We start from the raw sequence: 72,089 nt of genomic DNA on the forward strand, positions 1-72,089 counted from the left end.
CAGCAGAGGGGCATGTACCACTCACCACCTGATTGGCTCCTTGGAAGCTGCGGCCTCCTGACATGCGCTGCTCACCGCCCCGGACTGCAGAGCATGCTCGGGGTGCCAGATTGACTTGAGGGCCTGCACCTACTGATGACATCATACTCCAGCAAAGCAACTTGGACGAAACACATTACAATTGTTTTTCGTTGCTGATCTGCCACCAGTGATGCCAGTAATGCGTTGCTTAGCGCGTTCCTCTAAAATGACCACATCTTCCAGTAACAACTAATCTAATGCTTTACTATTATCAGTGATCACTGTCCAAGACACGATGCATTACTGTTTGCTGTTTTTAGGTAACCCTTTTAGTGATTTGCACAGATGGCAAAACCAGCTACAGGAATAGCCAGACATGTGCGTAACCAACAACAACAGCAGGTATGCCATATTCAGAACAAGGTGCATATTAAGCTACTAAATGAGCAAATGGCACCACGGTCCCATTCCTTGGAATGGAACCGCTACTCGTGGTGCAAAATGAACACTAACCAAAAATGGCACCATCAGAACTCTGACTAACAACATCCAACACAACACTGCCATCAAGTCAACATCAGACTGTGCCAATAAAAGCTCTCACAACAGTTCCTATATGGAATGTTTTAATGTCTTTACATAGTCAGCTGTTTGTATAAATGTAGAATATTTCTGTATATTTTGTTAGTTCCTGTGTTTCATACTTGCTATTTGTGTAATAAAGTTCCTTACTAAGTACATTTAATGGAAATTATTTAGCCAGAACTTTGTAAGTGACTAAAAGTCTCTCTTCCTTTGTTCTAGGAGCTAAATGAGATAGAACTGTAGCTATTGAGCATTTTAATGTATTACCACATAAAGGTTCAGCCATTTGTCTGTCAGTTGTGCTTCACTAGACACTGGAGGCAGTGTACCAGAGTGGTCCTGTGCATGATCCAACAGCTGCTCTGCATACCTTCCAGTGCTGTCATCCTTTACGTTCATATCCTCGGCAACCACAGGCTCACTTTCAAAAAGGCAGAAAAACTCCAGTAACTTCCAGTTGGCCGAAGACAACACTCATCACTTAAAGGGTAATTCATTGTCTACCATCCATGAGAGGAAATTACATCTTTACCACAAGGCATGAAATCTCTGTCAGCCGTGGGATGACAGGTTGTTACTAGACAGATTAGAGGGAACATGGTTCAAACATTTATTATTTTTTTGCATTAATGAATTTTTAGTTTCACTAACTGCTAGCATAACACAGCCAAACAAGCACAAGCAACATCCCCTACCCCCCACAACCCAGCAGTTTTAATATTTCAGCCCAGGAGAAGGACGGAGAGATAGGTGTGTACAGAACCACAGAGTGAGGTAAGGTTTTCCATTTTTTACTTTGGTGATGAAATACGAGGCTTGCCTCATGAAGGTGGAAAAAAATCTTACTCCAACGTTTTCCTTCCCATGCTAAATTCCTGTGTGATCATCAATGCTGACGGTGCTGTGGGTGCTACTTGGCTGTTGTTCATTCACAGCTCCACACCAGGGGCGGCGTTAGGCCCGGCTACTTGGGCTGAAGCCCCGGATGTTTTATGAAAACCCCGGTTCTAAATCGTGGAAATAACATGCAGTACCAAAGTCCAACAGAGAGGGAGCAGCTGGCAGTAGTTTGTATACAGCCTGCCTGAGCCTTCACCACTGAAGATGAAGCCCTTCAGCAGCCAGCTTCTTCTAACCTCTCTGCCTGAAACGCATGTGTGAAGATGGACATAAGGACGTATTTTAGACAGAACCCCAGCTTTGATGAGACTGGTGCTGACTCAGGTTTGTGAGTCTTATTTGAAAATATTTGTTGTGCTGCTGGTTTGCCTAAAGTTAGCTTATCAGGTAAAGTTGATGGAGAAAGAAAGGGAATATTTACAATCATCTCACACTAAACACTAACAGGAACAATACTCTGCCCTGAATATGCTTAATATGTAGCTTCAGATTAAAAATTATGTGGTACAAGACAAATAAATATGATGTTGACTAGTGCGTGTCACGTGAGTGTGTGCGCGTGCGCATGTGTGTGTTAAGCCCCAGATCTTCTTCAGTCCTAAATCCGCCCCTGCTCCACACCGTTCCCAGTATGTCAGAATGCAGAAGTCAACATGTAATCTAAGACCCTGTACACCCGGGGTATTCAATTCTAGTCCTGGGGGGCCTGTGTCCAGCACATTTTAGTTGTTTCTCTGCTCCATCACCTGTGCAGCAGCTCATCAGGTTCTGTAGAAACCTGTTAACTATCTGCTGATTGAAATCAGGTGTGCTGAAGCAGGGTTAAATTACAACGTGCTGGCCCTCCAGGCCCGGAAGTGAATTTCCCTACTGCACACCCACCTGAGTAGCCCACAAAATGGAGATTTTTTTCTACACTTTGGCCTATCATCCACAAAACAAGTGAAGATTAATGGCACCAAAAACGATTTGCAAATACTCCATTGTCAGCATTTGATTGTGCACGTGAATAACCAGGGTTTTGGGTTTTGCAATGTCACTGTCCACAACAAAAATTATCTGATGTCACATGAGGGGTTGGGCTCTGTTGGCCAGTGCGTGACGTGGTGTTTTCAAACCAGGATAAGTTATCGGAGATGTATGTCCCCAAGAACGTGGTGCTTCTGTCTCTCTCTACTGCTGCACCCTCAATAGGGGGGGGGTGTAAATGACCTTTTCTGAAGGCAGTCAAAATATCCTTGATGTTGTCCATGTTCAGTAAAAGATTGTTGTTTTTACACCGCTGGACAAGTTGACTCATCTCATTCATGTAGTTAGTTTCATCTCTGATGGAGATGAGACAAACAACAGTTGTATCACCCACAAACTTGACACTGTGGTTGGCGCAGTGGGCTGGAACACAGTCATGGGTTAGCATGGTGAAGAGCAACGGGCTGAGCATACACCCCTTTGTGGCCCCTGTGCACAGTGGGATGGTTTTAGAGGTGTTATTGCTGACCTGTGACAAAGGTGTGAGACCCATGGTTAGAGTTAGGGTTAAGGTTCCTGAACTAAAATCTAAGAACAGCATTCACACGTGAGAGCCCTTTGAGTCCAGGTGGGAGAGGGCTAAAAAGGCGATGGCTAACAAGACAGCGCCTGTGCTTGGCTTAGCCGCGGTCACCGGCCACTTTTTCAAACTTTTCTCCACTAACCTCCTCTTTTCCACCTTGTTCCTGTCTGCAATCCTCTTCAGTAGTGTCCCTGCTACCATCTCCTATGATTGCCAGACTCTTTTGTCCTTCCGTTCGCTCACGATCGCCCAAGATGCACCGAGGACATACCATCCTGTTTGTTTACCTGAGTGGCGCACCGGCCCGGAACCAAACGACGGTCCCAAGATGCGCACCTCTAGCGATGTTTGTCCGGTCCCGGGAAAACGTCAGAGGAAAAGAGTTAAACGAGCTGGAATCCAGGTGAGAATAAGACTTCTCTTAAAGTGTGGTTCATATCGGCGTGATCTTCTAGCTTCTTGTCCTTTCTTTGGTGACCTGAGCGTCACTTCCGCATTCCCGCCAGGCCGCGTTGCGACGTGGTTCATCCGTCCAAGTGTTTTAAGGTCGGTTTATCCTCATTCCTCAGTGGTTTCTCCTCCTGTTCCCTCCATAAGTGTTTTTATAAACACCGTGGATCTAACCCTGCTAGTTTACGTCCACTAACTCCAGCTGTTTCTGTAGTTTCTGATTCCTCCATCTCACTCAGTATGGCTCCATTAAATACCCGCTCTGTTAACAATAAGTTATTTTCTGCTGAGCTGTGGTGGCCTCATGGAGGGGGCCATCATCTAGCACACTGCTGCTAACAACTTAAACATTCTCCCTCTCCTGATAATAACGTTTTGCTTTCCTTGACGTTGGACGTGTTACTGCTAGTTTACCCGTTTAATTAGAGATCCACTAGGATAAATACAATAAAGTTTATCTCTCACCAAATAGAATATTTACTAAGACATCACAATATAACTATAGACACATTATTGTGTGTGTGTGTGTGTGTGTGTGTGTGTGTGTGTGTGTGCGCGCGAGCGCGTGTGTGTGTGTGTGTGTGTGTGTGTGTGTGTCTTCTCGATCCCCAGTGAGTCGTGGAAGATGGCTGCTTATACTGAGCCAGGATCCTCTGGAGGTTTCTTCCTGTTAAAAGGGAATTTTCCTCTCGACTGTCGCTGCATGCTTGCTTAGTATGAGGATTGCTGTAAAGTCACTTGACACTTGTCAGTGACTTGATGCAACCTGCTGGGTTCCTTATATAGGAAACTTTTTTCTGATTGGCTTAATGAACTGTGAATTGGAATGTTTATTATGTGAAGTGCCTTGAGACGACTCTTGTCGTGATTTGGCGCTATATAAATAAACTTGAATTGAATTGAATTGAATTGAATAAGTCCTTCCTGCTCAATGATCTAATTCTCTCTAAAAACCTGGATTTTCTGTTTCTGACTGAAGTTTGGCAGCAAACATCTGATTATTCTGCTCTGATTGAACTTTGCCCGAGTGGTTATTCTTTTCTTAGCCAGCCCCGGGGTTCTGGTCATGGTGGAGGCCTAGCTGTTGTTTTCAGAGACCATCTTCCATGTAGCTCTACAACCTCTGGTCACTTTGCTTCCTTTGAACTGCAGCTGATTAAAGTCGGGCGTAAGGACCGTTCTACTGTGCTGTGGTCTATCGTCCACCTGGTCCAAACAGTTCTTTCCTTCAGGAGTTTAGTGACTTTCTATCCTCCACTGTGAAGCTGTCCAGACTGGTGATTATTGGTGACTTTAACATCCACGTTGATGATCTCTCTGATCACTTAGCCATGAATTTCTCCAGCCTTATGGACTCCTTCAGCTTTACCCAGCATGTTTCTGGCCCCACACACACCAGGGGGCACACTCTAGACCTTGTTTTTACCCTGAGTCTAAATGCTGACAGTGTTTGTCCTGAGGATGTTTATATTTCAGATCACCATTGCATTTTCTTTAACTTGTCAGTTTCTGCGTCCCCACCTCCTGCTCGCCGTATGGTTAGTTCTCGTTTTCTTAATGAGAGCACAGCTAGCAATTTTTCTGCTGCTTTTGATCCACCCTGTTCTTCTGATAACGACCCAGATTCCTTAACTTCTCAATTTAACGAGCACTGCCTCTCCATTCTGGACAACATCTGTCCTGCCAGAACCAGATCAGTTCCTGCAGTGAACCCTACTCCCTGGTTTAATGACAGCCTTCACAGTCTGAAGCGCCAATGCAGAAAAATTGAGCATTTGTGGAAGAAAACCCATATCCACGTCCATCTACTGCACCTAAAGGATCTTCTGTCATCCTTTAACTCTGCAGTCAGAGACGCTAGGGTTTCCTATTTCTCCAACCTGGTGTCCCAGAGCAAAGGGAACCCCAAGGTGCTGTTTAACACCATCAGCAGCATCGTCTCTCCTGCCTCTCCTACAGCCTCCATCCACTCTGTTACAGACTGTAAGAACTTTCTGTCTTTCTTTGTGGACAAAGTCAATAAGGTTAGATCTAGCATCTCTCCTTCAGCCTTATCACCGCCTCTCCCAACTCCAACCAGACCCATCATCCTAGATAGCTTTGCTCCTGTTTCTTTGCCTGAGTTAACCAAACTAGTTAACTCTATGAAGACCTCTGCATGCCCCCTCCACATCTTACCCTCATCTTTGTTTAAAAGTGCTTTTCAGTCCATCGGTCCCAGCATGCTCTATAATTAATGCTTCTCTGGTTTCTGGTCAGGTCCCTGCTTACTTTAAGAACGCTGTAATCCACCCACTTCTTAAAAAACCGAGTCTCGACCTCTCTCTCCATAGCAGCTTCAGACCCATCTCTAAACTTCCGTTCATCTCCAAGATCTTGGAAAAGGTTGTGGCTAAACAACTCACAGCTGCTCTTGAGGAACATAACATCTATGATAGCTTCCAGTCAGGTTTTCGTAGAGCTCATTCTACTGAAACAGCTCTTAATGGCCTTCTGACTCACAGTGATGCAGGGGACTGTTCTGTTCTGGTCCTGCTGGACCTGACTGCAGACTTTGACACTGTTGACCATCACCTGCTACTGGAGAGGCTGTGAGACTGGGTAGGCCTATCAGGAACTGCTCTGGAGTGGTTCTCCTTATCTTTCTGAGCAACACATTCTCACTCCCAGCGCGTCAAAAACAAACGCTTGGTCAGCCACCCTCCGTCTCAGACCCCTGACGCCAAAAGTGCCCTTTTTCGTTACTTATGTGCGAAAAGGGGGTTTTCCCTTATTTGACTGCAGATCCCAATGCTGCGTTACACTGACGCGATGGGATGTCCGCAGCCAGGGCACCAAACAAGCTCATTGTACCTCACCTTAACCTTATCCTCTTATTTAACCTTCCCCTCACCCCTAACCTAACCTTAACCATCTTGCTAGTGAACACATTAGTGATGTGTCGGTGGCTCTAAAAGCCGGTTCTATGAAGTGAACGGCGGGAGCCGCCTCGTCATTGGTCGCGTTTGGACTGAGGCAATGCGAGGGGGAGGTTTCAACTACCACGGTGGAGGTTAAAAGTAGAGGGTATTTGTAACCTCCCCCTCGCCAGATGGTATGTTCTAACGTTCCCCTTGGGCGGCAAACACAAAAATTCACAGTCAGAATGCACGGAAAACAAACGCTTGATCACAGTGAGAGTAACGTTTTAGGTAGTAAGAGGGTTAAGGTTAGGATGAGGGAGAGGGGAAGGTTATAAATAGTGAAACGTTAAGGTTTAGGTACGGTTAAATGAGCTGGTTCGGTGCCGCATCAGTGGATATCTAATCACGTCAGTTTTATGCTGCATTGGGATCTGCAGTTACAAAAGGGAAAAACCCCTTTTCGCACATAAGTAACGAAAAAGGGCACTTTTGGCGTCAGGGGTCTGACGTGGAGGGTGGCTGACCAAGCGTTTGTTTTTGACGTGCTGGGAGTGAGAATGTGTTGTTCTGAGCGTTCCTTTTCTGTGGCCGTCTCAAAGTTTAGGTCCTCCACCACCTCCGTTACCCATGGTGTCCCACAAGGTTCTGTGCTGGGGCCTCTGCTCTTCCTCCTCTATCTGCTTCCTCTTCAGCACATCCTGAGCTCCTTCAAAGGAATCTCTTACCATCTTTATGCAGATGACATCCAACTGTACATCTGCTTTAAGCCCCATGAGATGTCTAAGCTGCAGCTGTTACACACCTGCTTAGACTCTATCAAAACCTGGATGGCTGGGAGCTTTCTTCAGCTGAATGAAGATAAGACTGAGATCCTCATCTGTGCTCCAGACAAGCTGGTTCCCAAAGTCAGAAACTCTCTTGGTCAGCTTGCTTCTCACACCAAACCTTCTGTCAGGAATCTTGGCATGACCTTTGACCCAGCTCTCACCCTGGATTCTCATGTCTGTTCTCTTGTTCCCTCTTCCTTCTTCCATCTCAAGAACATTGCTAAGCTGAGTCCCATTCTGTCTCGCTCTGAACTTGAGACAGTTGTCCACACCTTCATCTCCTCACGCTTAGACTACTGTAACTCTCTTTTCACGTGTCTGAGCAGAACCTCCCTGAACCATCTACAGGTGGTTCAGAATGCCTGTGCTCGGCTTCTGACCAAGTCCTCCAAACACACCCACATCACCCCGCTTCTCCTCCAGCTTCACTGGCTGCCAGTCACCTTCAGGGTTCATTTCAAGATCCTGGTTCTGGTCTATAGGGCCTTACATGGACAAGCACCATCTTACATTGGTGATCTTCTTAGTCCCTACACCCCCAGCAGGTCCCTGAGGTCCAGTGATCAAAGCCTACTGGTTGTGCAGCACCAGGCTAAAGACCAAAGGTGACAGATCATCTGCTGCTGTGGCCCCCAGACTCTGGAACTCTCTCCCCCTGAGCCTGAGATCAGTGGACTCAGTGGTCTCCTTTAAAAAGCAGCTGAAGACTCACTTGTTCAAGCTGGCTTTTGTATGACCTTCTTCACCACTCTCTCTTTATTCTGCTCTCCCCACCTATAGAGCTCCGGGAGTTGACGTCACTTCTCCCGGCATGCAACAGTTCAAATCGAAACGGTGCCATATTGGCATGCAGAAGCCGGCAGCTGGACTATTTGTTATTGTCAGAAAACTCAATCAAACGGGAAATATGGTAGATTCCTGTTGTGCCCCAGGATGCAGAACAGACGCGGACGACATAAGGAATGAGCCATCTACAGGATTCCCCAAGATCCGGAGCGCCGCAAACGTTGGATCATTGTAATAAAACGCGCTAGTGACCGGGCTAAAATGAAGCTGTGGGACCCCGAGAGTAAAGGATTTCGCTTATGCAGCGACCACTTCATATCAGGTACTTAAACCAAAGTTTCCTCAACTGTGTATGGTGTTTATTTTAAATGCTTTTATTATGATTCTTAGTGGGCTTCCTAAACTTATTTTGGCGTGGCTTTTTCTGTCTTATTACTCATAGCAGCAAGTAAACATCACGTAAAACGTTGCCTTGTGAGTTCTGCATGCTGCCGTTTCCGTGTTTTATGATCACAGCAATTAACCGGCTAAGCTGTATTTCATTTTTAAGCAATGGTTGATCAATTGTCAGATCACACATAAAAAGCACTTTGGATTGCTATTATCTGTGTCACAGTGACTACTTACGTGTAAATCTGTTATTTGTCCGTCCATCCATCCATTTTCATCTGCGTATCCGGAGTCGGGTTGCGGGGGCAGTAGCGTGACTTCCCTCTCCCCAGCCGCCTGAGCCAGCTCCTCCGGGTAAATCCCAAGGGGTTCCCCGGTCAGATCCGGTGTTGTGCCGGTAAGAAGTCTGCTCCGACAGCTTCTGGCGTTTTTAAAAAGTATCTCAGGGGCACGGTAAGGGTCGGAGATGTTTAGTCTATTTAATTTCTGACTATATAAAATGATTTCTTCTGTTTTAAAGTGTGAAGTAAACTCAGACGAAGTAAAATCCAAGCGGATCCCGTTCATGTTCATGGTTACATCCGTGTTTGTTTACCTTTTTTTGCATGCCAAAATGGCGTCCACTAACTGAGAGTCACGTGGGGTCCGGAGCTCTATTCCACCTTCCTCAGGATCCACTGATTTCCCTCTTTCCTGTTCACTCTCTCTCTTTCTTTACTTTTTTAATCACATTTGGGTTTTTTTGTTCATTTTGAATATATTTTTAACCATTTTCTAAATTTGTTTTTATATTTTTACATTTTTTGTTTTTGTGAAGCGCCTCGTGATTTTTATCTTGAGAGGCGCTATAGAAATGATTCCTTCTTCTTCTTCTTCTTCTTCTTCTTCTTCTTCTTAGATGGAGTGCATCAAAAATGGTATCATCATCCATGGACCTCCGTGACCTGTATGCAAACTGCAACATGTCATGGGAAGAGTGTTCTGAATAACTAGTCGCTCAAATCATTTCTGATGGTGATGGAGGTGCTGTGTGCCGATACATGGAGGTAAGGGTTTAGAAAGCACAGCAGTCAAATGACCTAAATGTACTTTTGGGGATAAAATACCCACTTCTGTTAATCAAATGAGTGAATGTTGTTTTAACCTTTGAGGAACTGGTAACTGGGTCGTATTTTACAATTACTATTCCAAATATTTGAGAAAAAATTGGGGTTATTTTGGAAAATGGTTCGAGGGGTTTGTGAAAAATTCCACGATGAATGTGCCTCAGTGTGCCGGGGCCTGTCAGGACATTCCTCCTTCTCTCCCTCTCGGTTCTCCATCCATCACTTTACAGCATGGAGAGGTGGAAAAAGCACATTAACTTCTGCTGCAAAATCTGAGTATTTTTACTAACTTGTTACAGTTGGAATTAGCTGAAAATCACTGAAAATCTATCCTGCCCACAGCCGAAACTATCCACAGCATCCCTACAAAGAAATTTAAACAAAGAGATTCAAAAGGCTAACACATTTACAGTAGGCTACTTTTCAGGGTTAAGAAGATTTTCAGTAAACCAATGTTTCTGAATGTTGCATGTTTTTTTCCCACTTGCTTCACTATAGAAAATGTTCATCATCTGGCTTCTGTCAGGCCTCGTATTAACATTTCAACATGCACACAGCAGAGCTGCAATGCATCTTATGAAATATGATGATTTGATTTACTGTTACCCAATTTAGTAAACACAAATTTGACAACCCAATGTGCCTTCTATTACTGATTTAAGCTAGAGCTAGGTTTTCTGACTATCTGTTAAGACAGTTTGGAGCTTTTTCCATTTATAAAATCAGACAAACACTTGGCGTGATTCTTCACTAGAAGTCTAACTCACAATAAATTGTCCAAAAACTGAATTAAATGTCCTGACTGAATGTGTGTCTTCCTTCTAATGTTTCTTGTAAAAGCATTTTGTGCAGATATTCATGTTCTTCTGCTTGTCCAAGGTCAGGTCATGGAAGTTGGTTTGGTTTTATTGTAGGACAGCACAATGTCACATGTAATGCACACCAGAGGCTAATGTGCAAACATGGTCCTTGGTTGGATTTTTAGAGACAACCAAATAACCGCATTTATAACTTTCATCACCACACACACACACACACACACACACACACACACACACACACACACACACACACACACACATACGCACGCACACACACACACACACACGCGCATGCACACACACATGCATGCTTGCACACACACATGCATGCACAGCCATGCACACACACATGCATGCACAGCCATGCACACACACATGCATGCACAGCCATGCACACACGCATGCATGCACACACAGGCATACACACACACACACATGCATGCACACACACACACACACACACACACACACACACATGCATGCACGCATACGCACGCACAAACCCAATGAATGTATAATTGGTTAAGCTGATAACAAATATCAGTGTTCACAAGTTTGTTATTGTTTCAGCCTTTTTTTTTCATCAGGTAGTTAAAAGATGTAAAATGTGTGAACAGCTGTCTTGCTGATGGTAGATCGTTCCAAATCTGAGGTCCTCTGAGAACGAGATTGACCAAATGATGTTTTGTATTTTGTGGTTTGCGGTCTCCATTGGCTATTCCTCTGGTTGTAGCTCCTGTGCTGCTGGCTTTTATGATGTGTCTGCTCACCAGCTCTGGGACAAGGCCATTTAGACATCTGAATGTCAGTTTTATAACTTTATAACATCATCGTAGGTAACATGTCCAGGAGGACTGTGCAGATATCTTTGACACTCTCCAGTTCCCTCCAGGGATCTCAAGCTAGAGAGGACTCACATAATCACTCCAGTGAGTTCTGGGTCTTCCCAGACATCCCCCACCACCCAGATGACCACGAGACATCCTAATCAGATGTGTCAACTTCCTCAATTGACTCCTTTCGACAAGAAGCAGCAACACTACTCCAAAGTCCCTCTTACTGAGCTTAGAAGCAGCTGCTTGTATCCAAGATCTTATTCTTTCTGCTAGAAGAAGACAGAATGTTCCCTCTGAGTTTATGCAGGTACTGTGAGGAATAGCTTTTAGAACCCCCTGTGATTTTGCAAGTTCTCCCGCTTGGAAATCACAGAGAGGTCTGAAATTCCCATTGTAGGTGCATTCCCACTCTGAGGCAACATTTTAAAAAATCAGGAAGACGCATCGTAGGATTTTTAAAGAATGTATTTCTTTTGCACTGTTGTACATAAGTATTTGAACACCTGAGAAAATCACCAAAATCCTTTGTAATTACAGAGATCAAAGGTTACCTGTAGTTATTGAACAGGTTTGCACATACTGCAGCTGGGATTTTGACCCACTCGTCCCCCACTGTGCAAAGACCTAGCTGGGGTGTCCTACAGACGTGGTCTAAACCAACCGACTCAATATAGACACGATCTGCACGTCCATGCAACGTTGATTGTTTGCAGGGACAGATCTTCACTAGATCGGTCAGGTTTTCGGTCTGTCGATGAGCAACACAGAGTTTCGGCTTCCCCCAAAGATTTTCTATTGGATTTAGGTCTAGAGACTGGCTGGTACACTCTAGAACCTTGATATGCTCTTATGGCATCAGTCCTTGCCCACTGTGCAAAGTTATGCCACACTGACGTCTTTTCCAGGTAATTTCTGCACATCCAGATTAGGTCCACCGAAGACGCAGACAGTCACGCCATATGATGTTTTTTCACAACATCTTCTGGACGTCCTGTGTTGACGTCCTCAGGACATCCAGATATGGGCTAATTCTGGTCCAAATTAGTCATCGTTGTGGACGTTCTTCGTACGTCACCCACACACGTTGCAGTGATGTCCTTTCCAGGGGTCTCATTTAAAAAGCTTGCTCACGCACGAAGCAGGGTTGGAAAACTGCGTAAGCAACTTTCCACGCAAACGTTGGGAATTATAAAGGAAAACTTAACGGAAAAATGTGCGCAACTTTAAGTTGTCTAAGGACCTGGCTTATGCTCATGTTGGACATGGAGAGCACCCGCAGTGGTGCTGCTGAGAAGATACAATGTTGAGTTCCAGCATCATCATCACTTGTACTGCTTCGTTTTTACACAGAACAAGACCCCCACGTGCGCGCACACACACACACACACACACACACACACACACACACACACACACACACACACACACACATAGCCTGAAGCACAGAATACGGAATGCTGAATATCAGCGGGGGGCAGAATGACAGAATGTTATGCGTCTGTGACAGTGTGAGCGTCATTTCACCATGACTCGATTGATCATGCGCCCTGGCTTCTTGGTCAAGGGATATGTCTCTTTGGCTGACTGGTTAGCGTGTGTGACTTTCACCTGGGAGTCTGGGGATGGAATCCTGATCAGACTATTATTTTTCGATCTGAAGGTGGAGGCCATTAAAAAATGGCTTGCCACCGCCAGAGTGTGTCTGCCACTGGCGGAGGCCCTGGCACCTCTGATCCCCTACCGCTCGCCGTTAGGATCTCAGCAGTACTCGGACCGGCAAGCGTGCGTGGCATCGTGCCGGAGAAGGAGGAAGACACTGACCATGCAGGGGAGACTGGTAACGTTTAATCCTTTTATTAATACAGATCAAATGCGTCCGTCACTAAAATATTAAACAAAACCAAATCTCGTTGTTTCCCCCCAGTGACTCTGGACGAAGTGTCCAATGAGGCATCCAGGGTGGCAAACGAAGATGTGGCTGCAGGGTGGGCCTGTCCCAAGAGTGCGCCTCGGGCGCATGGCACACATGGAAGTGGCCAGGTGCTAACTGACTCTGTCCTCCCCTGCCCTCAGGTTTTCCTGTTAACCATGATCATTAGATGTGTAGCGTGATGAATTGTCCATCTTTGACCTAAAGGCCCTGCTCTATTTGCTCTGCCCAAGCAAAACCATAAGTTTCTGACACAAGCCTAATCTACAGGATACGGGCCAAGGCCACTCGTGCTCTGTGCTCTTGTCTAAACTGTTGCTTCCCCGGACAGCACAGGAAAGACGAAAGAAGACCAAGAACTATTTTTCTTAAAATAATAATCAAATAACTTTGTTAGTCCAAATAATCATGTGAAGCTAATGTTCAATCAGTCTGTGAAATAAGAAAATGAATTACTTGATATTATAATCCTATGATAGTGTTATAATAAGTAATATAACTTTAAACTAGACACTAGACTGATCACACGTAATGCTAAAGTCACATGACACATTTCCTTTTTCTGATCCAATCAGAACCTTCCAGATCTGACGCGAGGCGTGGTTTTGTTGGTGTTTGTTAAATCCCCTTTTGTTGTCAAATTCTGATTCGACATTAAATCAAAACATCCAAATTATAAAACTGTGCCCACATCATCTTAACTTGAGTTCAAAGCGTTCTAGACAAGTTATTGTAACGTGAGGAAATATGGGTTTTCTGTCACAAAGGTGGTGTTGGACTCAGCTGGGTCAAAGCTGGGTCGCTGAGAACTTTCACCCACAGATTAAGACCTGAACGCCAGCGAGTCTGGGAGGAAACCATAACATCTGCCACCTGCAGCTTCGTGCCAGAAGATGTTGTTCCCACAGAAGATGTTGTTCCCATAAAAGTAGTCATAACATAACAAGTCTTTGTTTCTTGATTTTAATGTTAAAGTAACCATTATCATTTTGCTCATTATAAATGTGTTTAATCAAATGAATGACTATTAGGCTTTGGGTAATTATAATGGCTTAATGAATCCATACTTAAATAATGTTTGTTATCGACCTTCACACACTCGAGCACACAAACATTCACACACACCCACACACAGATTCTCACAGTGAACTCCAAAACACATTTGATGACGCACACGTTTGCTTTGAGAAGAGAAAGGCTTTTGGTAAGTTTCAGTCTTATGATTTCAGTTCGTGCTTGACAACGAAAGAGAGAGGACCTGAAGGGGGGGCAGAGCCGGTTGGCTCGTTTCTTCCCCCCCCCCCCCCCCTCTTTCACGCTGTTCCTGTCAGCCAGACAGAATAGCTGAATCGCAACTTCTAACGCAGACTCATTACCGAGTCTTTTGATTTCTGAGTGAACTTAGCTTAATAAAGCGCATTGACAAAACGCTTTGCCATCAACGTGTACCGAGGGGCAACTCTGGACCGGTTCGCGGCGCATCTTTGACTTCTTTGCCAGCCAAGGTGCCCTGGATGAAACATCATCCTAAGGTGACGTCCCGGGTCCAACAGGGGGTCCGATTTTCGGTGAGGCAAAACACGACAGATAGCGTTTTGATGCATCTTTTCCAATTAAACCTAAGTTTATTCAAACCATCACTTTTCACTCAGGCACCTGTTTCTTCCTGAAGCAAAATCAGATGCACACACGCATTCATCTCACCTCATGTTCAATTCTCACGACACTTTGCACACACACGCATCCATAACCACATCCTATTACTCTCAATCTTCATTCACCAACAGAAGGTCTATTTGAGCAAGAACAGCATATCAACTGTTAAAGATTGTCCCACAAAGTTGCCGATGTTGATTGTTATTTCCTGTTTGTCAATTTCAAAATCATTAGTTTAATTTGAAGAATAAAAACTTTTAATTGTCAAACTGGTTTCCTCATTGAACTGAAACACAGACACACAGATATTATCGTCAGTTTATCGATGAAAACAACCTTTGAGTCTTCTTAACAATATAACTGAGTAAAGACAGTTTCTCCTTACAATATAACTGAGCCAGTCAATATTTTCTTTACAAATATGGCTGAGCCAGCCAAATTTTTCTTTACATTATCGTAGTGGCCAATCCGTAACTTCCCTCTTAAAGATGAAAGAACCCAACGACAAGCTGGATCAAATCTGTTGCATGTTCCACCTGCTGCAACGGTTCCTTCAGAATAAAAGCTGAATCATTGACCCCTTCAGGGTCCCGCTAGATGCCAATAAAACTGTTGTGACCTGGAAGTATCTCAAGACTGGTCTGGTTGGCATCCGCTGCTTTTCTACCGGCTTCGGTGACAGAGGAGGTCAAGCTGGACCTCGACATTCCTGACCTAACGGGAACTTCCGCCAAGGGTACGTAGACCGACAGAATGGCGTCTCAATGTGTTTGTGTGTCTGTGCATGCATGTGTGTGTGTGTGTGTGTGTGTGTGTGTGTGCATTCGCATGTGCGCGTGTGTGTCTGTGCGCACAGATACATGTGTTTGTGTGTGGGTGCATGCATATGTGTGTGCACATGTGTCTGTGCATGCATGTGTGTGTGTGCGCGCGCCTCTGTGCATCCGTGTGTGTGTGTGTGCCTGCTCATGCATGTGTGTGTGCACGTGTGTCTGTGCATGCATGTGTGTGTGTGTGAGCGCGCGCCTCTGTGCATCCGTGTGTGTGTGTGGGGGGGGGCATGCATGTGTGCGTGCATCTGTGCATGTGTATGTGCGTGTGCTCATGTGTGTGTGTGTGTGTGTGTGTGTGTGTGTGTGTGTGTGTGTGTGTGTGTGTGTGTGTGTGTGTGTGTGTGTGTGTGTGTGTGTGAGCGCGCGCCTCTGTGCATCCGTGTGTGTGTGTGTGTGTGGGGGGGGGGCATGCATGTGTGTGTGCATCTGTGCATGTGTATGTGCGTGTGCTCATGTGTGTGTGTGTGTGTGTGTGTGTGTGTGCATTCGCATGTGCGCGTGTGTGTCTGTGCGCACAGATACACATGTGTTTGTGTGTGGGTGCATGCATATGTGTGTGCACATGTGTCTGTGCATGCATGTGTGTGTGTGCGTGCACCTCTGTGCATCCGTGTGTGTGCCTGTGCATGCATGTGTGTGTGCACGTGTGTCTGTGCATGCATCCGTGTGTGTGGGGGGGGCATGCATGTGTGCGTGCATCTGTGCATGTGTATGTGCGTGTGCTCATGTGTGTGTGTGTGTGTGTGTGTGTGTGTGTGTGTGTGTGTGTGTGTGTGTGTGTGTGTGTGTGTGTGTGTGTGTCCTCTCATTCAGATCTAGTACATCTGTTTTTACAACCTTTGCTACTCCAGACAGCCCAGCTCAGTCAAATAAATTCCTCCTAAATAAATGTGACCTGACTTGGATTCATTTTGCTAGACATGTGTTGCAAATGTTGCCTTTATGTGTACAACAAAGTTGAGCTCATTTATAAAATATTTTCCCACAGAGAGCTCAAATAGGAGCCGAATCTATGGCTTCCTGTCAGCATAAATTTACGAGTCAATTATTTTTCTGTTCTGTTGTGAATAAACTTAGAAAAACAAACTCCATAGTACTGATTTCAGAAATAATTCATGTTGTGAAAGGTTTTAAAACCTGACCTGTTGTTCTCAGGTTCCTGAAGTTCTGCTTCGTTCCTCTCACAGTTGATGTTCCTGCTCTTTGAAACTATTGTGGGATGGAATCTGAGATAAGAACAGAACACTTCTACTAAATCGAAGAAGGGGAATGCAGAAATACGCCTCAAGACAGTTTGGGTGTTTCCATGAGCTCACGCCTGCCTCCAGTCACACGGTGGAGAATGAGCACGAAAACCTGTGAGCACAAACCTAGAAGGTGTTCTCGTAAATAAACGTGCACATCTTCCAGGTGATGTGTGTTTCAGAGCACTGATGAGTGTCCTTTGGGTGGAACAGGAAGTCCCTGTGTTCTGTGGGTGCGCTGATATCATTGTTCCCTCTGGAAACTCCTGGACAAATAAGCATTTGTTCCTTATGAAGTCAGAGGAAGCTCTCCTTGCTGCTCTGCTTCAGGATGCTGATGTTGGCCTGCATGCTCAATGGCTGCTGGGTGTTTTTACAAAATTAACCTTCCAGGATGGAGTGATTTGTGGGTCACTAGAAGGTCAAGTATAAGTTCAAGTCAGCCACTTTAAACCTGCTTGTTTTAATAATTTAGCTTATAAATGTAATTCTGCATCATGAAGTCTAATAAAGGTTTCCCTACTCAAGCCGTACACTCTTGTCCGTACACATGTTTGTTGTATTTGTTGTTATTTAGGCTGGTCTCTAACAGATGTCCATCCAAACAAAAACAGAGCAGCCTGTGTGGAGTAGGCATGTTGTCACTTTGTGGACGAAAAATGAAAATGAAAAACATAAGGTTTGTTAAAATGTTTGATTAGGTATAAACTAAAAAAAAAAATCTTAGACAAAATTGTAGCCCAGTGTTTCTGCTGGATGGGTAAGCTGGGCGTAACGTAATTACTTTCAAAATAAAACTCACGTGCAGATTTCCAGTTTGTGAAACCTCTGAAGCCAAGGTAAGCGGAACAGAAAGTAAACCCCAGACCAACACATGAACTGCTGAAGTCACGGGTGGTCTTGCAGTTCTCCAGCGATTTCTGGACCTCACAGAACCCGCTACATGAAATGCTTTTGATGCCAATCACATCTGAAACTCTTCCAGTGAGAATGCTGATCTACTGGGGAAAGCACATCTATTACGTCACACACTGCTTACGCGTCTGGTGGAAGGCCCATGTTGACTTTATGTGTGTAATTCACTGAGTCGCCTCAAGTTCAGATGGGTGACACAGATCACCAACTAAAGAAAGCTGATTAACTTCATGTCTGTGAAGCTCCTCTACTCGTGTTCATCATGAAGGGGTTCTTCACAGGAATGAGCATGACTGGAGCTTTATGGTCCAAGCCCTTTACAGATCACTAAAGTCGTGTCACTTTGCATCTCTTTGTTCCAGAAGCTAGTCATCGGTGGGCTATTTGCATGCTGACTGTGTTTCTGGTCCCAGCACAGCAGTAGAAATTAGAACCAAGTCATTGAGCTCTAACAGAAGGACTGGTCCAAACTGGTAAAAGTCATGGAAACAGTTGTTACTGGGAGCCATGCTCACACTCAGGCATGTTTCCACCATCAGAACTTCAGGTCATTTTACTGGAATCTTCCAGCTTCCATGTCCCTTCTTCACTGGGCCGGCCGAGCGGGCCATTTCCCGGCTGTGTTCAGGAACCAACAGAGTAAAGGCCCGGTTGGGTTGCTCAGTGGAACTGTTGGTAACTCATGCTGGTTGGTTGTAACTCAGTAGGAAATGACATCAATAAATGTTGAACCAGCATTTGTAAAATTAGAAGAGCTGCTTTTGAAGCAGAATGGAAGCACAAGCCAATAAGCGCCGTTTGTGCTGCTTTAAAATCACCGTTATTTCATTCCCAACACTGACAAACGTAACAGAAATCCCCCACAGCGTGTCACTCACGGGGCTGTGTTGTCTCGCAGAGTGCCATAAAAACAGAGCTTCTGCTGGTCATTAAATGTCACATTTTACATCACACAGCTGTTCTCCCGGCCCTCCAAATGAATTCATACTTTTAACAGAATAAAACTTTTAATGTTACTGTGGAGTTGTGGCGCTGATCAGTGACATCACTCACTGCTGAAGCAGTCGTGATATGCTGACGTCTGTGCAAAGTCCTGAAAGGGCTGAATCTGTGTGGCCTAAAGCTGAATCCTACGTGTTGGAAATGAACAGGTAAAACAGGTAAACAGGTAAAAGTTAACCGACACCAATGCAGTTGCTGTAACTTATCATTTCTGTTCACCTAATATTGAAATTTTGTCATAATTTCCGTTAAAATGTTTTTTTTTATCTCCCTAAGTCTTTTCCTGTTGAAAACAGAGAAGAAACTAAAACTTGAACTCTCATTGCATTTTCGGGTGGTAGAAGTATCAGTAATCAGTATTGGCAAGTACTCAGATCTAAGTATCGTATCACAACGGTTTGGAAAAAAGTGGTATCCCTGCATCCCAATTTGCAGCCAATGACCTTCTCAGCAGAGTGCCGACCACGCTGCAGCCTCTTCTTGTCCCTCCAGCTCACCACACTGTGATTGAAGAGGTGAGGGGGACTGCGATGTAGAACTGCCTCATCAACTGTACTGATAGGTAGGTTCATCCTCTGCTGGGCCTTTTTATGACAGAGGTGAGGGTGGTGCCCAGGACATGACGTGAGTCCACCATCGAGATGAAGGTGACAGACAGGGTTATGGGGGATTGGGAGGGGTGTAAATTGGGTATTTAGCAACATTATTAACCCTTTCACGTTCTGGTGAATGATTTGGCGGGACCCATGACCCCAGTGTGTTGGTATATCATGCACTGAACTGGAAAAGAAAATCCTACAAACTAAGAGGATGTTTGATAACACTGCTCTAAATGAATAAAATATAAAACCACCTTCTGGGATTCTGACGCAGCTCCACTGGGAGCGTCATTCATGTCGGTTTAAAACACTGAGCAGTAAGGCCAGTGGCCTCCAGACTCTAACACAAACTAGAAGCAACAACCTTTCCCTGCCTCACCCACAGACTGACCATTTCCTCCCGTTGCCGTGTGTGTTAATCCATCAGGATTGTTGTTGTATTGTTGCCATGCATGGGAACGTTTCTGCTTTGCTGCCTCTCACTGTCACAGCCTGATTTTTTGTCTCTCTGTGTGATTTCTAGACGCTGACTGAGGAACAAAGAGAGGTGTTGTTTACATTCAGCCCATCGAAGGGCCGGATGCTGAGCCTACGGTGTCAACAAATCACATGCAAAGTGCAGGGCGGCTGGGAGAGTGGCTTTTTGTTTAGACCAGCAATGTACCAAATCTGACCAAACCTAAAGGTAAAAGATGTAAACTAAAGACTCCGGGTTGCCTCTTATCATAATTTAAAACCACAGATCTGAGGTATTGTCTTCTGTTGCCTGAACATCACAAATCATTAGCTGAATATTGAGTGGAGGACTGAAGGAACATCCGAGATGCTAAGGTGGAAAACCCTCTGCCGGGCTTGTTACACTGGAAAACTGCTATTGTAGCTACTGTAGTTTGACTCTGGCTTCACTTCCTGTTCAGCTGCTCCAAGACAAGAGCGCCCGATTTGTGCACACAGGTGGGTGTGTGCTGAGGGAGGAGGGAGGATCTAATCATTAAGAACGGGACATTCATGATGATTGGATGGGGGTTTTCTAGGACTGGTTATGTCAGAGGGGATTGCAATGATTGATTTTATTGTTGTTGTTTTTTTTTTTTTTTGGGGGGGGGGGGGGGGGGGTACGTGAAAAGGATTTCATGAAATGCAGCAGAAAGGCTCCGGAAAAACATCTCTTGCCCAACCTTTAAAGCTTAGATGAATACATCAAAGAGGTCCAGCTGAGGTGGGTGGGGCTTCCTGGTCTCCTTCTTCTGGAGGTTTAACAGACATGTCCCACCAGAAGACAGGGATCATACATCCTCCTTACTGGTCTGGCAACACATAAGTTGGGAAGAGAGTTGTCTCAGCATCCCTCCTGGATCTGTTGTCTCTAGAGCAGGGATTCTCAATCCCGGCCCTGCAGGCTGGTATCCAGCATGTTCCAGTTGATCTCCTGCTTCAGCATGCTCGATTTCAATCAGCAGCTCATTATCAGGCTTCTGCAGACCTTGCTAAGCTGCTGAACAGGTGATTCAGCCACTGGGTCACGTGTGTTTGAGCAGAGGAACAACAAAAACGTGCTGGATACCGGCCTTCCTCTAGAACCTGTTTTATCCGTCCCACTACTTTCACCCTCCCTGTAGTAACACTCCCCAGTTTCTCCTGTTGGTTTGCTTCTTGTGAGCCCCTTTTGTTATTTAGTGTTATTTTCCATGGTCACATGATCAGCTGTCTGCTTTTTCCACATTATTTTCATTTGTTTTCCACATCTGCTGCTCACGCGTTTTAGCCCTGTTCTGTAACTTTGTCAAAATGGTTTCCTTTTCTTGTGAATTCACACTTTATTTACATGTCTAAGTCTGTATCTTCATCTTAGAGTTTCAAAAATCGTCCAATGTTTTTGTTTGTATCTAACTGAGTTTAGGTCAAACTGCATGGGACACACACAGCATGCTCATCAAAAAGTAAGAAAACATCTCATTTATCTATTCAATTCAAGTTTATTTATAAAGCGCCAAATGGCACTTCACATAGTAAACACTCCAGTCTAGGTCAGTACATTAAGCCAATCAGAAAAAGTTTCCTACACAAGGAAGCCAGCAGTGACTTTACAGGAGGTATCTCGTAGCTATACCGTATATTCTGGTTAATTATATATTTTTTTAACTTTGAAAACATATTTCCCATCTGTTTTTCCAACAGCCCGTTCACCTCAGAGAAAACATTAGCTAGAAGAATGCCTTCCTGTTATTTTTTCCTCCCTGACCTCATTCTAACAATGCTGTTTGGTGACATCAAAGCATGAAGCAGCCAGAGAGCAATAAATCCATAAGGACCAGGAATGTGCCATAAATCACACCAGCAGGTGAAGTGGTGTGTTGCTCTAAATTGCCAGGATACTGATTGTTGTGTTAAAGAAGCAAATAAAGATGTGATTGTTCATGTTGTGTTTGTGCAGGAAAATATTCTGTAATGGCTTTGCTGGTGATTATTCTGTCTTGGTGCGCGGCAGCCCCAGAGAGCTGTAAACCTGCGTGTTTGATGACCTCGGGTCAGAACTCTGCACAGTAGCGTGTCTCATCTTTTCTCTTTGCGCCTGTTGTGTCTCCTCTGCTGCGTTGCGCGCTACGGGGCGGGGGTGGCGCTCAGTCCGGACGCACCAAAACCAGCTGCTCTCTGCCGCTCCAGCTGCCCGTGTGGGACTCGGAAATATGGGCGTAGAGAAGGAAAAATCAGACACAAGCATTATTATGGACGAGGATGAGTTCAACAGATCCATAGAGCCCATCCTGTCGAAGGAGAAGGTTTACGCAGCTGCGCAGGACCGCGATCCACACGACATCAACACGCATTTGAAGGTAAACTGAAAGTTCCGATGAACCTGGCTGTAAATGAGTTATTTACTCGCTCTGGGGACTCGCTGTGAGCCAATAGGGTTGGTGGAGATCTGAAATAATACCCGGAAGTCTCAGGGGAAGCGTTAATTCATCACCTCTGTTGCATCGCTCCCCGCTGACGGTCACTGTGCTTAATCTGACAGGTGGGCTTTGAGGACGTGATCGCGGAGCCGGGTTCCACTCACAGCTTTGACAAGGTGTGGGTCGGGAGCCACGCTGCCTTCGAGCTGGTCAAGTTCTTCTGTTACCGCCTGATGAGCACGCTGCTGGCCGTGCCACTGGCGTTCATCCTGGGACTGGTGTTTGGAGTGCTCAGCTGCGTCCATGTCTGGTAGGAGAGACACCACCAGCCTGCAGCAGGGATGCTCAGGCTGAGTCACAATCACACAAACAAAAAATAAACTGTCTTGTGCGCACAAAACAAGCAGTGAAAGATGTGTTAAAGTGTGAATAGCATCTGGACTTTCTCTGTTGGCAAACACACAAAGGAAGAGCCCTTCTAAAGATTCTGTCAGAATCTATTCCTGTTTCCACGTCCGACTGCTTTAGTTAAAGGGGAAACAGGCTTTACATCCAAGTGTGAGCTTCCATCTAAAAAATTCAGTCAATAAATCCATGCATCTCATCGTTTTTCTGGAGTTGGTTCGTGGGGGCAGTAGCCTGAGCAGAGAGGCCCAGACTTCCCTCTCGGGCCAGCTCCTCCAGGAGAATCCCAAGGCATTCCCTGGCCAGCTGGGAGACTCTCCAGCGTGTCCTGGGTCTTCCTTTAGGTCTCCTTCTGGTTGGACGTGCCCAGAAAACCTCACCAGGGAGGCGTCCAGGAAGCATTATGACTAGATGCCTGAGCCACCTCAACTGAACCAATACATCTAGCATAGTTGTTTTACAGTAGGAAACAAAAGGATGATGAGAAACAAAGCTCCGCCCACTTTTGGCTTCACAAAAACTATGTTTTTGATGGTCATTGTAAATGAAAATAACTTCCCAATGACTTGTCTGGTTAAATAACTAAAACACTCGAGTTTAAGCAGGGTCACAGGAAGTTGGACCTTACATGGCTGAAGTGACATTTTCATATGTTTTATATTTTTTACACATTTGTGTAACATTTAAAGATTTTTTCCACATCGTGTTCAGCCAAGTGTTGATGGTCACACGGTCAGACTTTTAAATCGTCTTTAATATTTCCCCAAAATAATCTTTTCTTTCCACCAAACTTTTCAATCATTACACAAATACATCCAAACCGACGTTTTTGTCTTCTTTCACTCACTGTTTGCACAAGCTCCCAATTCTCCTCAGAGAGCAGGTCCTACACCCCCGAGCTCCCATGGACTTCAGTTGTGTTTCAAACATTCAGTCAGGATCTTCCACAACCTCTAGGTTTACCTTTTGTTCTGTGTTCATGCTTTCCTCTCATTCAGTTTGCTCTCAGTGACTGAGACAGACATCTGTGGTTACCATGGTGAACTAATGAGACACTGGCTGCAGCTTTAACTTTGCTTTTAATCCCTTTGTTCACAGTTTAAACATCAGCACACAGGTATTTCTACCCAGTGTTGCTTATTCCTGACTTGGTGTAGGAAACTTGGAGCCATTTGGTATCCTTCCAAATGCATTCTAACACGTTTTCATACTTAACATCATGAAACCACTTTTCCCATGTTTTCATTAGCACAATGACATCAGGCCCACATGGGTTGGACCAGGTGCATTTATGTTATCATGCCAGCCACAGCCTAAAGAGGCCATTTAAAATCACTTGAAACATCATTTTGAGGCTGTATTTAAACACTTTGTGGAAATGTGGGCGGGATGTGGAGCTCTAGTGAAAGTGGGAGGGAAACACCTTCCATTTGCTTTGCTGTTCCGACGGTGTTAGCAGCAATTAACGTGTATTTTCAGACCAGAGTGGGACGTTCTTCATTGCAGCCCTGCAAGGAAACTCTTTCATGACCTTTTAGCTTCTGGAGACTGCAAGATCAGGAAGAAGTCAAGTCACGACTATTTATCAGTAGAGACCTGAGCTGTGACACGATGCCGGTCAGTTCACCTGGAATGTCAGAGTGGAAAATCACACTCTAATCACACGAGTCTTCTGCTTTTAAAACCCTGAGTGACGGTGCAGGAATCTGTCGAGCACACAGCATCTATTCACGGGGAACTCTCTTAGACATGAGGGATAACAGGAGCAGACTGATGTGAGGTGGAAGGTAAAATAACACCAACTTCTTCACTTCCTTTATTATTCCTTGTATCACAGGACACACTTCACCGTTCCCTGTGGAATCACAGAAGATTAATCTCTCCCAGCCACAAAATTCCAAACAATCCATTATTTCCATTCACTTGTATGTCCTTCAGCCCAGTTATTACACATTTGAAGCGGATTTCCTTTCAGACGGCTGCTGTTCCGTCACATAGCTGGATTCTTGTTCTGTTACACTCTCCTCTTCTGTCAGCCTAATGATATTTCCACTCAGGGCCAGTGAAGGTGCTTGGGTGTTTAGTATCTGAAGGCTCGGTGTTTTGACCACATGGATTTAAATAGAAACCAAACCCAACCCAAAAAATGTTTAATACTTTACAAAACTACACAAAAACAGAAAATAGAAAGCTCAGGACTGCACTGCTGATTTCTTCTTTGACACACTGTTATAATTTTTCTATAAGATTGCAAACTTGAGGACTACAGGCCGTTAGCCCATTAAAGTTATAGAAAATTGTTGTTTGTCAGTTTTTGTAGATGATCACAGTGCAGGGAGACAGTTTATCTACACAGATCACAGAGTTTCAGACATCTTACTATCGCCAGCATATTTTATAAACCCTGTTCTAAACAACAGGCATTGCTCATGAAGGATATAAACTCTGGTTGTTAAACAGCAGTGTGAACAGGAGGCACACAGCCAGGATCCATAAACACCAGCTGGTCATACTAAACGAGCTGCGTGCGTGTTCCAGCCCTCGCTAACTGTGTGAGCGGTGATCAGGAAGGCTGCGGCTGGGACTGAACCTGCAACCTTCTTACTGCAGAGCAGCAGTTCTCCCAGCTGCTCCAGCATGCAGACAGAGCTGAACCATACCTTTAATTTTGCTTTATTAAATTTAACTTGTGTTCCTCTCGTGGAAGCACTAATGCACACCCTGCAGCCCCAATAGATGTTCTGTTACCTGCACCAGATTCACCATGATCACACATAGCGTTAACATTCCAACCCCAGAACCCCTCATCCATGATTCTGGATAAACCTTCAATTAAGGCAAAGCACCCCTGATAATAGAGAACACCTATAGAGCATCATCCAGCCAATACAAAGGCTGCAGATCTATTCCATGTGGGATGAATAGAGTCGTCTACCATTTGGCTCCAAGTCCTGTTTCAGCGAAGATTCTGCCTAATGTGTTTTAATGTGCTGTCAGGTAAATATTTACACAATGAAAATACAAAATGCTGGAAGAATACATGCATCCACCTTTTGGTGGAAACATCAGCGTTTAGGTTCACAACCCTGAACATTCCTGTGTTGGCTTTGTCTCCAGGCTGGTGATGCCGCTGGTCCAGAGTTTCATGGTGCTGCTGCCATCATTACAGGTCGTCTGGAGGAGCCTGACAGACATGTTCGTAACACCGCTCTCCCACAGCATGGGAAGACTCTTGTCCTCTATTCAAGTGAAAATGATGGAAAACTGATGTGGGCGTGTCTCTGTCCCTCAGCAGAAGGGGAGTAATGAAGGAAAGCTTTGGCGTCAAAGCGAACTGTTGGAATGTTTCCAGTATAACACATGAACCTTTGGGAAATACTGAAAAAGTTATGACGATTGTAAATTAGAAAATGTTCAGTTATGGCCACAATGTCACTGACTTGGTTTTATTGGTGTGTTTTATTGGTTTGAGGCGTGTGTGAACTACCTATGAGTGGTTGGTTTTGTATGAGGGTTTCACTGGTCAACCCAACTTACTGGTCTTACATCCCATCAAGACTCACATATGTGATGGTATGGCATCACTCTTGAGTTGTTTTACAAAATGAATGAAGCTGGAAAACTGGAAAACAAGCACAAGTCTGATAGCCTAGCAAGCCATTCTGTATAAGTAGACAACTATAGTCTGGCCATGTCCCATAGAGAGAGCCAGGGGTGGACTGGCAATCTGGCATACCAGGCATCGTCCCAGTTGGCCGTTTACCCAGTGAGGTCCCATCCAGTTCGTTATTCCTGACTTGGACTGACCTAAAATCATTTGGGCCAATGGTAGACCTGCTAAGGATACAATGGATTGTGGCTGGACCGACCTGCAGAGCTAAATCATTTGCTACTGCTAGCAAGGCGCTAGAACACATTGTTAAAAGACATATAGTCATAAAATTGTCTAGATCTCTGGTCTACCAGTCTGATGCATCTTGGAGTGAAAGCTGATATTATGTATTAGCTATATTTACACATGTAAGCAGCTTTTTCAACCTATTATTTTGATTTTGAGTGGTTGGTTTTGTATGAGGGTTTTACTGGTCAACCCAACTTACTGGTCTTACATCCCATCAAGACTCACATATCTGATGGTATGGCATCACTCTTGGGTTGTTTTACAAAATGAATGAAGGTCAAAACATGAAGAAACGTGTCCCTTTGGTGTAGGCCAGGGGTTCCTACGCTGAGTGCATCATGACTGATTACTAACCACTCATAAATATTCCACACTTCACAAAGGCCTTACAAGCTAGATCAGACAGACAATAACTACTAATTAACAAAGCGGGTCTTGTCAGTAAGTTCCCTTTTTGCAGTTTTGTGACCAAATTCCTTTTCTGAGAGAACTTACTGAGAACAGAAAAGTGAAATGCTGACACGCAGTCCTTCTGCTTTATAATGTATATTTTGCAAGTTGTTGAAGAAGAAGTTGGACATAAAAAGCTGAATAAGAAATGACATGATAATTATCTGAATGCTAAATGCTAAGCTGCTGCTAGCTGCACATGTGCAGGTGTGTATTTCTGTATCTGCTGTGTTGATCTCACAGCACAATGACAATAATGTTAGATATCTACCTTTATCTGCATTGAACTCATATTTAAGCACGTGTGAAGGAGCAGGATTACAGATCTATGACTGTGATCCTCGTAACTGATCCGTTGACACAAGGGAATCTCACTGAGTGTGATGAGGGGCATTAAATGAGTCGGATGTTGCTTCAGCTGAGCAGAGACTCTGGCACATTGGTTATAAATATTAGCAACCCTTTAACATGTTCCCCAACCAGAAGGAGCTAAGGAGAGGCATAAATGCTCTGTTGTTCTTTTTTGGGTGGGGGATGTCTTGATTTGAAATCATATAAATTTAACAAATATAACAGCTGACTTAGTGATGCCAAACTCTTCCCCACAAAGGAGTTGGCGCGCCTTCACTCAGGTTGTTTGAACTGCTTTAAAGGGCAAGTTCAATGAGAAACTGTAAACTTTTTATTTATTTCATTTCCATGCAGGCTGAATGTCTCTTACACCGATCTTCTGCGTGAGCTTCTGATGGAAATAGGGTGGTGCAACACTCGGGTTAGAAAAGCCTGACAGATCTATGTCACACTGTCACTCAGCATTCATGGACTGACTCATCGTGACTCGCGACGGGGCGAGCTGTTGTTGGTTTAGCGAACATGAAACAACAAAGGATGTCTTGGCTAGTAGAAGCTAACCGATTTAGCAACTCCACCACACAGCAGAACTCCTCTAGGCTTGTTTTATTTGTGGAGATAAAACATCAACATTGCAGAGCAAACAGTGTCAATGGAAGAGTTGTGTTGCTGTTAGCCAATCAGAGGAGAGATGTCCAAATAACAGGACAAACAAGTTAAGTGGGTCTTTATCATTACTATCTCATCTAAACAGGTGTTTGTGCTTACCTCTGCCTTCAGTTTCATTGTTTTCTTTACAACTTCATCTGGGTTTTATGAATATTAGGGAGTGGTTTTTCTTTTCGAAATAACGTAACTTCTGGTCCTTAGCTGTGAGAAACGTTTGTTTCTACATGATGAAAATAAAGACGTTTTCCGCTCCAGCTGATTCTTCTGTGTGTGTGTTTCTGTCACCAGAGATTAGTGCAGCTGACATGCAGCTTAGAGTCAGAGAGGTCTCATAAATCCTGTTTCTGAGGCTGCATAACAGACTCACTATACAGCGATGAGCTGTGGGCTGACGGACGTCACCTGAGGCTCCACTTTTAGACCTGCAGGTCTGCACAGAGTTTGAGCTGCAGAGACTCTTTCCTCGTGGCCTGAATACTTCACTTGCCACTCCACCTTTCGGAAGAACACAGACCCCAACAAAGTTCTCGCCTCACCAAGGCGAGACAGGTGTGTGTTGAAGTCCACAAGCTGAAGGAAACATTCTCAATCAGCCTAGTCAGAAACTGCATACGACGTCACCATCTCTAGTTAGACAGTCTGACTGAACTTCTGCGCTGAATCAGTTCACTCTGAAGCTTTCAGATGATCTGGTTTGAAGAGCTTGATGCCTCTGGAAAACTCAGCCCGGAGGAAGCTTGTAGAGGTTTGAACATCAGCCAACACCCACCTGGGGTGAGACCTGGAGATAGATCATGAGAATGGTGTGGGACCAGCTGGAGAGAGGATCCCAGGACAGAGATGCCTGGAGATCCTTTGTTGGCAGCCCATACCCCAGGAGGGATAGCAGGTTGTAGGTAAGTAAGTGACCTTTGACCTTCACCTGAATACTGGTGTGAAGCGATGATGTGAGAAGAAAATCTCACTCATGTTTTAAGGCTTGCTCCCTGTGGTCATAAACCCTGAGATGCTGCATCAGTGATTTATGACTGAAGGTAACGTTGGATCATCTGCTGAGGTCAGGGTGTCCCAAAGCAGATCCTAAAATCAGAAAGAAACATTTAAAACATTTCACTTAAAACATTTTATTTATTTTTAAATCTAACTAGTTTTCTAAGGGGCGGAGCCTCTGATCACCCAGGAATGTTTATAGCTCAGGTCTCAGTTTCAACCTCACCCATCCATCATCCTCAACCATTCACCACATCATCCCTTCATCTTCACCCCTCTCATTCATTCATTCATTCATCCCTGTCAGCTTTCAACTGTTTCCATCTTCTACCATGTCTCAGGAATAATCTAGCACCCGAGTCAGAATTCCCACACAGAGTGCCTCCTCCCTGGCCTCCAGCAGCAAGTGTCCTCACCCCTCGCTTATCCTGAACCATAAACCTGTTCAAGTCACATTTCTGTCGCGCGGTTCAGCTACAGAACCTCTCTGGCTGCTGCCTTCAGTGCTCGTCTCTCCTGATGACTGCGTTGGAACCTGTAGAGAGCAGGATTCTGACCAGACGTCTGTCCCTGGACAACGACAGCAGCAGAGATCGTCATGGTTGTGCTAAAGTGAGCTACTGACTGCGATCACATGACTACCTCAGCTGTGTGCATACCGGTTAGAGTCACAGGCAATTTAGCACAAATGACCTTCAGCAAAGAGCTATTCCTCACAATCACAGAGGTTTACCTTTACAACCTGAGCAGAATCAGCTGAATCAGAACCGGTTCTGTCAGTGTTCTGAGTGACACCAGCGTGCCTTGTCATTACGGTAACTGGTTTCCCACAGATGATGCCTCGGGAGGATTCACATGCAAACACTTTGCTGCTTGTCTTCAGCTCTTGGTGTTGTTGTCTCAGTGTGAAACTGTTCCAGGCTGCAGCAGGATAACATCTTTATGTGAAACAGGTGCACATCTGCTCTGTTTTGATCTGCGCTCAAGGCCGCACCTTTGGAAGTAGGTGGGGGTTATTTATTTATGCAACTGTCCAGAGGAGACATCACAGAGGGGTTCTTCACAATAAAAGAGAAAAGGATCCTGGTGGAAATGAAGAACTTGAGCTTTCTGCAGAAGATTTCCAACAACAAAACAATCCATCCTCAACGGCCAAGCGGTGGTACTGTAACGTTCTAGATCAGCTGGGCTGCGTGGACAGGCTGCACCTGGGAAGGTGTGGATTTAAAGCACACCTAAATCAGATCTATAACTGTAGCTACTTTGTTTGTTCTGGTTTGTTTAGGTGTTGTAACATAACTTTGTTGTTAAATACAACTAGATCTGCATTCATCTGGGGCCTAAAGAGGAAAGTCAAAACATAAAACGGGGGCTTCTCCGGGATATTTCTGACCAACAGTGAATACTAAACTTGATTGGTTTTGTGGGAAAATCTGGTTAGTTTTAGGTTTACAACATGCAGGGAGAACCCCAACATCAACAACCTCAGATCATTATACCAACAAAGATGTTAGGTAGGGATTCTCCTCGGCGTGCTTTTATCATGAAAGGCTACAATTACATGTAACTCTACGAATAAAAATGTGATTATTATAAAGTAGTTTTATTTATTTATCATGGGCAGCAGCAGCTCAGGAGGGAGAGTGGATTGCTGCTGGTAGTCATAGGGGCCGGTGGCGCCTGTGCTCGGCAACCTTGCCTCCATCAGTCCACCTCAGGACAGCTGTGGCTACAGTGTAGCTCATCATCACCAATGGGTGAATATGTGTGTGTGTGTGGGGGGGGGGGGGGTTGGGCTAAACGACTGATTGTGTTATAAAGCACCTTGGGGGGTTTCAGGAGTCTAGAAGGCTGGAGAGAAGATCCCAGCACAAATGCAGGCAATTTACCATCATGACTATTTTTATTATTATGAACTGAATGAGGCAAAACATGTATTGTACATTTTTGTGTTACTGTATTTAAAACATTAAGTGAAACATTTTAAATGAACCCAATTATAAAGCAACACACACACACACACATTAAATGAAAAATACATTTTTGGATGAATATAGACAACAAGAAATTGATGAAAATGACTGAAATCTAACTCAATAATCAGCCAACTTACAATATCAGACCTGTGTAAAAACAAAGCAGCCTACCAAAATAAGAGCGGGTGAAGAACGCTCCTAAGGTCTCAGAATTGCTTTGGTGATGGGATTCTATGAGACGGTTTGACTATGGATCATATCTGAATGTGCCGAGAACCACTTCAGATATAACATAGATTAACATGGAGAGACCTCTTCACATTTCTGTGGACCGCAGTCTAAATGCAAACGTTAGCAAATAACTTTGTTTAAAACCATCTAAATCCTGGATAGCTTTGGTTTTTATTGTGAATTTGTATTTTTTACAATATGATCGGTGTATGATTTTACAAACGATCCATAGGTGTTCTCCATCTGGCTCTTTCTCCCTGCGAGCTGCAGGTATCCACACCTTGTCATTCCCTATTAACGCCCACATTTCACCCAACAAATAAGCCATGCTATCCTCTGCCTTGATCCCCAAACGCAGTTGCTCTGTGCCAATTTATTTCAGAAGCCCTTCAGTCCGTGTGAGAGTCTCCTCCAGCGCGGACACGCTGCAGCGCTTGTGAATACAGGAGTCCCCTGAAAAGCGGGTTTCCCTTCGGGCATGCTGGAGGCAGGTCCCTGACAGAAAGCGCGGAGCTGGGAGTGTGCCTCCACGCCTCCCACTCGGTTTCCTCTCCTGTCGCATCTGGTTGAACGAGGATTCCTCCAGTCGCGGACAGAATGACAGGAGAACTGAAGGACGAAACAGAAGAGGTACAGTATGACTCTCAGCTGTAGTTTGTCTCAGAGTTTTGAGCTTTGATATTTTTTCATTAAGGAGGTAATACATCTCTGTAGGATTTATTGGACCCACGAGGGGGAATTTCATGTTTCTATCCCTCACACCTGGAGCTTGTCGCCTCTCCAGGACTTTGGAGTTTTCTTTAAGAACGTTTGCGTGATGCGAACACTCTTAAGACCAGTCTATTTGTCAGCAAGAACCCCTTTTTATTTATATTACCCATAACGTTGGCGAAAGTGAACGAAAACACATATATTTGCGTAAAAAACGAGAAAGTGGCAGATTGACGCACTTTTACGCATTCGGGTTTAATGTAGTAAACACGGAAAACCTGCATGTTTTGGCACCATTTATTAATAATCACGTGTCGCACAGGTCCTATCGAGAGGAGAGGACTCGTTGCAGTTTATGACATGAATTAATTTAAAGATATTTGGTTTAATAGATTTTTGGGGATGCGTACTTTTACGCATTCACCAAAAGAGAGGTTTCCGTGCGCCCAGGTGCATTCCAGCCCGCTGTGAGGTGGGTCAGGATGTGGAGCAGCAGCCTGCGTGGTGAGGACCCCTTGCGGCTGAACGCAGGGGTGTGGTGCTTCACTTTGCGTTCATTTAAACCCATCCCAGTTTGTGTGGCTGGCTGCTCCAGTCCTTCGTTCCCTCTCAGCGCGCTGCGCACCCTTCTTCCTCCTCCTCACGCTTCTCTTTTTCTGTCTTTCTTTCCCTCCTCCTCCTCCTCTACGTGAATCCTTACAGGAGTTTCCGCATTCACCCTTCATCAGAAAACAAGGAAACATTTACAAACCGAACAACAAAGACATGGACAACGACAGTATGAACGAAAAGGCCATGGAGGATGTCCACACCAAGGAGATAGACCTGGTCAACCGGGACCCCAAGCACATAAACGACAACGTCGTCAAGGTGAGTCAGAGCTTTAAGTTTGACGTTTGAACTAAAAGGTGCAGCTGGAGTGATGCTTTATTGTATAACTGCTGCAAACGAAGTGTTGAGAGAAAATCAAGGTGATAGTTTTACGTTTGTCTAAGAACGTTGCCAAACTTCTGGCAGCTGTTGAAGTGCGCGTCTCGGAGACGCGCTCCGGCTGCGCGCTGATCTCCAGCCCCTCCGTGTCTTTCCCCTATTAGGAAGAAGCTTTGCAAACGCGGTGAAGTTGAAAGAAGTTATCATAATCAGCTCTGAAACGTGACAATCCCGCTCTAAAGAGGAAACATCACGAATTTCCTGTTGTTGCTGCTGCGCGCGTTGATTCCCACAGTCGCTGTTTGCCTTTTTGTGATGAAAGCAAATTCTTTCCGTAAGGGAGAAGGCTGCTCGCACAAAGGCTGGAAGTGTGTTTAGTTTGAGGAGGTGAGGAGAGGAGAGGGAGCAGCGAGGCACCTGCTTGAGTCTACCCTTGTGAAAACATTGAAACACCCTGCTAATCTGATGGGATCCCTCACCACTCCCTCCTCCTACATTTTCTCCCATTCTACTCCCCCCTCCTCCCTGCATGCCAGCACCTGAGCCAAGGGAGCAGAGATGCTTCTTTATTAGCATCTGACAGTTTTTGGAGAGGGAACTGACTGAGGATTTTCTTGGGATGAAAAATTGGCTGAGATGCTGCAGTTCAAAGTAAAAGGAACCAACTATGATTAAAGTCCACTTGAAGATCTCGCTGCTTTCACGGTAATCTTTTTAAGAGACGTTCCAAAAACACATAAAAGGATGCATGTTACCCACGTGACCTTCTAGAAGCTGCTGTTGGATAAAAAGGGGAAAACTGCTCTCCAGCGTCTCTGCTCCTGTCTGCACTCATGCTGTCTCTCCCTCCTCCCCAGCTCTCCAATGTGAAAGTGAGTCAGACTCTCCCTCCAGTCCCCCCCCCACACACACACACGCATGCACGCACACTCACACTCACACACTCACACTCGCACACACACACACACACACACACACACACACACACACTCACACAACCACCACCCACACCCACACACACACACACACACTCACACTCGCACACACACACACACTCACATTCGCACACACACACACACACACACACACACACTTGCACACTCACACACACACTCACACTTGCACACACACACACACACACATTCAAGACAGGAGGCGAAACAATCTGATATCACATGACGATAACAGGAAAAATGACAAAACGTTCTCTAGTTTCGTCATGGTGGGGGGGGGGGGGGGGTCCTGCCTTTTTAGCGTTACAAAAGTATTTTCAGAGGTGAGTCAGGACCGGGGTGCTCCAGTGTTTTATTTCATTGTTGTCATGGCTGCAGTTTGGCTGCTAAAGTTAAAACAGATGTTGGCATCTGGTCTGCAACTGTTGCTGATGGTGCCAGCAAGAGAGGTTCCTGAAGGTCTCAGGGTAAGGTTCTAGATGACTCTCAGTGGGTTGCATGGCCTAGCGTTAACACTCTGAGACGGTCGTGGCAACTTTCATCAAAGACAGATTTGTGGCAGATCAGATAAAACGCAGAATCTGGAAGTCAGCATAACACAAGTGTGCATTTTAACCTGCTTGTCTCTTTAAAAATACATTCATGCAAACAACATTTCAATAAAATCTTTAAAGTTCTTTTCATCCTAAATTAGAAGATCTGTAACATTTCATAATAATAATAATAACAATATTAATGGTCCAGAACAATTGTGTAACATGAGAAGGACCCAGTGTGGAGTCATGCTCTGAACCATGAAAACGCTCTAGTGATTAGAATCATTTTAAAATGACACGTTAGCTCTGAGGTCATCGTGACCTCACTGTTAGCTCGTGAGTTTAGCCAGATTCCCCCAAACTGAGGCTGTTCACACAGCTACCTACAGTAAGTGAGACAACAGTTGTTCATAACTTTTCCACAGAAACACACATCTAAGGATCTGAACTATCATTGTAAGAAGCTCCGCCTCCGACATCCCCAGTGTGTACCTGTGCTGTAGCCACCAGGGCTCTCCAAGGGTGAGTGGAACAGAGCTGAGGAGCTTCTGTCTGCCTCGTCCCAGATTCCAGCTCCGAAACGCGGCTTCACAGAGAGCTGCGGCAGCTCTGAGGTCCTGTGAGGTCATGAATCAGCTCGGCTAAATAGAGGAGTGTGTTCAGTGTGCTGCGGTGGAAACGCACAAGTGGGGAATCCCTTCCACCACACACACACACACACACACACACACACACACACACACACACACACACACACACACACACACACACACACACACACACACACACACACACACACACACACAGTATCTGAGCCTTCCTTCAGCAGCAGCTGGCCTCAATCACCTCTGGCCACATCAAACACTTCTATGACTCGCTCAGACTGCAGAACAGAGAGGGTGTTTTCCTCCTGTGGAGACACTCGGTCTTTTTATAGCTGTGTGTGTGTGTGTGTGTGTGTGTGTGTGTGTGTGTGTGTGTGTGTGTGTGTGTGTGTGTGTGTGTGTGTGTGTGTGTGTGTATGTGTGTGTGTGTGTGTGTGTGTGTGTCCCTCACGATCCCGTGAGTAGAGAAAACTTTTCAGAAGGAGCAGGACCAGAGTCGAGAAGGTTGGTGAGTCATTTACATCTCAGTGAGAGACCAGCTAATGTCTCAGAGGGAAAGTTCACAAGTTCTGAAGTTTATTTCTGTAGAAAAGTTGTGAACAAGAATAACCTGATGTCGCTGATCAGAGCTCAGGGTGTGAATAAGGACCAGAACACAAAACCTTTGACTGCAGCTGAGAACAACCCATCAGAACCAACATCTAGTGAACAGCACAGCTCAACCATCAAATGTTCAAAGCATTTTATGTTAATGTGTGACTTACAAGTGATAATGAAGCAGCAGGTAGCCCTTGAAGCTAACAACGAACACTAATCGGTCAATCCTAGGTGGCAGTGATGCAGCACAGTGAGTCATAGAGGGAAGGGAACAAGGAGAGGACAGTAGAGGGGGGGGGGTGCAGGGGGCGCGGGGAGGGTGCTGGTTTAGAAGATGCTCTCTGAAGAGCAGGGTCTTCAGGACGTTCTTGAAAGTCGACAAGGACGGCCCTGTCCGGGTAGCGCTTGGTAGGTCATTCCACATCTGTGTGTTGAACAGTAGCTGCTTAGGGCGTTCGAATAAGTGAAACAAGTCTGTCTGAGTCAAAACTCGAACGTAGGAAGAACAGAAACGAGTACAAACCTGATTGTGTTGAATGTGTTTGAGCAGACTTGTGTTTCATGGTTACACTAGTGACATTTTAACAAACACTGGACTTGTGTCGTCGTCCTCTGACTCTGACGGCTGAAGGGCCAGCACACCCGGCCCCTTCACGGACCCACGTTGTCTAGTCGAGTGTAGCGGCCTGAAGACAGAGCTCTGGAAATAGCTCTCAGCCTTATTTACCCAACAATACAACTGCCATGCCAACCGGTCACATGCTGACCATTGGACCCCTTTGTTTCACATCAAACTGGACTTTTGAATCAGCTCCACTCAGAACCAGGCTGGTTCGGATGGATCTACTTTCTCTGGTTTTCTTTGATCCAGAAACTTGTTTTCTGAGCTGAAACGTTTAACTTTGTAACTCACAAACGAGACGGTTCCTCTCAAGAGGCTCATCCTTCTAAAAGATAAGGAAATAAATTATTAAATAAAAACGCTGCATCTGATGAAACATATGCGCTGGTTTTGCCCTAACGGTGTGACCCTGAAGGTTAAAAAGCTAAAGCGTCTCCACCCCCTCTCTGCGGCGGTGTGTGTACCTCTCTGAAGAAGGCCTCTCATTTAGGCTCAATCAGAGTTGTGGAAACTGGCTCAGAGTTGGTCCACTTTAGGATTTGTAGCGGTGGAAAAACTAAATGGATGACGGAGCGGTTTTGTGGCTGCGCTGCTGAGAGGGAGGCTCTATGCTGCTGCTGGTCTAAAACACATTCAGAGGCACTGAAACCCGAGGAGCTGATAGTTCTCAGACGTGTTTATGTTAGAACTCCAGGAAATGACACAAAGTTTGTTTTAATTATTTGCCCTTTGATGGAACACCAGTCCATAATTAAAAAGAAGGTGATAAAAATATTTCCTGAAATTTCGATACATTTCTGTATATTTTAGGGGAAACAAAGTTTTGCTTTTTTGCTTTTTTTTTTAGATACAGATTGTAATTTTTATTGTATGTGAGCACCTTGTGTCTGTATTTCAGCTTCCTGTCATCAGCACCATGCAGCGGTTTGATTTCCTGCCTCTGAGTCCGTGTCTGTGGGCAGGACACTGAATCCATTAAAGCAACACTGAATAAGTTTCCCACTTCTCCCACTAACAACATGCTAACATGCACCAACTGATGCTAAATAAGCCACAAAGTAAAAAGACCCACACTGTTGGACAAAAATATTATTACATACAAGTCCAGTAGCAACAAAGCCAGGTCACCATCAGTCTGTGATTGTGTAGCCTTCTTTTGTTCCCTCAAACGAGCGTAGGCCGCGCCGACGTTCACTCTGGCTTCATCTCTTTGCTTCGCCTCTAAAGACATTACTCTCTTATTTTTCCTTCCATGCTCTGCCATGATGCCAACAAATAAGGCTAAATTCTTCTTCCGGTGCATTTATTGATGACCAGCGAACTGAAAAAGCTGCTAGCCTAAGCAGGTAGAGACCTACTACTAGTGTTCCTACCTGAAACACTAAACTCTTAAGTACTTTTTTCTTGTTTAATACACAGCATTACATCCTGAACAGCCCGTGTTCAGAGAAATGGGGATTGCCCACCTTCAGGACAGCCAGTCTTACTTCAAACATCAGCGATCTCTGAATTTTTGCAGTGATCCATTAAACATTATTTTATAAACCTTTACATTTCTGGTTATTTCACATCAGACGGTAGAAATATTTAGCTTTCTGCTAGACCTGACCCTGGATGCTCTAGACTTTCTACACTTTGCAGCTGCTGGCCATCTTTACATATTTAAATAAACCGAATGCCAAGTAAATATTCATGTAATGCTAAGCTGCTGTGTTGGTTTATATTCTAAATTTTGAGCATTTTTCTACATAAATTTTCTAAACACTCCGACATTCCTGTGATACTTTAAAGTGGTTTAGATACTTCTTGAGATTTTGTGAAGTGCTATGAGTTTTTCTTTGAACTGCAGCTTTTTTGTTTAAGACAAATGGTCTTTGTTTGGGGCTGCGCAGTGATGCAGTGGCCAGCGCTGTTGCAGCGAGATGGTCATGAGTTACAATCCCAACATGGGCTCTTTCTGCAAGGAGTTTCCATGTTTTCCCTGGTCGTGCAGGTTCTGTCCGGGTACCCTGAGCACTCAGTACTGTCAGGTTGTTTGGTCTCGCCAGATTGTCCTGAGTGTGGGCACGCATGGGTGTTTGTCCTACGATGGACTGGCTACCTGTCCAGGGTGTACCCTGCCTGTTTACCTGGAGACTGCTGGAGGTAGGCGTGAGCCCCCGTGACCCTGCATAAACAAGCGGGTGTAGAAAATGAATGGATGGTCTTTGTTTGGCTTTAACTAAACTCAGCAGGTTTTGTGCTGCTCTGTCTGTCAGAGCCAATTAATGAATTATACACATGATAACACAGTTTGACAGACAGGACGCTGGATTTTAGCTCCAGCAGTGTGGACATGTTAGCTGGGAACTTGCCGAATGAAAAATGATCTCAGGTCTTTACTCAGATGTTTAGATCATTTATTCTAATTTCTGAAAAATATTGTTTTTGTCCTCTGTCCTTGTTTCAGTTTTCTGATCTCAGATCAGCACACGGTTTACCTGCATGCTGAATTAGAAAACATCAAGCAAAGTGAAAGCAGCTGATTCTGTTTCCGTTGGTTCTAGATGTCTGATCTAAAAATAACGTGTAAACAACCTCTTGCTTTACCTTCATGTTACATCATCATGAAGGTGGAACCAGGCCAGTTCACCATCAGTGTGACACTGGTTTTTATTTTGGTGACTTATTGATATTATGGTCTGCAATAGACCAGCTGCTCTGTTTGCCACGGTACAATAATAGACCCCGACTCTGAGGTCAGAACCCCGTGGTGAGAGAAAGGCAAAGGAAGCTCAGCCTCAGGGAGCCTCCTGGTAAAGAGCTGAGATAAGTGTTGACAGAGTGAAGAATCATGTCCTGCCGGTTTTTCCTCCATGGCAGGTGGAAGGAGGAACCGGCTTCCATGTCAAATAAGTGAGAATGTGTTATCTTTGCTGCCTCCAGAAGCACAAACACCCGAGCTGACCTACAGAAAACAGATCCGATTTCAGAGATGTGTGTGTGTGTGTGTGTGTGTGTGTGTGTGTGTGTGTGTGTGTGTGTGTGTGTGTGTGTGTGTGTGTGTGTGTGTGTGTGTGTGTGTGTGTGTGTGTGTGTGTGTGTACCAGTTGCAGCTCTGAGAGACATAAATCCAGTCAGGGATCCCACCCTGTGAATCAACATAGACAAGCAGATGGTTTATGAGAGTGTAACATCAGACTCATGGCTTCTCTTCATATACGCACTTTTGTGACATTTTTGACAGTTCTAGGGGCGGGGCCACAGAGGCATTGTCCCCTGCTGAAATCTGATTGGCCCCCTGTATTGCCTCTGTCCTGTCACTCATCTGTACTCATCTGTAGCTCAATGGTCAGACATGTAGTTGGGTGCAATCCCAAGTTTATACACTAGTGGCGCTAATGAGCCAAATAGGAATTTCCAGCTTGGAAAGGTCTGTGAGGATGTGGCTGCTTAATGGCTCCATACTGCTCCTGTCCGTCTAGATTTCTAGAGTAGGAAAGAGCCTGATATTAGCTCTGTATGTACCATTCTGCATTGATTCACAGGCTACAACTAAATGCTAGAATAACATGCAGGTACATCTTAGGTGTGTTCTATCTGCGTCGTGGTTCTAATTCCATGCTGTCGTTCTATTTTTAAAACACAGAAACAGTTTCGTTGCCTGTTCTCCCGCTATGTTTCGTCTGTGGCTGCAGACTTCCTCAGGCTGACGCTGATGGTGGTGTCACTTCCTTCTCTTCCACACCCTCGGCTGCCCTCTCTCCCCTCTCCAACGATGCAGTCCCATGCACGATCCAATGTGTTAACATGGGCAATAAACAAAGGAAAACAACAAACAACAACAGAAAGAAAAAAACGACCAAAGCAAAGAACCAGAAACCCAGAAAGACAAGAACCAGAACCAGTGATAACCCTACCATACATCAGAGGCATAACAGAAAAAATAAGAGCAACAATGAAAAAACACAACATGAACACACCAACAAAACCATACACAACAGTTAGAAACAGACTAGTACACCCAAAAGATAAAATACCAACTGGACTTAAATGTGGAGTCGTTTACGAAATCCCATGCAAACTCTGCAATAAAACATACATAGGAGAAACCGGACGCCAACTCAACACACGAACAATAGAACACAGAAAGGAGTGCGAGAAAGAGGCAAGTAGTAAACACACAAGAGCAGCAAAACAAGAAGCAGAAAGTACAATAAAAAAATCAGCCGTAACAGATCATTGCTCAAGAGAAAACCATATAATGGACTGGGACAACACAAGGATCATAACCACTGAACAACAAAAATACAAAAGATGGATCAAGGAAGCAATCGAGATAAGGAGACGTGGATGTGGGACCATGAACAGGGACGATGGAGTTTACACGTTGGACCGCGCATGGGATTGCATCATCGGAGAGGGGAGAGCGGGCAGTAGAGGGCAACAACATCCTCTGCTGCCCGCAGATAAACGGAGAAGGAAGTGACGCGCCACCATCAGCGTCAGCCTGAAGAAGCCGGCAGCCGCAAACGAAACGTAGCGAGAAAACAGGTAACAAAACTGTTTCTGTGTTTTAAAATTAGAACGACAGCATGGATGCAGGTACATGATTATCCTCAGTATTAGACCATTAATGCTAACCAAGTAGTAGCAGCCAGCACACATTAAGTTTAAATACAAATAAAAGCAGCAGAGGTTGTAAAAACACCAAAACAAATTCATGAATTTAGTTGGTTTTGCCTCGGAATCAAAGTAGTTATACTAAGAAGGCTAACATTTGACTCTGACATAACTTTGCTGGTTATGTTGAGCAATGACATCACTGCAGTGTGATTGGCTAGCCTCAATAGTCCATGGCTGCAAAGTAAATGTTGGTTCAGGACAGAAATCACAATCTTATTTATAGATTATATGTCTATTATTGTTGGGTTAGGACTGCATAACTAGTTTTTGACACTCAACTGTGACTTGATGTTTCCAAGTCGGTTTAATCCAACAGAAATTACATGACCAATAAACCTGTTCAACCTGACTTTGTTGGAGACCCAACTGCGTATGCTGGAGTATCACACAGGCCGCGTACACATGTACACATAGCCTGGTTTTAGAGAAACTCAACAATCCCCCCCACCCATTTAGTCCACACCGCTTCACTTTCAGCAAAAAATGTGTTGTGATGCACATTTATAGGCATGTCTAGCCTGTAGGTGGCAGTACTTCCCCAAATCTTTGGCATCTTTGACAAAATACATTCTTTGAACATGGGTCTAATCTCAATACTCACATTGCGCCTTGAGGTCTTCTGTGAAGTGTGCACTTGGAGGAAGTTTGCAGTAAGGCTTTGAGTGCGTGGTACACAAGTGTGCAAATAATTGTCAAACTGGGACGGGGAGCATTGTGTCATCAACCACAAGGCATGGGATGCTGGATGCTGTGATACTTTTGTAACAAACCCTTTATTAAATATTTTCAAATGAACAATCGAAAAATTCATTTGAATACATTTACATTCATTGCTGCTTTTTCTAAAACATTCAGAGCATCAATCGTCCTAAAATGAACTACTTTCGTTTGAATATACATATTTTCAGAAAAGACACTTGAGCCTTTTCTCCTGCAGCAATGGATTGTGGGTAATACCCTTCACCTAAGTCCATCAATGCGGATTTGGGATGTAAAAGGGGCATAATCACATTCCACACTTGAGAATTGGGACACCCTATGCACTCACACCCCTGGCCGGGATTGTGCAATTGAAGGGCGCAAATGTGAAAGTGCGAGTATTGGGATTGGGCCATGGAATGACTAAGTGGCAGACAATAGCCATCCTCAACATTGTCCTTTGCCTGTAGCCGTCTACAAAGAGCAGAAATGGAGTTTGTGAAAACGAACTTGTGAGTGTAAAAATGGGTCAGACATTTGACGTCAGAGCATTTTTGAAGCGACTTTGCAAAGCCTAAAACCCTGGTTATTTAAGGCCACAGGCAAATGCTGACAAGGGAGAACTAGCCAAGCTCCACTTTGATCTGAGTTTTCGAAATAGTCTTTTCTTGGTATCTTTACCTCCATTTCCATGTAGGTGACAGGCCGAACTGTAGAAAAATAACTGTTTTGTGGGAAACCTGGCTATGTGTGTCCATGGTAACAGTTTCCCCTAAGGCCTTTTAAAGTCTGCAAAGAGTATGAAAGTTGTGTAGAGTTTCCTCGACTTCAGTCAGCAGTACCATTGCACCAACCATCTAATGGCATCTCTTCCTTCCTCAGGTGGACTTTGAGGATATCATTGCAGAGCCCGCAGGAACCTACAGCTTTGACGGAGTATGGAAAGCCAGCTTCACCACCTTCACTGTCACTAAGTACTGGTGCTACCGGCTGCTGACGACGTTGGTCGGCATCCCACTGGCGCTGATCTGGGGAATCTTCTTTGCCATCCTGTCCTTTGTGCACATCTGGGCTGTGGTGCCATGCGTCAAGAGCTACATGATCGAGACCCACTGCATCAGCCGTGTCTACTCCATCTGCGTGCACACCTTCTGCGACCCGCTGTTCGAGGCCATGGGCAAGATCTTCAGCAACATCCGAATCCAATCAACAAAGGGAGTGTAGAATCCCAGAACAGGAGTAAGAAGAGGATTTAAAGGAATATAGTCTAGGAGGAAGGACGGGGGGGGGGGGGGGGGGGGGCAGGAGCCAAACAAACAGAGAAAAGAGGGGGAGAAAAGAAACAGACCTCAGGATAACAAGAGCATGAGGGATGGAGGGGTGGGGTCACGTGACACCTGAACCTGCCTTCCTGTGTTTTCTCTCCCCTAACACCATAACCAAATGGGTGGGCACAGAAATATCAAAGGGCTTCTTCCTCTGGGGTATTGTTTTAGTATTTTTCGTTTTCATTCTTTTTTTTTTATCTTCACTGTCAAACGAGCAGCCAAACTTTATATCTCGTTAGTTTTGCAGACTCTTTACATTTGTTTCTGAACAGGCTACGGGGTGGGGAGGTGTCAGGGTACACCCTGTAAGTTCTCGCACTTGTTCACGTTTGTTTTGGGGAGCTGTGGGGCGGGGCAGTCTGCAGCCAGGGGTTGTGAGGGATAAACAGCAAGCGCTGCCATTTTCTGTCTGACTCAGCTAAACACAGAACAACCACACGCTGTGAGCTGCACCTCCTATCCCGCACTTCCCCTTCATGACCCTACACTACCCACAAGCCCACCAAACCCCCTCCTGCAGCTCCCCCACAGTCTAACACACTGAACCTGCCGTCTGCCCCGTGTTCCCGTCCACCGTGCCACCAAACGGTGCAGAAAGCCATCTCCTCACATCACTCTCCCTCTGCAACACCTTCTTACTCCACCTCAGCCTAAAATCCTCACCGCAGGACATCCACCTTCATTGCTACAGAAATGTGTGACTGAATAGTGTTTAGATTTTGCAACAGCAGCTTTTTAATGCCAAGTATGCAGAGATTTTCTGAATGTTTTTCCCCACATCACCATCACAGCTCCACGGAGCATTGTGTTTGCTCCTCGTCAAACGTGTTTGAGTTGTTTTCTTCTTGCCATCGGTTTGAATTCTGATGTGTGCTGTGTGGGGTTTATGCAGAAAGCAGCTGCATCATTCCAGTGTATTACTCTATGGGAAAGTATTCTTAGCTGAATAAAAACATCCTGCATGCATGCTGCAGAGACATTAGATGATTACTGACCTTTAGCTGTGCAGTAATGAGCCTGTGTGAGGGTTTTACACACTGTGGTACTTACACAGATTAATGCACTGGAATGAAGTCAATGTGAGCTGAAATATGTGATTTTTAGATTCTTCCTTTGCCCTTCGCTCTTCCCTAACTGTGGATGTGGGACATCTCTCCCTCAGAGATGGGTGAGTCCAGGGACTGTGGTGGGTGGGGGTTTGGGGATGGATATTATTGGATTGTTATATTTTATTGAGTCACTAAACTTGCTTTTGCTGCCACCTATGGTCTACCTGCTGTCCTCTCACAGGAATAGTCACAGCACCAGTCTTTTTTATGATTTTTATGCTCTGAAGGTGATCTGTTTTATAAAGAAGTTTTATTTCTGCCCTGCTTTTTACTGTACAATATCATGCTGTGCACAATAAAATGTAATATAATCCAGTGTGCACGTTGTTTATTTGTTATTATCGACACTGTTATTCCCAGAATGGGAGAAGAGATCACTGCCTTTTCATAACAGAACAGAGGAGGTTTGTTCTGGTTCTCTTGTGATATTGAGTCATAGCACATCTAATTGTGTTATGATGCTTATTGGGAGCTTGATGGCTGCTTTTATTCATGTGCAGCACTGCTACAGGACTCTGATCTTTAAGAGAAACCAACCTGAAGCAAGTAGCCCTCAGATGCCGTATTTGGTTGTTTTTGGTCTAATTCCTGTGGTGTTGCTCACACAGTACCGAGGTTTATGTTTTCCAGCCTGGCACAGTATTGTCATGGTTACTTCAAAACAAATAAGTGTTGAGCAATGCTCATGGGACCGGAGACAAGTTAACTGTGCTCAGATTGATTTACACTAAAAGCAGGCACATGACTATTCAGCCAGAGGCAAACCATGCTTCTAATGATGCTGTTTCCCATCAGGAACATGAAGTTCATCCCTTCTGAAAAACCTCCAGTTGTCACCATTCTGGTTGATTTATAAATTTTCCAGTTTAGTCCAAATTTAGTGAGTCTAGAAAGGTTTAGTCTTGGAAAAAAACATTGATTGTTTAACATAGTTGGGAAACACTATCTTAAAATCACGTTTAAAGGAAACTGCAGTTTCAGGTTTGCATCAGCAGGTGGCAGAGCTGTTCAACAAGGATGAAAACTAATCATGAGACCATGTTGATCACGCTGCCATAAGCAATGTTTGGGCCTCACTAGAAACAGGGATCAAACACATACTTTATAACAATGAGTCTGAAACAAATGTAGAAACTAACTAAATAAACTCAGTATTCATCTTGATTTGTTAGACACATGAACAGACTGTGATGCTACAAAAGAACAAAAGAGCTGCTACGGAAGCCTGGAGGCCCAAAGGATCCAAAACCAGAGTAAAACATGAACTTTTTCATGAGTGATTGGAATATTATTGCTGGATACTGCATCACGGCGCAACATCTGCGACTGGAGTCATAATTAAGATTAGAGGAGTCATTTTGATGAGTTACATATATAGTTTGTGTGTTTTGCCCTCATTCTGTCATCAAACCCTAACACTCCCTTGCACTCCCATCTCTCTGAGTAGCCTGGATGTGAGGTGGCTGAAAACCCTCTGCAGCCTACTTCCACCGGATGTACCTTCACTTTCCAGGCTTATTGTTGCCCCTCGGCTGTCAGCTCAGCATACCTCAGCTTCTTCCTCTCATAGGCCTCCCCAGTTGCACTCTCGCAGGGCACAGTGAGCTCAATGATGAGGACGAGCTTGAGCAAAACCAACCACAGCAGAATGTCTGGCTGTAGGTTGGTCGGTGCAATCTCAGCTGAAAAACTTAGCTTTTGGCCCACATCTACTAGTATCTTCCAGTCTCACGCACCACCAACTGCCCAGTGTCTGGACTTGTAGCTTGAGGCTTGCTTGAATGTCGCCCTCCCGGACAAATGTTTATTCCAGCCAGTATGATGACAAGGGTGGAGAGTCATTGACACTTGTCTATTGACTTTCCAGCACTGTTGCAAGACACTCTAGCACCTGGTTGTACTGCCAGGTGTAACAACCTTGGATGAGGCTAGTCTTGCAGCCCATTAAGATGTGCCTCAAAGGTGCTGGATTTGAACATATAGGGCATATTAGGTTTTCACCATATCACTTAGGTTTACGGGAGAAGGGGGGACATCATAGGCAGCCCTGGTGGTAAAGCTTGCCCTGAATACCTCCATCTCCCACAGCTCTTTCCAGGGGATCTTCCTCTTCTCCACTCCTTTCCATGTCATCCGCTGGCCTTGCCTTGCCTGCGCAACAGCTTGATCCTCTGGAGGTTTCTTCCTGTTAAAAGGGAGTTTTCCTCTCCACTGTCACTATATGCTTGCTTAGTATGAGGATTGCTGTATAGTCACTGACACTAGTCAGTGACTTGATGCAATTTGCTGGGTTCCTTATATAGGAAACATTATTTCTGATTGGCTTAATGAACTGACCTGGATTGCAATGTTTATTATGTGAAGTGCCTTGAGACGACTCTTGTCGTGATTTGGCGCTTTATAAATAAACTTGAATTGAATTGAATTGAATGGGCAGCTGTGTTTTTGTTAACAACACCATAAGAAGAAATGAGGTCTTGGGGGAGCTTCATGGGCAGCGGTTCAGTTAACCGAATCCGCAGCTTCAACCCATAGAGGTCAGTGATGCACAGCGGTTGATCACGTCTTTGCTAAACCGGGAAGGAAAAGACTCAAGGTCAGACACGAACACCAACATAAAGGTGCTTACCTTGGTGAGGTGCTTACCCACAAAGGGCAGATTTCAGAACGGAGCGCAGGACGTCAGGAGGCCATCTATCAGACTCAGCTCTTGACCTTGGAGCAGCAGGGCTGTGGTCAGCACGGTCGTGGTTCAGTGAATAATGGTAAGGGCGGCATTCACCTGAGTGGGACGAACCCCCCCCTTTGAGGCTCGATCCATGAGCACCAACGTGCTGAACATGGGCTCCTTTTAGTACTTACTGGATCTTTAGCAAAGGGGGAGTGTTTGAACCAAGAAGATTTTGGACATCTCAAACCCAGATATTGCTTCATGGACTGTGACTTTGGAGATGCTCATGTCAGAGCATCTTGAGCCCTGGTTTCAGGTGGGTCTCTCGAGCCCAAAACACTAGAGAGGTGTCGGCATGGGAATCCAGGCCTGTAGAGGACTCTAAGGGGTCAATGATGCACTGAGTAGTCCGTCTGAACACATTACCTGCCATTTCTTTGAGTTGTTTCAGGGTAGCTTTTCAATATTAATGGCACTCATTTGCACGCTTATGGAGGGATGCAGATTCTCAAGAAAACGTTCTTTAAAGTCACCATTTTCTTCCATTTCAGTGAGCAAGAAATGCATGGAAAAGGCACATGTGAATCTTTCAAGGGAATCTGTTTTCCTCACATGGCAAATTTTAAACCTGCTGTCTTTTTGTACCTGAGAATTCCTCCTTCAAAGTTTTACAGAGGAGGGAGTAGTCACTTCTGACCTCAGGCAGCTGGCAATCAATGAAATCTTACACCACTGTGGACGAGGTGAGCCAGTTCAGGAAAATATTGTCAGAACTGGAAACAGTAGGGAAATGCTCGAGATGACTTTCAAGTGGGAGCCCATCATCTCCTCCGTCATTAAAAAGGCCCAGCAGAGGATGTACTTCCTGAGGCAGCTGAAGAAATTCAACCTGCAAGCACAACCAATGAGGCAGCTCTACACCGCAGACATCGAGTCCATCCTCACCTCTTCAATCTCAGTATGGTATGTTGAAGCTACCACCAGGGACAAGAAGAGGCTGCAGCATATTGTACGCTCTGCTGAGAAGGTCATTGACTGCAAACTGCCCTTTATACAGGACCTGTACACCTCCAGGACATTGAGCAGGTCAGATCACAGCTGAAATGTGTCACCCAGGACACAGGCTTTTTGACCTTCTCCAAGGAGGTTCTGATCCACAAGAACAGTTTCTTCCCCTCTGCTGCTAGACTCATGAACGGCAACCCTAAGGCTGCCCACTCCAGTGGCTTGGTTTCAGTCACATGACCCTGTGTTGTGTTTGTACCTGAACGGTTCCGCTCTTATCAGTAGCTACACTGTCTTGTATATAATAGCTATTTCTCTAATTACTGCCACCTTATATCATTAATTTATCATGATTATAATCTTACTTCCTATATTTGCTTATCTTTTATTTTTATCTTCCTTTTTGCACCAAGTACTGTAACATTTTCCTAATGCTGGGATTTCTCACACGAATGGCAGTAATACTCTTCAGATTCTGAAGTGCAATCTCCCAACACGGGGGAACAGAATATTTCAGGGGAACACAATTTCTCACAACACCTGACCTCCCAGCTGACATCACCCCTCCTCCTTGTGTGAATCAGTGACAGCTTTGTAACGGAATGAAATGACTGTTTTCCACCCAAAAGTCATCCCCCTCTCTCTCTTTGTAATAAATCAAAGAACTCTATTTTTAAAAAGCTAATTAAACAAAGTGTTAGTCAATAATAACATGTGAACCAATCTGTGAAATGAAAATATTAATTACTTTATTATAATCCTATAGAATATAATAAGTAATTGTTACAGCTGCCAGCCTGACCAGTGGAGAGAAGCAACCAAATTCACCCATCTGTAGTGAATCAGCCTGACACTGCTCCTCCTGCTCCTCTCTCCCAGGCTGCTGAGGAGCACAGCTGAGAGGAATCAACCTAATGAGCAAACACCTGCATAAAAGGGCTGTGCCTTCAGCAGTCTGGGAGGCAGCAGTGCAGGGGTTCTGCTGTCCTCCTGGTTTTGTGTAGTTTTAACCCCTGTTCGTTTGGATTTGTTTGAGTTTTAAACTTTGGTTGTTTTTAACTCTTAATGAGAAACTGAGGATGATCCAGTGGGATCTTTTGTATGTTCGGTTTTTAAGGTTAACTTTATTTGTGGCAATTTTCCTGACTTCAGTTTTAACACCTTTCGTGTTGGTAAAGCTTTTAAGATAAGTTTTTACCAGGTGTTTTTAGTCTGTGATTGTTTTGAACTTTTATCAACTTCAGGGTTTTAAAACACCTTCGTTGCGGTAAAACTTTTAACAAAAGTTTTTACCAGGTGTTTTATAGTTGATAATTGGCTTTGTACTGTTAACCTTTTAGAGAAATCAGTTTTGCTCGTGTTTTAATACCTTTTGTACAAATAAACCCATTTTAAACTCCGCCGCCAGTTCTTATGTTCTCCCCATCCTTCACACTTTTACCATCTCATGTCGGGGACGTAACATAAATGGGGGCTCGTCCGGGATTTTTAATAACAACAGACCGTGAAGGAATGTACAAATCCCCTGGTGGTGGTAATTTTAATGGTGTTTTGTTTGTTTTAAAGGTTTTAAGCTTCAGATGACTTGGATGACTGGCGGGTACATCTGGAGGCCCCGCCCCCGCAGGAGGATCCAGCCAAGCATTACAGAAGTGGACCCAGAGATGACCCCTACAGGCAGGCCCAGATGTTGCACCTAGTGGGTTAGTGTTGGTGATTCACCTCACCATCTCGGGAGCACCCCAGGAAGGGCAGGGGCTAACCCCCTCCCTTTGCTGATTTGAATGTGCCTTGGCACATGTGCTTAATCTGCCCACCCGCAAAGTGCATGAAGAGTAGGGATTTTTAAATGGCCTGTTCTGTTTTTATCTGGGTCTCTCCTGTTTTAATCCTCCAGTGTCTTCGTCGTCCTTTGAGAGTCTTCGCCCCTGTCCTTCGAGAGTCTTCGCCCCTGTCCTTCGCGAGTCTTCGCCCCTGTCCTTCGAGAGTCTTCGCCCCCGTCCTTCGAGAGTCTTCGCCCCCGTCCTTCGAGAGTCTTCGCCCCGTCCTTCGAGAGTCTTCGCCCCCGTCCTTCGAGAGTCTTCGCCCTTCGAGAGTCTTCCCCCTTCGCCCTTCGAGAGTCTTCCCCCTTCGCCCTTCGAGAGTCTTCCCCCTTCGCCCTTCGAGAGTCTTCCCCCTTCGCCCTTCGAGAGTCTTCCCCCCTTCGCCCTTCGAGAGTCTTCCCCCCTTCGCCCTTCGAGAGTCTTCCCCCCTTCGCCCTTCGAGAGTCTTCCCCCCTTCGCCCTTCGAGAGTCTTCACCCCTCGCCCTTCGAGAGTCTTCCCCCCTCGCCCTTCGAGAGTCTTCCCCCCTCGCCCTTCGAGAGTCTTCCCCCCTCGCCCTTCGAGAGTCTTCCCCCCTCGCCCTTCGAGAGTCTTCCCCCCTCGCCCTTCGAGAGTCTTCCCCCCTCGCCCTTCGAGAGTCTTCCCCCCTCGCCCTTCGAGAGTCTTCCCCCCTCGCCCTTCGAGAGTTTTGCCCCCCCCTTCGCCCTTGAGAGTCTTTGCCCCCCCTTCGCCCTTCGAGAGTCTTCCCCCCTCGCCCTTCGAGAGTCTTCCCCCCTCGCCCTTCGAGAGTTTTGCCCCCCCCTTCGCCCTTGAGAGTCTTTGCCCCCCCTTCGCCCTTGAGAGTCTTTGCCCCCCCCTTCGCCCTTGAGAGTCTTTGCCCCCCCCTTCGCCCTTGAGAGTCTTTGCCCCCCCTTCGCCCTTGAGAGTCTTCGATGCCCCCCCCCCTTCGCCCTTGAGAGTCTTTGCCCCCCCCCCTTCGCCCTTGAGAGTCTTCGATGCCCCCTTCGCCCTTGAGAGTCTTCGATGCCCCCTTCGCCCTTGAGAGTCTTCGATGCCCCCTTCACCCTTGAGAGTCTTCAGAGAGTCTGTCGCCCCCCTCGTCCTCCAGTGTTTTTAAGAAAGTTTTAAAAGTTGGTGTTGTGGTGTTACTAACTTTTATCCTTTTTCTTGTTTATGTGTGGGGGTGTTACGGCTGACAGCCTGACCAGTGGAGAGAAGCAACCAAATTCACCCATCTGTAGTGAATCAGCCTGACACTGCTCCTCCTCCTCCTCTCTCCCAGGCTGCTGAGGAGCACAGCTGAGAGGAATCAACCTAATGAGCAAACACCTGCATAAAAGGGCTGTGCCTTCAGCAGTCTGGGAGGCAGCAGTGCAGGGGTTCTGCTGTCCTCCTGGTTTTGTGTAGTTTTAACCCCTGTTCGTTTGGATTTGTTTGAGTTTTAAACTTTGGTTGTTTTTAACTCTTAATGAGAAACTGAGGATGATCCAGTGGGATCTTTTGTATGTTCGGTTTTTAAGGTTAACTTTATTTGTGGCAATTTTCCTGACTTCAGTTTTAACACCTTTCGTGTTGGTAAAGCTTTTAAGATAAGTTTTTACCAGGTGTTTTTAGTCTGTGATTGTTTTGAACTTTTATCAACTTCAGGGTTTTAAAACACCTTCGTTGCGGTAAAACTTTTAACAAAAGTTTTTACCAGGTGTTTTATAGTTGATAATTGGCTTTGTACTGTTAACCTTTTAGAGAAATCAGTTTTGCTCGTGTTTTAATACCTTTTGTACAAATAAACCCATTTTAAACTCCGCCGCCAGTTCTTATGTTCTCCCCATCCTTCACACTTTTACCATCTCATGTCAGGGACGTAACATAAATGGGGGCTCATCCGGGATTTTTAATAACAACAGACCGTGAAGGAATGTACAAATCCCCTGGTGGTGGTAATTTTAATGGTGTTTTGTTTGTTTTAAAGGTTTTAAGCTTCAGATGACTTGGATGACTGGCGGGTACATCTGGAGGCCCCGCCCCCGCAGGAGGATCCAGCCAAGCATTACAGAAGTGGACCCAGAGATGACCCCTACAGGCAGGCCCAGATGTTGCACCTAGTGGGTTAGTGTTGGTGATTCACCTCACCATCTCGGGAGCACCCCAGGAAGGGCAGGGGCTAACCCCCTCCCTTTGCTGATTTGAATGTGCCTTGGCACATGTGCTTAATCTGCCCACCCGCAAAGTGCATGAAGAGTAGGGATTTTTAAATGGCCTGTTCTGTTTTTATCTGGGTCTCTCCTGTTTTAATCCTCCAGTGTCTTCGTCGTCCTTCGAGAGTCTTCGCCCCTGTCCTTCGCGAGTCTTTGCCCCTGTCCTTTGCGAGTCTTTGCCCCTGTCCTTTGCGAGTCTTCGCCCCTGTCCTTCGCGAGTCTTCGCCCCTGTCCTTCGCGAGTCTTCGCCCCCGTCCTTCGAGAGTCTTCCCCCTTCGCCCTTCGAGAGTCTTCCCCCTTCGCCCTTCGAGAGTCTTCCCCCTTCGCCCTTCGAGAGTCTTCCCCCCTCGCCCTTCGAGAGTCTTCCCCCTTCGCCCTTCGAGAGTCTTCAGAGAGTCTGTCGCCCCCCTCGTCCTCCAGTGTTTTTAAGAAAGTTTTAAAAGTTGGTGTTGTGGTGTAACTAACTTTTATCCTTTTTCTTGTTTATGTGTGGGGGTGTTACGGCTGCCAGCCTGACCAGTGGAGAGAAGCAACCAAATTCACCCATCTGTAGTGAATCAGCCTGACACTGCTCCTCCTCCTCCTCTCTCCCAGGCTGCTGAGGAGCACAGCTGAGAGGAATCAACCTAATGAGCAAACACCTGCATAACAGGGCTGTGCCTTCAGCAGTCTGGGAGGCAGCAGTGCAGGGGTTCTGCTGTCCTCCTGGTTTTGTGTAGTTTTAACCCCTGTTCGTTTGGATTTGTTTGAGTTTTAAACTTTGGTTGTTTTTAACTCTTAATGAGAAACTGAGGATGATCCAGTGGGATCTTTTGTATGTTCGGTTTTTAAGGTTAACTTTATTTGTGGCAATTTTCCTGACTTCAGTTTTAACACCTTTCGTGTTGGTAAAGCTTTTAAGATAAGTTTTTACCAGGTGTTTTTAGTCTGTGATTGTTTTGAACTTTTATCAACTTCAGGGTTTTAAAACACCTTCGTTGCGGTAAAACTTTTAACAAAAGTTTTTACCAGGTGTTTTATAGTTGATAATTGGCTTTGTACTGTTAACCTTTCAGAGAAATCAGTTTTGCTCGTGTTTTAATACTTTTTGTACAAATAAACCCATTTTAAACTCCGCCGCCAGTTCTTATGTTCTCCCCATCCTTCACACTTTTACCATCTCATGTCGGGGACGTAACAGTAATATAACTTTAAATGTTTCCACTAGAGACTGATCACATGTAGCGTTAAGACATGACACATTGCTTTTACTGATCCAATCAGAATCTGCCAGATCTGACGGAGGCGTGGTTTTGGTGGTGCTTGGTAAATCTGTCGCCTTTTCATTCGACCGTAAATCAAAACATCTGAAGTATAAAACTATGCCCACGTCATCTTTAACGCCAGTTCAAAGCGTTCTAGAGAAGTTGTCGGAGTGGCCAATCCGTAACTTTCCTCTTCAGCCGAAAGAACCAACGACAAGCTGGATAAAATCTGTTGCTGTTCCACCTGCTGCAACGGTTCCTTTCAGAATAAAAGCGGAACCATCACGACCCCGTTTTGGGTCTTGTTAGATGCCGATAAACTGTCCTGTCCCGGAAGTATCTCAAAGACTGGTCTGGTCGGCTGCTGCGACTGTTCGACAGGCTTCGGCTCCAGAAAGGTCCAAGCTGGACCTCGACATTCCTGATCTAACGGGGACTTCCAAAAGGGTACGTAGACCGGCAGAATGGCTTCGAATGTGTTTATGAATCTCCAAATCAAAGCTTAGCGTGAAGACATCACCTTCATTCCCATCAGAACTAATCGTTTCTTCGGATTTGCTGGTTCTGAACAACATTCCACACTACACCATACTCCGTCTCATTCACCTTAGTTACACCATACATTTAGTGTTAAAGATAGTCTATTTTTAATTTGTTTAGTAATAAATCTTTAAACTTTTAAAACTTGACGCTCTCTTCTGTTGTCTCTGAGTTAATACGAGGTTGTTACATAATCCCTGCAATAAAAAGTTCCAATCTTCTGGTTAAACAGTACCCACAGATCCATAAGGTTGATTCCATATTTCCTATGGAATCTCATGTCTTATGGTTCATTAAATAATATGTAAATTAACCCTTTAGAGCTTCAAGGTCTAACAGAACTAGTTTGCTTCCTTCAAGACTGGTAGTTTGAAATAACAGTTATAGTTAAAAGCTTTTTAATTTGATCGAGTAGTTATATGCTTGGTGCGGGTTAGACTAGAGAGATAGGAAATTGATTATACTATCAAGCTCAAGCTCATGAGTAGGCCACCGCAGCTGCAATTCTTTCTCTGAACTGCATGGTGCTTAAGAGTTATGTACATTTTTTTTATCATGATTTCAATGGATTTCACACATGGGGCCTTTAAAATAAAGGACTTTTTTGAAATGGAGCAGGCATTTAGCAGGGCACACTGAACTAAACCTCGGAGATCATTAGTCTTAACCTTTTGAAGATGGATGGGTCGTAAACATCTGTGACATGGTGGGTGTAAGTTTCCTGATCTACATGAAAGAATCACACACGGGAAAACAGGTACGATTTTACAAAATGTTTATTTTAAAGGAACTAAAAAGGGAAACTGCGGACGCTGTTCCAAAATGGAGAGGATGAAAGTCCGGGTCTAAAACAGAAGAACAGCTGGAGGCTACCCAACGTGAGAGTATCAACCGGCGCTGAAGTGTGGAAACACCACTCCTTTAGTCCTCTGGCCTTGTTGATGGGAAAATCTGCCACAGCTGAGACTCTCCGGCACGCCCACCTGCAACAAGCTCAGAGCAGCAAATCATGATGAGTCCATGCAGATTAGTAAGAACCGTGACAATCTGGTACAATTATGGGTTCTCTGGCAATAACAGTTTATATCCTTGCAGGCTGATAGAACAGGAATAGAAAACTTTTGGGCACGTCAGAAGAAAAAATTGTGGGGATGGTTGCATCAGGGGCAATGATGTTTGAATGGCGGTGCAGGTAATGGCGGAAGAAGCTGTGGATGGTTGGGATATAAACTTCCCTATCTGTGTGGAAGGCCGTAACAAAAGTCTCCTTTGCCAAGGGGGCTTGTGCGACAGAAGGCTCGTGAGGTTTCTGTGTGATTTTCTCAGGTCCCTTAGACGCCTGGGTTGTAACCGCCTACATTGAATCTTGTAGGAGTTATGACAAGGCAATCTCAGTTGTCCGACAGCTACCTGAACAGAAAATCTTCTCTTCTTTATAATGAAGCCCTGCGAGAGATAAAAATAGCACTCTCCTCTGTTTGAAGAACCATAATACTTAGAGCCAAAACAGCTGACAAAACCCTACTGCTCTTGATAAATTCCTGTGTACACTATAAAAGATGCTGCTGTGGCAGGCATTTGTTTGTGACGTTTCTGTTTTGAAAAACAGCCTCCTCCACCCTGATCCGAGAATGTGAGAGGTGTTTTGAATCGCTAAAGTTAAGCAAACAAATTATTACTGCAGCAACAATTTTCTGAGTAGATTTAAAAATTGTGGCTCGAAACGAAGGTATGTCTGTCAGCTTTCATCCAATGAAAGTTTCTTTTCGATAGGATGGATGGTTCTCTCAGGACACTTCCTGAAGTGGAGCACAGGCAGTTCAGCTGCCCTATTTTTTTCCATTGTAGGAGGAGAGAAAAGTTCTTAATGTTTCCAAAATGTACCTAAAACTTAAAGAGACAATGTGTAGTTCTTACCATTAATTTCTGAAAATATTCATCAAAATGTTTTTGAAAATTAATGAAATGATGCCCAGTTATTGAAAAATATTGGCGGCTTCATAACATATAACCATAAAAATTAGGGACAGGTACAGGTAAAGTACATGGGAGAGGGTCTAAGTCTCTGGGCAATGCCATTTTAGATGCCATGTTTCCTTCTACGGGAGCCCATGAGGACAAAATGCATTTACTGATTTGAAAAAAAAAAACGGATGAACTGAGACTGATCCCAGACTTGTTAACTATATAAGATCGGGACTGGATTCATTCTCAGTTATTGTGAAACCAATTCATGCTGGCTGCTTCCTTTGTTTAACAACTGTGTGTGTGTGTGTGTGTGTGTGTGTGTGTGTGTGTGTGTGTGTGTGTGTGTGTGTGTGTGTGTGTGTGTGTGTGTGTGTGTGTGTGTGTGTGTGTATTACTGATAAAGACTTGTGCTTCTCACCCTGAGGTCGTAAATATTCTGAGCTGTTTCGGTCTCACGGTTCTGTGGTAACCTTTTGACCTCCAGAGAAGTGGAGGAGGCAAGAAGGTTTATCCTGGAGAAAGTCCAGGTGCACCAGCTAATATTTATAAAAACAGATCAAGTACTCTTAAAATCGATAAGCCCACTAACTAGCATGAAGGAGAAGATTTACTGTTCCTCCCCAAGGCCGAGAGAGGAAGAAGAGGAGTAGAAGGAGGGGCAACGTTGGGCTAAGGTCACCAGAGGCCAAGGGGAGATGAGAGGAGCAGACGCTGGACAGCCAGCAGAGCCTGCCAAAGATGATGATGTAATCGCAAGGAGAAGAGGAAACAAGTGACCAGACATTGAGCTCCAGCAGCAGGATGGGGGTGTTGCCATGGAGATGCAACCCTTGAATAATGCAGAGGGGAGAGGGACAGAGTGAATAAAAGGAAGCTACTGGGTTTGTGAGGAGAGCTTGATGGGATGAGTGAGTCAGTCAGTCATGGACTGAGGGGAAGGTTGAGCTGGGCTTCATTGGGGAAGAGAGTTTTTGATTTTGTCTGTGTGACCCGCTGCAACGGGATTTTCATCTTTTTATCTGTCTGTGGAATAAAATTTGTTTCTCACTGTGAGGAACTTAAAACAAATCTACATTCTGGGGTCTCCTCTGTCGGTAATCTACGAGAAAGGTGAGGCGCTGGTTACCGGTATCTCATTCCAAAGGTTTGAATGCTATTAGCTGTTTCAACCATCCTTTGCTACAGTTAAACTAGCTGTCTTCTCAGCATAAAGGGACAGCTATCTTTACCTGAGGCATTCAAGAGCCGAAGGATTAGAGAGTGTGTACTGGTGTAATTGAAGTCTTCCTTGTGTCTACTTAAATGTATACTGGTCAGAAGTAGAAGCCCTGGGTAATTCGGTGAGTGCTAGCCAACTCTCTACACAGTTAAAGGGTGTTTACTGGCAATTAATGTCACGCCCACTACACGGATTGCAAGTCAAACCTGAGATTTTAAAACATCTAAGTAGAGAGTGGGGCTAGTCCGGCAAACAGGCTTGCTACACAAACGGTTACAAAATTTTAGTCACTCTTAACTCATTCACTGCCATTGACGACAAAAGTCATCATTTGCATTTTTTTACTGTTTGAGCATCGGAACGAGCCCCCGCGCTGAGAGAACAAACATCTCAGCCCTGAAGCCAATCTTCATCCGCATACATCACACGTCACATGATCAGGAAGCAGAACATCAATGTGTTAGGAGATCGTTTTGGGCCGTTCCTGTAAAAAAAAGTGAGGCACGAACCGGAAAAGCATCTGCCGATCCCAATTCGGATTATGAAAGAATGGATAACGCTCGAAACACGCGGATTCTTCCTGAAGTAAGAGGTGAGTCTCCTCTTTGTTTTGGTAGTTTTGGTGTCGACATCATGCTAGCGCGCAACGTTCTGTCACTCTTAAAAAAAACAGTAAAAACGGTGCGAAACGCTGGCAGCGAAGGCCGTTAGCAATCAGGAAACGGCTGGCAGTGAATGACTTAAATGTTGTTGTTTTACACATTTACCTCTCCACTTGTTGCCAGTGATGAAAGGGAGTCTGGTGTTGTTATTTTGCTAAAATTTGCACTCCCAACGTTTTTTGATCCTAATGGGTATCTGTTTGTAAACACAAAAATACTGCTTGCTTCCAGCGATTTAGGTATCTACCTCCCCGGGAAAAATACACACAGTCACTTTAAACTGTGATTTTAGAAAACAGGTAAGAGATATCAAGAAGCTGAGTCATACGGTAAAGACGTCTTGTCACTACTTTAGATTTTGAATGTCATGTTAAAGTATTCGAGAAACAGTTATAAGAATTTTGTGTAAAATTTAAGGATTTTGTATGTTTTCCAATGGGCCAAAAACTCACAGAAAAAGCAGAGCATCTCACAAAGCACTTAATCTTTTAATACTAAAAGTCATTCTGCGAGAGAGCTGAACAAGCTGAGCATTTTGATAAAAAAATTGCTGAAATAGCTGAAAAATTGCAGAAGTAGTTAGATGCCCAAAATGTACAGAATCAGAAGCAAGGTCACTATAGACAATTAAACCATTTCATCCTTAAAACATCACCAGTAAGAGCTCTGCATGGCGAGCAGAAACCGACTCACTGTTGCTCCAGAGGGAAAGACCCGAGAGGATGTCAGCTGTCACCTCTGTGCATGTGGCCAACATGGGTTTTCAGAGGATGAAGCTGCTGGTGTCAGAGGTACCTGGTAATTTCTGGTACTTCTGATGCATGCTGGGGAAATCTCTGTCATGATCATGCCCTGACCTCTGTGTTTTCCTGTCTCCCTGCAGCAGCAGTCATCTAGCTGATTCATTTCACCTGTGCTGCTCCCTATTTAAGCACCTGGCTCCTGCTGCTCAGCATGAAGCCCAGGATGTTTTATGAAAAGCCCCGGATCTAAATCGCGGCAGTAACATGCAGTATCAAAGTCCAACAGAGAGGGAGCAGCTGGCAGTAGTTTGTATACAGCCTGCCTGAGCCTCCACCACTGAAGAAGAAGCCCTTCAGCAGCTGGCTTCTTCTACACTCTCTGCCTGAAACGCATGAGTGAAGATGGACATAAGGACGTATTTTAGACAGAACCCCAGCTTTGATGAGACTGGTGCTGACTCAGGTTTGTGAGTCTTATTTGAAAATATTTGTTGTGCTGCTGGTTTGCCTAAAGTTAGCTTATCAGGTAAAGTTGTTGGAGAAAGAAAGGGAATATTTACTATCATCTCACACTAAACACTAACAGGAACTTTACTCTGCCCTGAATATGCTTAATATGTAGCTTCAGATTAAAAATTATGTGGTACAAGACAAATATATATGATGTTGACTAGTGCATGTCACGTGAGTGTGCGTGCGCGCGTGTTAAGCTCCGGATCTTCTTCAGTCCTAAATCCATCCCTGCTGCTCAGTGCAAGATCGTCTGCTGCCCTGGCACAGTCCTTTGAGTGTTTGAACCTGTCTGTCTGACCACGGAACCTGTCTGTCTGCCTGTTTATCACTGACCTCTGCCTGCCTGTCTGACCACGGAGCCCGTCTATTGCCTCAGCTCCAGCCTGAACCTGAGCACTCACCTTCATCAACATTCCTCACCGCTGAGCACCGCTGTTGTTTCAGAAGGTCAGTCACTCCTCAGATTAAGACAGATGAAGACATCTGAATTATCTCCCTCGCTGACTGTTTTCTGTTTCCCAGGCCACGCCACCCGGAACCGACTCCAGCTGGTCTCGATCGCTTTAACAAGTCCTTTAATAAACTCTTTAAATCTTTCTCTGTGTTTGGCTGTTGTTGGATCCGGCTTGTCACTAGGTCTGTCCGTGACATCACTGGTAAATCAAGCTGCTGGCATGACATGAATGATTCATAACCAGATGTTCCTGGTGAAAATAACTTCTGCTTTAACAATACAACTGCACCCTCTAGTGGAGCTGCGTCAGAGGTGTGGTACTCATAATAGTCCTGATGACATGCTTACACAAGATCTAACAGACATCTGAGCATTTGATATCAATATAAATGGTTTTAAAAATAGTACTAAACCAAATCATCACCTAAATAAAATCAATGCTAAAATACACATTATTTACATGTCATACATTTATTTCGACTCCAGGCTCTCCCATGGCCCCAGTCTTCCGCACAGACTCAGTTTAGCATTCATGACACTCACACCAGGGGGAGCTCACATGTCAGATGTCTGGCACTGACTCAGTGGCACAGCACTGTGCAAATGTCTCCAACGCCCTGTTGGGGCTTCAGCACTATTAAACACTATTGCCTGTTTAATACACACAATACTGGATCATCCCTTGAGATACTGAGACTGAAGGGCAGTTTGGTCTAAATCCTTATTTCTGAAACCGCTCATGTTAGAACTGGTAAAAGGAAAGCGTGACTCAGTAAAGGCTGACTGATTTACCCGGTGGTCTAAGAGTGCTGCTGGTGCTGCAGCCCAGCTGTGATCCTGTTAAGGCAGATGTGATGTTCACTCTTCTTCTGAAGTCGGGGTGATTCATCAGTGAAAGGCTGCCACCAGGACACATGAACACCTGTGAAGGAGTGTTGAGGTCAGAAGCTCTTATGATGCTTTACTGAAACCACCAAGTGTAAAGTCAGCAATGTTTCACTAACTGTGCTGTAGCGACCACTATGCCTGTAAGGGTAAACAGACACATTCTGTCCAAGGTGACCTCAACAAGTTCAACTCTTGAGCTTCGGAGCTGAATAGGTTCTGTGCGAGGCTGCTTTCAGTCTCTCGGGAAACCTGTGAGCTGGATGGAACATCCAGATTGTGTTTTTTGTAATAAATCCTGATTAATCCCAGTTGATGCTCTGTACAGAACATCGTCACCACAGACTGAGGATTTGTTTGAAAAGAGAAGACGTCCCACATTTAGAGAGGAAGAGTTGTTGGCCTGGCTCTCTGTCAGCTGTTGCAGCGATTCAGCGCTCAGACAGATGAAGTATTTGATGACAGCAGCCAGCAGGAAGCCTGTCTCACGCCAACCTCCTCTGGTTCAGTGCCTGCCTCACCGACCCTTTACAGATGTTCCTCCCTCCTGCACACCTGGTTCTCTCTGACATGACGCAGATCAGTTTTAGACGACGCCCACATGATGAAGATGGCACGTTTTATTTGGTTGATGAAACGTGTTTTTGAACATGTTTACAGATTATCATCCAACCATCCATCCATACATCTATTAAACCATTCATTCATTCATCCATACATCTATTAAACCATTCATTCATCCATCATCCATTCATCCATCCAACCAACCAATCATCCATCCATACATCTATTAAACCATTCATTCATTCATCCATACATCTATTAAACCATTCATTCATCCATCATCCATTCATCCGTCCAACCAACCAACCATTCAATCATCCAACCATCCATCCATACATCTGTTAAACCATTCATTCATTCATCCATCATCCATTCATTCATCCATCCATTCAACCAACCAACCATTCAATCATCCAACCATCCATACATACATCTGTTAAACCATTCATTCATTCATCCATACATCTATTAAACCATTCATTCCTCCATCATCCATTCATCCATCCAACCAACCAATCATCCATCCATACATCTATTAAACCATTCATTCATTCATTAATTCATCCATCATCCATTCATTCATCCATCCAACCAACCAACCTTTCAATCATCCAACCATCCATCCATACATCTGTTAAACCATTCATTCATTCATTCATCCATCATCCATTCATCCATTATCCATTCATTCATCCATCCATTCAACCAACCAACCATTCAATCATCCAACCATCCATACATATATTAAACCATTCATTCATCCATCATCCATTCATTCATCCATCCAACCAACCATTCAATCATCCAACCATCCATCCATACATCTATTAAACCATCCATCCATTCATTCATTCATTCATGCATCCATCCATCCAACCAACAAGCAACCATTCATTCATTCATTTATTCATCATTGATTTATTGATTCATCTGTCCATCCAACCAACCAACCATTCATTCATTGATCATTGATTTATTAATTCATCCGTCCATCCAACCGTCCGTCCATCCGTTTGTTCATCTGTTTGTTCATTCATTCATTCATCCAACCAACCATTCATTCATCCATCCATTCATTCATTCATTTATTCATTAATTCATCTATCCGTCTGTCCGTTTGTTCATCCGTTCATTCATTCATACATCTCTCCATTCATTCATCCATCCATTCATCCATCCATCCATTTATTGTCCCAATTCCAACACTCGCACTGCGCCCTGCGGTCTTCACCAAAATGCACTTGGAGAAAGTGCGCTGTTAGGCTTCGAATGTGTAGTACAAGTGTGCGCATATATGCAGAATTGACAGGGAGCATAGGGAGCCTGAGTCGCTTCCTCATCACGGGTCCTCGCAAAAACAAAAAAATGAATGCAAGAGAACGGGGCAAAAAACGCTATTTTATAACCTGCTTTGCCTTAAGCCCTGGGTATGTTGTACTGCGATTTAAATGAAAAGTAATGACGGGTGTTCCGACCATGCCAGTCACATACTTTGAGACTTATCAGCTTGTTTCCTCCGTGTCTGGTTCGATGATGTCATTTTAGTGAAGCACATTTGTAGTTCTGGACTTGTTTTCACACAAAACCTAAAATAGCGTTCCCCGTTCGAGAATAAGCACGTTCTTGGTATCAAAATGTGTCTTTAACATTCACGGACATCATATATGAAATCCATAAAACAAGCAGAATTAGAAAATAGCGTTTTTAGCCCCAGTTAACTTGCATTCAATTTTTCGTTCTTCTGGGGACCCAAGGTGCGGAAGTGACTTAGGCTTCCTATTGCGTCATCAACCGTAACGCATGCCAGGTTGCTGGTTGCTGTGATACATTTTTAAAAATCCTTTATTAACAACTTTCAAACAAGCAACCAAACATTTATTTGAAATTCATTTACAATAATTGCTGCTTTGCCTAAAAGATTCAGAGCATCAACTAATCGTCCTAAAATCAATCAATCAATCAATCAATCAAAGCTTTATTTATAAAGCGCCTTCCGCAACCCTGTCAGGAAGCCCAAAGCGCTGAACATGGTACAGTTGTAAGTAATTATACTGAATAAATCAACAATAAAAGAAATTCAAATTACAAAATACAAATTACAAAATACAAAATGGAAATAACAAGATAGATGAAACATTCCGGTAAAATACAAATGTGTGAAACACAATTGGATTGAGTGGATGGATTGAGTGTACCAATGAAAACTGGAATGGATTCAACATAAAAGAGGGCCATAATCAAACATGTTCTGGAAACGCCAAGCGGAGGAGGTGTGTTTTTAGGTGATTCTTAAAGACTGGCAGAGAAGGGGACAGCCTAACTGAGGGTGGCAACTGGTTCCAGAGTAACGGTGCTAGGACTGAGAAAGCCCGGTCCCCACGGGTACGACACCTAAACCGAGGGACAGCGAGCAGGCCTTGGTCAGAGGAGCGCAGAGCGCGTGATGGGGAATGTTTGTTCAGGAGTGTGGCCAGATAGGGGGGAGCACCACCCTGGAAGAAATGATAAACAAAGACGAGTATTTTGAATTGTGAGCGATAGGAAATCGGAAGCCAGTGCAGGGAGGCCAGAACTGGACTGATGTGGTCCCGTTTCCTGGTCCCAGTCAGGAACCTGGCAGCGCTGTTCTGCACAACCTGTAGGCGACGCAGTGTTGACTGACACAACTCTGCGTAGAGAGAGTTGCAGTAGTCAAGCCGAGAAATTACAAAGGCATGCAGTACCCGCTCCAGGTGGGCTCTCGACAGCATATGCTTGATTTTAGCAAGGCGTCTCAGGTGAAAGAAACAGGACCGGATCACAGAATTGATGTGAGCATCAAATTTAAGTCCTACATCAAGTTTCACCCCCAAACTGGTAACAACTGGTTTTGAGTATGGAGAAAGAGGGCCAAGATCAGCATAACGATCCACATTCCTGCTGTTGGGGTGAAAAACAATGAGCTCTGTCTTTCCCTCATTCAGATGTAGATAGTTGGACATTATCCAAGACTTCACCTCATTAACACAGGAAACAAAGGACTGAATAGAGTGACCTTTCTCCTGACACAATGGAGAGTAAATCTGGCAATCGTCAGCATACAGATGGAATGATAGGCCATGTTTACAAAAGATTGACCCCAGAGGTAGCAGATAAATGGCAAACAAAAGTGGACCAAGGATCGACCCCTGCGGGACCCCCCACCGGAGCCCCTCCCAAGAAGAAAAAACATCACCCAGTTTAACACAGAATGTCCTGTTTTGGAGATACGATCTAAACCAGTCCAGAGCTGACCCTTTGATCCCAACCCATCGTTCCAAGCGATCGAGTAGAATCGCGTGGTCAACTGTGTCGAAGGCTGCTGTCAGGTCTAATAACAGAAGCAGCACAGATGTTCCGTGATCTAGTGATGGATAGATGTCATTTAGGACCCTCAGTAGAGCAGACTCTGTGCTATGGCCAGACCTGAACCCTGATTGGAAAACCTCAAACAGATCAGAGTCAGCTAAATGTGAGACCAGCTGCTGATAAACGACTTTCTCAAGCAGTTTAGATGTAAAGGGCAGGGTAGAGATAGGCCTGTAATTTTCGATCACAGAGACATCAGCACCAGGTTTCTTCGGGGTCGGCCGAATAACTGCTGCTTTCAAAGCAGCTGGGACCACACCTGTGCTGAGGCTCCCATTGATAATCTGACCAAGTGATGGGCCAAGGCACGGAAAGGCAGCCTTCCAGAGACGAGGCGGTAGAACATCAAGTGGAGAGCCAGATGGCTTCTGCCTCGCAACTAGCTTACTCAGCTCAGAGTATGAAACTGTATTGAGGGAGCTCAGGGTGGGTGGTGATGGAGGAACTGGAACAGGGTCAACAGAGTTACCAGAAATAGCTGCTCTAATGCCCGACACTTTATCAACAAAGAATTTGTGAAAAGCTTCAGAGTTTCCAGCAGCTGTAGGAGACATGGTGCTAGGCTCCTGATACACCAGAACTGAGTTTAGCGTTTTGAAGAGAATCTTAGGATTATTGGAGTTTGTCTCAATGATGTCTGCAAAATAGGCCATTCTGGCGGCCCTCACTGCATCCTGATAAGCAACCAGAGATGCTCTGAACAACTCACGCGAGACCTGTAGGCCATCCTTTTTCCACTTTCTCTCAGAGGATCTACACGCCCGCCTACAAGCCCGTGTGACATCAGAGAGCCAAGGCTCCCTCCTAGGCCGAGACTTGCAAAGCTTGAGAGGGGCAACCACGTCCAGGACCTGATTACAAAGTACATCAAAGTGTTGTGAATAGTGATCAACGTTAGATGGATCTGGGTTAAAGGTCTCTAACCTTACGGACATACAGTCCACAAACTTTGAAATTGTTTCTGCATCCAGGGCTCTGAACCTAGTAGCTGGAGCTTCACACACAGGGACAGGACATGGCAACGTAACATCACAGAGTATAGGAGAGTGGTCAGAGAACACAGGAGGCAAAGTCACAAGGTTCATGATGGGTAGACCATAAGAGATAACCAGGTCCAGGGTGTGACCCCTGGCATGAGTTGGGGATGATACCCATTGAGTTAGATTGAATGACTCTAGCAAATTAAAAAAAACCTTTAGCAAGCACATTATCAGGACAGCAGATATGGATGTTAAAATCACCAAAAAATAGGACATAATCATATTTTAGGATACAGTCAGCCACAAGATCACAGAAATCATTAAGGAAGTTAGAGTCGGTCTTTGGAGGGCGATAAATCAGCAGAACGAGCAGGCGGGGGGAGATGCACAGTTCAAATAAGCACAGTTCAAAGGAAGAAAATGACATGGTGGGTGTAAGCTGTTTACAAGGAAAGCTGGATTTAAAAACAACAACCAGCCCTCCACCTCTGCCCCGTGGTCTGGGGATATTAAAACACGAGCAGCCAGGTGGTATGAGCTCGAGTAGGGAACTTGTGTCGCCAAACGGGATCCATGACTCACAGATGCAGAGAAAACCCAAGTCATGCTGAATAAAAAAGTCACGAAGAATAAAAGTTTTGTTCAGCACAGACCTGGCATTGACCAAACCAAACCGGGTCTGCAGCGGGGCTGCAGCACAGAGATCGCGCACGGACCCAGTCCCCTCTAACTCTGTGCCCGTAACCGAGCGCAGATTCTCCCAGCAAACCCCAGTCTGGCGAGATCTTCGAGCCGATCGGCCGTGGCGCGGTGCCGGTTCACCCTCAGAGCCGGCCGAGTTCCCTGAGCAGGGCGCCGAGTAATCCAGGAGACATCTCGGAACCATCGGGTCAGAAGCTGGGCCGGATCGGGCCAGCCACTTGTTCAGGGATCCAGGCCGACGTCTCACGCGCCGGCTACCTCTCTTTCCTCGTCTTCTCCGATGCTTCCTTCTCGAGCTGGGGCGGACAGAGGGCCGACACATCACGGCTTGGGGGGAGAGAGCACGCGGGCAGTTCAACCAGCAGCATCGTCCGTGAGGTTCATAGCTCGCACAGCCCGGTTCCCAGCGCGCGCTGCCGGCTACATCAACGGAAGGACGAAGCCTCAGCAGCGCAGCTCGATCATATGTCAGCAGAGGATCCACACCATTCAAAAAAGGGATCAGCGACAAGAAAAGTGCATAAAAGCCAATAAAACGCCAATAAAAACCGATAAAATGCAAGGCATCCGTGCGTAAAGAGGACGAGCAGCTCGCAGCGTGACCGTGCGCAAGCGCCATCTCTCTTGAAATTAACTAATTTAATTTGAAAATACATATTTTCAAAAAGGCACTTAAGCCTTTTCTCCCGCAGCAATGTATTGTGGGTAATACCCTTCACCAAAATCTGCATTGCTGTGGAATTCATTGAAGTTCGGCTCAAGGGTGCAAAAGGGGAGTGTTCAACTTTCGTATTTGAGAATCGAGACACCCTACGCACTCGCACCCTTGGTCGGGATCGTGCAATTGAAGGAAGCAAGTGTGGAAGTGCGAGTATTGGGATTCATTCGTTTGTTCATTCGTTCGTTTGTTCATTTGTTCGTTCGTTCGTTCATTCATTCATCCATCTTCTTAACCACTTCTCCCTCAGTATGGTTGTGGGGAGCTGGTGTCCTCCTATCAGTCTGTCACAGGGACACTCAACCACTCACACAAGGAGTCTAGTCTCCAGTGAACCTAACAAGAATGTTTTGGGTCTATGGGAGAAAACCCTCACACGCTAACTCCTTGCAGAAAGGCTGTGCAGGCATGATCCTGGATTGGATGGTCGGGGTGGACCCAGTGCAGCAGCAGGCAGCAGGAATGACCCTAACAGAGACAGGTAGCCACAATTGAGAATCTGGTAAAGAACTGGGAGGTGGAGCTGTGTCAAGGAAACTGAAACAAAAATCCAGTAACACAAACCGCACTGAACAATGGTCTATGTTTATATAGTTCCTTCTAGTGTTCTACAACTCTCCAAGGTGCTTCACAACACAATCAGTCATTCACACATTCATACACTGGTGATGATGAGCTACAGCATAGCCACAGCTACCCTGGGGCGCACTGATCAAGACGAGGCTGCTGAACACTGGAGCCACCGTGTCAGACCACCACCAGAAGGCAGAGTAGGCAGGGGCGCAGATAGGATTTTCAAACTGGGGGGACAAAGTTCCAATGTACCCTCCCCCAAACACACACACACACACACACACACACACACACACACACACACACACACACACACACACACACACAAACACACACACACACGTACATACACAAACTATTGCAAAAGCCTTAACTAGAGCTCAGTCAGTTTGTGTAATTTCGTCCAATGGTTTACGTAAAAACTAACATCTATATACGTGTTTGAAGCCATTATGCAGCAAAGCTCTGCCTGATCAGCACTATCCAAATCAGTCATTTGTTATTCTCCCAATCCATTACTAACCAAAACCTCATGCTTTATGCAAAACATTACATGATTTTCAGCATACCGATCTTTACAGAAAACATAAAAGCCCTAAAAAACTGCACATGAAATATAATAAGAAACAATATTCACTTATAACTTACAGCAGTGGTTTCCAAACTTTTCAGCCTGACCAACAGATGTTCCTTCATATTTTTGCATTATTTAGAAATTGTCATTATATTTGGAAAGTTTTTATTTATATATAAATATATAAGTCTTTTTTTTAAATTTTCTATTTTACTTTTTTTAATGATTATGACACACTTTGAGGGCTGTGCAGTGGTGCAGTGGTGAGAGCTGTTGCCTTGCAGCAAGAAGGTCCTGGGTTCGCTTCCCGGCCTGGGATCTTTCTGCATGGAGTTAGCATGTTCTCCCTGTGCATGCGTGGGTTCTCTCCGGGTTCTCCGGCTTCCTCCCACAGTCCAAAAACATGACTGTTAGGTTGATTGGTCTGTCTAAATTGTCCTTAGGTGTGTGTGTGTGTGTGTGTGTGTGTGTGTGTGTGTGTGTGTGTGCATGATTGTTTGTCCTGTGTGTCTCTGTGTCGCCCTGTGATGGGCGTACCCCGCCTACTTGCCCATTGACTACTGGAGATAGGAACCAGACCCCCCCCCCCCCCCCCCGACCCTACGTGGACTAAGCGGGTTCAGAAGATGGATGGATGGATGGACACACTTTGACTTCCATATAGAACACACCGGCATATGCTCCTTTTTTATGGCATTTTTTTTTTTACATTGTCGCTACGTCTGTCACGTTCGCGGTGTTTTACCATCATTTCTACATCCATCACATCCCAGAGAAGGTTAAACCAACATCAAACCCAACGTTTGGAGCTTGTAAACTCCACACTCCTCTCATGCAGCACCAGCTGTCTGATGCTGCAGCAGCGTCCATCTTCCCGGCTGGATGAGTGAATTTCTTCATCAGAGTCAATATTCTGCTTCGTAATCAGAGTCAGTCATGACCAGACAAAGTGATCAGTCAACAAAGACCAGACCTCCCGGCAATTATACGTTTTATCTAATATTTGTGCTCTTCATGCTGCACGCATCTCCTCCTCTCCCCGACCGGGAGCTCTCAGCGGCGGGAGGCGTTTTTCAAACTCTAAAAATTCCCAAACTTTGCTCAGCCTGAAGGTTCCACACCTCCACTATCTTCTGGTGTAAAGTAGTAACTTCATGAGGGATCATTTTTGTAGATGAGACTTGTTAAAGTCAGCAATGAGGCTTTGGCGCTTATAACGAGTAAGTCCCAACACTGACAACAACGTACTGAAACTAGAACCAACATGCATAAACAGACAGATCGGTCCCGCCTACTTACACTTTTTTAAATACGCAGTAATCATTGCTTGCCTTTTTCGCTTCATCCTGCATCCTAGCAGCAACCACTTTGGCGCTTCTGGAGTCGGTGTTTGTTTACATCATGCTGCATTCAATGTAATTGGAAAAAGGAGCTTCAAGCGCTCAACCTTCAATTTTGTTTTCTTTCTGGCCTTAGTGCGGGGGGGGGGGGGGGGGGACAGATCTGGGTCGATCTGAATCTGGGGGGGGGGGGACAGATCCCCCCGTCCCCCACCCTATCTGCACACCTGAGAGTGGGTGAGGTGTCTTGCCCAAGGACACGACAGCAGCAAAGTCTGCCAGGAGCTGGGATTGGTCCTACAACCTTCCAATTACTGGACAACCCGCTCTCCCTCCTGAGCTACTGCGGTCCGCTGCACCAGCAAACACACCAAAGTTAACACTCAGTCTCATTTTCATTACGTCCATCTTTAGTCACGTTTTTGTCATCATGATGAGAATAATAAACAATGTGTTCTAATTATAAAGTAGCGCTGCGTGTCTTCTGCTGAGATGGAACCATCTCTTCTTTATTGTGCTGATTATCTTCAGCGTGTCCAGATACGAGTCGGGCCGTGTCTCTATCCACGGCAGATTGTCAGATACTGATGCAGCACACAGCTTATTGACTGGCTGCTGCTTTCACCACCGCCTCTGATTGTAATCTTGTGATTTCCTTTTTCTCCAGGAGTCCTTGTGGTGACACAACAGGTAATGGAAGATGAGAGATCTGATCTCTGTCACACCGCCTGAATATCTGGAGTCTGAGGTGTGTGGTGACTCACGATGCTGCAATAAAGCAACAGGTGAGAAAAGGTTCCACGGAGGCATCAGAGGAGTTATGACTGCTATATTAAAAGGAACAAACTATTTAAAAACCCACCTTTTGCTTGATTTTGTGCTGCATGCGAGTCTCTACTGCCTATATAAACAGCAAATCTGAAAAACAACATCAATCCACTGTCTTTAAATATTTGGTTTTAGGAATTATGTGACTAAAACATGCTGTTTAAAAAGAACCCAGTTTGTGATGTCACAGCAGGGGAAAGAAGAACATAACCATTAAACAGAGAGCTGCTGCTGGAGGAAGAGAGGCTCTACTCTACGCCCCTTGCAGATATTAGAGCTCCTCAGCTTATAGCAGCCTGAATGGTGGATGGGTAGGTGTGGCCAGCTCAAGCTTTTTTTTTCTTAAAGGTCAACTTCATTGAAAAATAACTTTCAATGATTTTTTTCTAATTCTAATCAGTCACTTTGAGTTTTTCATGCAGGCTGAACATGAAATAGTCTCCTACACCTGTCTCCTGCATTAGGTTCTGGTAGAAAACAGACGGTGAAACACTAGGATTACTCAACATTCTTTGACTCACCGACGGGTGAACACTATCGACTCCAGAGGTGATCAAAAAGATGACTTAAAAGCACTAGGGCACTAACAAAAGTAAATGCAGGGCGGAGGACTGCTGCCTGATAACGTCTCACTTTCATCAGGAGATTCATGTCTTCACATTCTTCAGCTTAACTCAGCCTGACTGACCTGACTGACTCTGAGGACATCCTGTTTTTTCCTGAGGGCTCATGGACACTGTCCACCTGAAGCACCAGCAGATGGCGCCATTTAAAGTCCCATGTAGCGTTACAGGACAAAAATCAGGATTTTCAGTCACACAAAACACCAAACCCAAAATTTTATGACCAGAAAGGTCTGCTTTATTTACTCAGTTTTTTGTTTGTTTTGAGTGAATTAAACAAAACAAATGTTGCCTCACAGCAAGGAGGTTGCAGGTTTGAGTCCCAGCTGTGGTATTTCTGTGTGGAGTTAGCATGATCTCCGCATGCATATGTGGGCTTCTCTGAGTTTCCTCCCAAAGACTAAGAACATGCTTGTCAGGAATGTCCCTAGGTGTGAATGTTTGTCCCCGTGTCCCTGTGATGGACTGGAGACATGTCCAGGGTGTCCCTGACCTTTTCACCTGTGCCTGCAGGAGCTGCACACCAGCTTCCTGAGACCATACAGAGGAGTAAGCTATTAAGGCAATGAGTAAGTAAACAAAATTAATCTAAAAAAAGGGTCAACATATTTAAAAATTTTACTAGGTAACATTTTTAAATGAAACAAAACAGGGAATCATATCAAATAAAATGAAAACTCTTAAAAAATTAATTATATTTAAGCTAAATCAGATAAGATAAAATCAGATAAATCTTAATAAAATCAAATAAACTAAAATAAGGATGTTTTAACTTTGATCTCCTTCCATCAGTCCCACAGGGGTTTTGTTGATACGTTCAGCTTCTGGCCCAAAGGCACTTTCACTTGCGGCGGGGATGGGAATCAAACCATCAGAATAAAAGACAGTCAGCAGTTAAAGGCCTGTGATGTTACTGTGTGAGGAGTAGAGCTATAAAGCTTCGTTCAACATGTCTAAGGTTCTGAGCATTACACATCAGCTGCATCGTTTGTTTCTGTTGATGATTGCTCACACAGACAAATGTCCTCCTTCATGTCCTCTGTAGTGCTCAGAAACACAGAACCCAGTTGTTGACCTGATGGTGGGATGCCAATCACTCCCAGAGTTTTTGTCACGCCTGTTTTACGTCTGTAAGCGTGTGTGAGTTTCACCGCCAAGCTTCATCACGCTTTTATCCTCGCTCTTCTCTTGTTGTTTAGCTGCTGCTGCACCGCATGTCAGCAGCCAAAACGGAGTTCACCACCACAGACACACCCAGAGGGCGTACAGACACACACGCTCAAGCACACACACAAGCACACACACACACATGCACGCACACAAACACACACACATACTGAACAGGCCCAGCACACATAGGTGGACCCCATATGGAACCTATATGGGCAAGCCTGGGTCCCACCAGGGTTTGCCCACAGTTTCTACGGTGACCCCACAGGGGTTTGTCCACAAACGTTCTAAACTAAGGATGCTCCAATCCGATCACATTATCGGAAATCGAGCCAGGTCACATGTTTTTGAAAGGATTGGAATCAGGGGAAATAAATCAGATTTAACCTTTTAAGACAACAAACGTGACTTTTTAAAATAATTCTGAGATAGAGGTTTTCAAATAGAATAAAAAATGCTTAGTTTTAATTTCAATAAGTTCCTCTAGATTAATAATATTTGTTTCTTATATGAAAGCAACACAGTAGCGTCACACAAGTTACGGCAGGCAAGGACTCAGACACCAAGTGGATGGACGGTCAGCGCAAGGTGTTGGCAGCCTGAAAACCTGAGCGGTGTGGGATTATTACTTTGCGTACTTTGCGGGAGGGGCGTTCGGGGATCGGCCGACGACCTGTACAGGTCCGTGACTACGGTTTTCCAACTCTGCTCCCGTCCAATCTCTTTCGTTG

At 44.9% G+C, this 72,089-nt stretch overlaps 2 protein-coding genes across 2 annotated transcripts; both read left to right on the forward strand.

Moving 5' to 3' along the window:
- Positions 1–21,922: 21,922 nt before the first annotated feature.
- On the forward strand, positions 21,923–26,129 carry cav2 (caveolin 2). The gene is made up of 3 exons (XM_015963820.3): positions 21,923–22,190; positions 22,373–22,560; positions 25,773–26,129. Exons 1-3 carry the CDS (start codon positions 22,044–22,046, stop codon positions 25,921–25,923), a joined length of 486 nt encoding a protein of 161 aa, XP_015819306.1. The 5' UTR covers positions 21,923–22,043; the 3' UTR covers positions 25,924–26,129.
- Positions 26,130–31,631: 5,502 nt separating this feature from the next.
- cav1 (caveolin 1) lies at positions 31,632–42,830 on the forward strand. The gene is made up of 3 exons (XM_015963821.3): positions 31,632–31,853; positions 32,637–32,804; positions 42,424–42,830. Exons 1-3 carry the CDS (start codon positions 31,821–31,823, stop codon positions 42,763–42,765), a joined length of 543 nt encoding a protein of 180 aa, XP_015819307.1. The 5' UTR covers positions 31,632–31,820; the 3' UTR covers positions 42,766–42,830.
- The last annotated feature ends 29,259 nt before the right edge of the window (positions 42,831–72,089 follow it).

The sequence above is a fragment of the Nothobranchius furzeri genome, chromosome 4, assembly GCF_043380555.1.
Source record: "Nothobranchius furzeri strain GRZ-AD chromosome 4, NfurGRZ-RIMD1, whole genome shotgun sequence".
Taxonomy (NCBI): domain Eukaryota; kingdom Metazoa; phylum Chordata; class Actinopteri; order Cyprinodontiformes; family Nothobranchiidae; genus Nothobranchius; species Nothobranchius furzeri.

Bases quoted from the DNA above. Each gene is read 5' to 3' on its own strand.
- cav2 (XM_015963820.3), top strand. From the start codon at position 22,044: ATGGGCGTAGAGAAGGAAAAATCAGACACAAGCATTATTATGGACGAG. The intron at 22,191-22,372 runs GTAAACTGAAAG...TTAATCTGACAG, and splicing joins ACATCAACACGCATTTGAAG to GTGGGCTTTGAGGACGTGAT. The intron at 22,561-25,772 runs GTAGGAGAGACA...CTTTGTCTCCAG, and splicing joins CTCAGCTGCGTCCATGTCTG to GCTGGTGATGCCGCTGGTCC.
- cav1 (XM_015963821.3), top strand. From the start codon at position 31,821: ATGACAGGAGAACTGAAGGACGAAACAGAAGAG. The intron at 31,854-32,636 runs GTACAGTATGAC...GAATCCTTACAG, and splicing joins TGAAGGACGAAACAGAAGAG to GAGTTTCCGCATTCACCCTT. The intron at 32,805-42,423 runs GTGAGTCAGAGC...TTCCTTCCTCAG, and splicing joins TAAACGACAACGTCGTCAAG to GTGGACTTTGAGGATATCAT.